The following is a 72,089-nucleotide window of genomic DNA, read 5'->3' on the forward strand; positions in this document are numbered from 1 at the left end:
AACTTCAGCACTGCAAGAAGTTATGTGTGTATTTTCAAGTTCGTCCCCTGCTGCCTGTATTTACCCAGGTCTTTTTCCTAAATATATAACTTATCCAATTCATTCTTATTCTGTTTCATGTCAATACGTTTAATAGGTTAATACTTTTCCCCTTTACTATGACCATTCAGTCACATGTACTGTATTTGATGTTATTATTAATCAAAAAATGACTAGACTAACCATCCCCACCTAACCTAATCAGAGGTTTAAGAATATACATTTTAGTCATTCACAACTGTATTCATTATTCAGTGATAAGTTCAAAACTAGAATAGCAACCCAATGTCGTACCGCTATTTGAGCAGAATCGTACGTCTGGCATCATGACAGGTAAGATGACCTGATTTAAGAATATACATTTTAATTATCCACAACTGTAATTATTATTCGGTGATAAGTGCAAAAGTATACCAGCAACCCAAATGTCGTACCACAATTTTTTGTAGAATCGTACATCTGGCAGCATAGCAGGTGAGCTGAACATAAGAATAAAGGTAACTGCAAAAGTCCTATTGGCCCATACGAGGCAGCTCCTATATATTTCCACCCAATCTCATTCATATTCATGTCCACCCTATGCTTAAGCAACCAAGGGAACCCACTTAAAGTATTAGTGTACAATAATAGTTTTAATAAATAGCTGTCATTCTAGTTTTATACACAACAGCAATTATGAAACCCTATAGCTAGATAATCTACTATAATCCACAAGTAGCCACCACACATCTGGCAGCACAGCGGATTAGTAGCTGTGTTCATAGGCTAGTCAACTATCCTCACATCCATCAAATAGCTATCCAAATGTCGCACCTCAATTCATCCATCTAGCAACTCAGCTGGATGCTAGCCACTATATTCATAAGCTAATCATTTCTACACCTCGAAAATAAAAAATCCTAGTTTTGCTACACAAATCAGCTAACTTGTTTCTAAACCAACAGTCGCAAATACATGCATACATACCTACACATACTCAACAACCCATACATTCATAGAGAATAGTCTAGTTTTGTTCCACCATTTCCCCCATTAATCAGATGTGATTTATGCCATACACAGAAAATACAGCAGTTACACGCCATATATGCCATTTATGCACAAAATATATTATTTACACTCAAAATATACCATCACACAAAAATATGTAATTTATAGACAAAAATATGACATTTACATACAAAAGATGCCAGTTTCACCCAAAATATGCCATTTACACAATATTGCATGTACACTCAGATTATAACATTTAAAGAAAGTATGATATTTGTACAAATATATCAAAATGCTTATGCATTTAGACAATCAAAAATGCACTTTCGCTAAAATTACACAATTCCACAAACATAATTTTCACAAAATACTCATACATTGTCTCATAAACCAAATACACTTACACCACTAAAGTCTATTTTTTCAGATTACAGAGCTTACACAAAATACACAATTTGCACACAAAAATACAGTTGCACCAGTTCCACGTCAACAAATTAAAAACACAACTTGCATAAATTCACTATTAGTACAAAAATTATTATAAAATATGTACAATTATTGCACAATTTGTGTAATTATTGTACATCTTTGCACAATTAATACAAGAAAACTTGCTATATAATTTCTCGACTTGCACAATGAAAATAAATACACAAAGTTATAAATAAACAATTCGTCCATATGCAATTACACAACATGCGCAATTAATAAACAACTTTCACAAATATTACACATCTTTCATAATTATTACACAACTTTCACAAATACATATCTAGCTCAAATACGTACAATACATAACTACCCCAAATATGAAAATACACAACTGGCATAAAACACGATTTACACAAATACAATTGCGACATTTACACAACTTGCTCAAAAATAAAATCAATACACAACTGAACAATACATAACTAGCACATATTCATTAAATACACAACTAGAAAATTTCCACAAATACATATACAATTAATACATACGACTTGCACAAAACAATACACAATTTATAGAAATATAATCAATACATAATTGCAATAATCATACGACTTATGCAAAATATATAATCTACACAATCAATACACAAGTATATTAATTGTGCAATATATGTACAAATACAAACACAACCAACTGGGTCAAACAATACACAATTTGCAAGATATTTTTCTAGGTATATTTAGGACATTAATTACAATATGCTGAGTTTAACCAACTCCCCAAAAATCTGAATTTCACATATTAAAAAGGTACATATGACTTCCGATGAGCGCTATTATTAACACATTCATTTTCCATTAATATTTCAACATTATCAGTGCTAAACTATTCATCTAACATATGTCCATTGTTTGTAATACTGTACATTCCTTGTTACATCCTCTCCAATCAGGCCACCCATATATAGTTATGCAAACCATCTAACAGACTTATTTATTCTAGCCTTAGTTATGTTAGGTTTGGTGAAGTCAGTATTTTATATGATAATTTTAAGAAAATTTGCTATATCTTATCAAAAATGCATGCTATCAAAACCTAAATTCATCAAAATCTATAAAAAAAATATACTTATACTTCACAAATTTACCTAAATTCAACCTAGTAAAAGCTAAATTAACAAAATATGAGCATCCCATATCCTCACATACAAGCCTATAACACCTCTGTCCATACATTACATGAGTTGGCCATATAGCTCGAACCCCAAATAGGAAAATTTACACTATTTCATGAACATGCTAGTTCATGACCCCTAAGATATTATATGTATATGTCCTTCCCTACACGACCTCATCTAACCTGACCTATCATATCCAAACCTGGATTTGGTTAAAGTTGGCGAAATTTATGCTATGCCACCTAAATATGACCTAATTTATGGCAATTTCCAACTAATATACCCAAATGTTGTATATCATAGCATCACAAAGCCCATTTTTACCTACATTTTCTCCTATTCCATCCTTCCGTACACAACCTCACCTAACCTATCCTAGCATATCCAAACCTGGATTTGGTTAAAGTCTGCGAAATTTAAGCTATTCCACATAAATTCGACCTAATTTAAGGCAATTCCCACCAAATATCCCCAAAAGTTGTGTATCACAGCACTGCCAAAGCCCATTTTTACCTACATTTTCTCCTATTCCATCCTACCCTACGCAACCTTACCTAACCTATCCTACCATATCCAAACCTAGATTTGGTTAAAGTCTGCGAAATTTAAGCTATCCCACCTAAATTCGATCTAATTTAAGGCAATTCCCACAAAATATCCCCAAATGTTGTGTATCACAGCACTGCCAAAGCCCATTTATACCTACATTTTCTCCTATTCCATCCTACCCTACGCAACCTTACCTAACCTATCCTACCATATCCGAACCTAGATTTGGTTAAAGTCTGCGAAATTTAAGCTATCCCACCTAAATTCGATCTAATTTAAGGCAATTCCCACCAAATATCCCCAAATGTTGTGTATCACAGCACTGCCAAAGCCCATTTTTACCTACATTTTCTCCTATTCCATCCTACCCTACGCAACCTTACCTAACCCATCCTACCATATCCAAACCTAGATTTGGGTAAAGTCGGTGAAATTTAAGTTATCCCATATAAATTTGTCTTAATTTAAGACAATTTCCACCAAATATACCCAAAAATGTTTTGGAACATAGCACGGCCAAAGCTCATTTTAGCTGAGTTTTCACCTATTCCAACATGCCCTAGAAAACCCAATCCAGCCTCTACTGGCATATCCAAAGTCGGATTTGATTATAGTTGGCAAAATTTATGCCTTTCCCACCTAAATTTTACCTAATTTATGCCAATTTCCACTGAATATACCCAAATGTTTTGTAGCTTAGCATAGCCAAAATTCATTTTAGCTGAGTTTTCAATTATTCCAACCTGCCCTAGACAACCCTACCCAGCCTCTCCTGGCATATCCAAAGTAGGATTTCATTATAGTTGGCAAAATTTATGCCTTTCCCACCTAAATTTCACCTAATTTATGCCAATTTCTTCCGAATATACCCAAATGTTTTGTATCTTAGCATGGTCAAAGTTCATTTCACCCAAGTTTTTCACCTATTCCATCTTACCTTACACAGCCTTACCTAACCTGACCTAGCATATCCCAAGCTAGATTTGATTAGAGTTCGTGAAATTTATGCTTACTCACCTAAATTCAACCTAATTTAAGACAATTTCTACCCAATATACCCAAAATGTTTTGTTACATAGCTCAGCCAAAGACCATTTTAGCCGAGTTTTCACATATTCCAACCTACCCTACATAGCCTTACCTATCCCTGACCTAGCAGATTTGATTAAAGTTGGGGAAATTTAAGCTATCGCCATCAAATTGGAGACAATTTCCACCAAATATGCCTAAATGTTGTGTATCATAGCACAGCCAAAACCTATTTTATCCACATTTTCACCCATTCCAACTAAACCTGGACCCAACCTCTGATGCGACATATACTCAGAGAAGTGATGTTTTTTGGATATGAACCTAAATGGCCGTGCCTAACCTGCAAGAGTCTTGGAGCTTTGTTGAATATTTTATCTATTTTTCTTCGAAAACTGAAGTTTGGGATATGAACCTATCCGCACTGTGCCTAACCTGCTAGGTTTTTGTTGAACATCGTAGCCATATTCATAGAAAAGTGATGTTTTGGATATGGACCTAACAGCCCCTCTCCTTTAAAACTTGGAACTGTGTTCAATATTGTAGATATAGTGTTGGGTATGTGTTTTGTTTTTACACATCAACCCAACTGTCCTGAACCTAACCTCCCTTCATCTAACTTCAAATTTATCGTAAATATGGAAGGAACGTGTTATTTTACGAGGAACTTTACCTCGAAATTATAGTATAAGGTTAAATTAGGGAATGTTGGGTTTATATGTGAAAATATATTCCTACCTTAAATATGTAGTATAATTTCGAGGTTAAGGGGGGTCTAAACCCTCTAGTTGTAGGTTAGGATAAGGAAAATTGGGTAAATGGTAATTAAATAGTTTTGGTGAGTTATATCCCTTTCTAACTTAGGTTAGGTTAAGGATGGTTAAGTTGAACTGATGTAGAGAAAATTCCCATTATTATCATATTTTCCATTAACCTCCCTCCCCCCAGTTAATAGAGGTTAGGTTGAGGATGGTTGAATTATGTGAAAAAAAATATGGTACGAGTATAATGCAATATTGAACCAAGATTCGTGTATCAGACGTTAGGTCCAGGGCGGTTGGGTTGATGCACAAATAACACGTGCCTTCCATATTTACGAAAAATTTGAAGTTAGATGAAGGGAGGTTAGGTCCAGGACAGTTGGGTTGATGTGTAAAAACAAAACACATACCCAACACTATATCTACAATATTGAACACAGTTCCAAGTTTTAAAGGAGAAGGGCTGTTAGGTCCATATCCAAAACATCACTTTTCTATGAATATGGTTACGATGTTCAACAAAAACCTAGCAGGTTAGGCACAGTGCGGATAGGTTCATATTCCAAACTTCAGTTTTCGAAGAAAAATAGATAAAATATTCAACAAAGCTCCAAGACTCTTGCAGGTTAGGCACGGCCATTTAGGTTCATATCCAAAAAAACATCACTTCTCTGAGTATATGTCGCATCAGAGGTTCGGTCCAGGTTCAGTTGGAATGGGTGAAAATGTGGATAAAATAGGTTTTGGCTGTGCTATGATACACAACATTTAGGCATATTTGGTGGAAATTGTCTCCAATTTGATGGCGATAGCTTAAATTTCCCCAACTTTAATCAAATCTGCTAGGTCAGGGATAGGTAAGGCTATGTAGGGTAGGTTGGAATAAGTGAAAACTCGGCTAAAATGGTCTTTGGCTGAGCTATGTAACTAAACATTTTGGGTATATTGGGTAGAAATTGTCTTAAATTAGGTTGAATTTAGGTGAGTAAGCATAAATTTCACGAACTCTAATCAAATCTAGCTTGGGATATGCTAGGTCAGGTTAGGTAAGGCTGTGTAAGGTAAGATGGAATAGGTGAAAAACTTGGGTGAAATGAACTTTGACCATGCTAAGATACAAAACATTTGGGTATATTCGGTGGAAATTGGCATAAATTAGGTGAAATTTAGGTGGGAAAGGCATAAATTTTGCCAACTATAATCAAATCCGACTTTGGATATGCCAGGAGAGGCTGGGTAGGGCTTTCTAGGGCAGGTTGGAATAGGTGAAAACTCAGCTAAAATGAGCTTTGGCCGTGCTATGTTCCAAAACATTTTTGGGTATATTTGGTGGAAATTGTCTTAAATTAGGACAAATTTATATGGGATAACTTAAATTTCGCCGACTTTACCCAAATCTAGGTTTGGATATGGTAGGATGGGTTAGGTAAGGTTGCGTAGGGTAGGATGGAATAGGAGAAAATGTTGGTAAAAATGGGCTTTGGCAGTGCTGTGATACACAACATTTGGGGATATTTGGTGGGAATTGCCTTAAATTAGATCGAATTTAGGTGGGATAGCTTAAATTTCGCAGACTTTAACCAAATCTAGGTTTGGATATGGTAGGATAGGTTAGGTAAGTTTGCGTAGGGTTGGATGGAATAGGTGAAAATGTAGGTAAAAATGGGCTTTGGCAGTGCTGTGATACACAACATTTGGGGATATTTGGTGGGAATTTCCTTAAATTAGGTCGAATTTATGTGGAATAGCTTAAATTTCGCAGACTTTAACAAAATCCAGGTTTGGATATGTTAGGATAGGTTAGGTGAGGTTGTGTAGGGTAGGATGGAATAGGAGAAAATGTAGGTAAAAATGGGCTTTGGCAGTGCTGTGATACACAACATTTGGGTATATTTGGTGGAAATTGCCATAAATTAGGTCATATTTAGGTGGCATAGCATAAATTTCGCCAACTTTAACCAAATCCAGGTTTGGATATGATAGGTCAGGTTAGATGAGGTCGTGTAGGGAAGGACATATACATATAATATCTTAGGGGTCATGAACTAGCATGTTCATGAAATAGTTTAAATTTTCCTATTTGGGGTTCGAGCTATATGGCCAACTCATGTAATGTATGGACAGAGGTGTTATAGGCATGTATGTGAGGATATGGGATGCTCATATTTTGTTAATTTAGCTTTTACTAGGTTGAATTTAGGTAAATTTGTGAAGTAAAAGTATATTTTTTTTATAGATTTTGATGAATTTAGGTTTTGATAGCATGCATTTTTGATAAGATATGGCAAATTTTCTTAAAATTATCATATAAAATACTGACTTCACCAAACCTAACATAACTAAGGCTAGAATAAATAAGTCTGTTAGATGGTTTGCATAAATATATATGGGTGGCCTGATTGGAGAGGATGTAACAAGGAATGTATTACAAACAATGGACATATGTTAGATGAATAGTTTAGCACTGATAATGTTGAAATATTAATGGAAAATGAATGTGTTAATAATAGCGCTCATCATAAGTCATATGTACCTTTTAAATATGTGAAATTCTGATTTTTGGGGAGTTGGTTAAACTCAGCATATTGTAATTAATGTCCTAAATATACCTAGAAAAATATCTTGCAAATTGTGTATTGTTTGACCCAGTTGGTTGTGTTTGTATTTGTACATATATTGCACAATTAATATACTTGTGTATTGATTGTGTAGATTATATATTTTGCATAAGTCGTATGATTATTGCAATTATGTATTGATTATATTTCTATAAATTGTGTATTGTTTTGTGCAAGTCGTATGTATTAATTGTATATGTATTTGTGGAAATTTTCTAGTTGTGTATTTAATGAATATGTGCTAGTTATGTATTGTTCAGTTGTGTATTGATTTTATTTTTGAGCAAGTTGTGTAAATGTCGCAATTGTATTTGTGTAAATCGTGTTTTATGCCAGTTGTGTATTTTCATATTTGGGGTAGTTATGTATTGTACGTATTTGAGCTAGATATGTATTTGTGAAAGTTGTGTAATAATTATGAAAGATGTGTAATATTTGTGAAAGTTGTTTATTAATTGCGCATGTTGTGTAATTGCATATGGACGAATTGTTTATTTATACTTTTGTGTATTTATTGTCATTGTGCAAGTCGAGAAATTATATAGCAAGTTTTCTTGTATTAATTGTGCAAAGATGTACAATAATTACACAAATTGTGCAATAATTGTACATGTTTTATAACAATTTTTGTACTAATAGTGCATTTATGCAAGTTGTGTTTTTAATTTGTTGACGTAGAACTGGTGCAACTGTATTTTTGTGTGCAAATTGTGTATTTTGTGTAAGCTCTGTAATCTGAAAAAATAGACTTTAGTGGTGTAAGTGTATTTGGTTTATGAGACAATGTATGAGTATTTTGTGAAAATTATGTTTGTGGAATTGTGTAATTTTAGCGAAAGCGCATTTTTGATTGTCTAAATGCATAAGCATTTTGATATATTTGTACAAATATCATACTTTCTGTAAATGTTATAATCTGAGTGTACATGCAATATTGTGTAAATGGCATATTTTGGGTGAAACTGGCGTCTTTTGTATGTAAATGTCATATTTTCGTCTATAAATGACATATTTTTGTGTGATGGTATATTTTGAGTGTAAATAATATATTTTGTGCATAAATGGCATATTTGGCGTGTAACTGCTGTATTTTCTGTGTATGGCATAAATCACATCTGATTAATGGGGGAAATGGTGGAACAAAACTAGACTATTCTCTATGAATGTATGGGTTGTGGAGTATGTGTAGGTATGTATGCATGTATTTGCGACTGTTGGTTTAGAAACAAGTTAGCTGATTTGTGTAGCAAAACTAGGATTTTTTATTTTCGAGGTGTAGAAATGACTAGCTTATGAATATAGTGGCTAGCATCCAGCTGAGTTGCTAGATGGATGAATTGAGGTGCGACATTTGGATAGCTATTTGATGGATGTGAGGATAGTTGATTAGCCTATGAACACAGCTACTAATCCGCTGTGCTGCCAGATGTGTGGTGGCTACTTGTGGATTATAGTAGAATATCTAGCTATAGGGTTTCATAATTGCTGTTGTGTATAAAACTAGAATGACAGCTATTTATTAAAACTATTATTGTACGCTAATACTTTAAGTGGGTTCCCTTGGTTGCTTTATGCATAGGGTGGACATGAATATGAATGAGATTGGGTGGAAATATATAGGAGCTGCCTCGTATGGGCCAATAGGACTTTTGCAGTTACCTTTATTCTTATGTTCAGCTCACCTGCTATGCTGCCAGATGTACGATTCTACAAAAAATTGCGGTACGACATTTGGGTTGCTGTTATACTTTTGCACTTATCACCGAATAATAATTGCAGTTGTGGATAATTAAAATGTATATTCTTAAACCAGGTCATCTTACCTGTCATGATGCCAGACGTACGATTCTGCTCAAATAGCGGTACGACATTGGGTTGCTATTCTAGTTTTGAACTTATCACTGAATATTGAATACAGTTGTGAATGACTAAAATGTATATTCTTAAACCTCTGATTAGGTTAGGTGGGGATGGTTAGTCTAGTCATTTTTTGATTAATAATAACACCAAATACAGTACATGTGACATACCCACCACAGCCACCGGGCTGTGGTGGGTATGTGGGCGTGCGGGCCGCTCCAAGCAACAGTCTGGTGGACCAAACTCTCACAAGTCGAGCCTGGCCTCGGGCCGGGCTTGGGGAGTAGAAGAACTCCCAGAACCCCATCAACCAGGTATCAACCAGGAAAAAGACCTGGGTAAATACAGGTAGCAGGGGACGAACTTGAAAATACACACATAACTTCTTGCAGTGCTGAAGTTATGTTCTTCCCTTACATACATGATCCCCTTTGATAAATGTAATGGGTGATGGTTTGAAGTAAATATGAAATTAAAAATAGACTAGGGATGATGGTATTTTACATTAGGTTTCAAGGTTACTGTTGTATCGCAAAACACACGACTCATAGACCGGCTTTTTAATCCCCTTGAACATGCCGTTGCAGGAACGCTGAGCGGCTAGCTGGTGACGTCATTGACCATTAGCAATGTCTGTGCAGGGTCACTGAGCTAACGAAATTTGGGGATGACTGGAGGCGGTCGTTTAATCCCCTTGAGCGAAAATGGCAGGGGCCAATGACCGGCTATGAATTTTTTTTCGAGAAAACCCAGGGGCCAGAAGCCGTCCCGGGAAAAAATCAAAACAGCCAGGCATAGGGGCCTTCCGTCCATGCAGAATTATGGATACCCCCCCTGCGCCTATGCCCGGGCATCCAAAAAATCAAAACGGCCGGGCATAGGGGCTGCGACTATGCTCGTCCCTCCAAAAAATCAAAACGGCCGGGCATAGGGGCCTTCCGTCCATGCAGAAATATGGATACCCCCCCTGCGCCTATGCCCGGTCTTCCAAAAAATCAAAACGGTCGGGCATAGGGGCTGCGACTATGCCCGTCCCTCCAAAAAATCAAAACGGCCGGGGATAGGGGCCTTCCGTCCATGCAGAAATATGGATACCACCCCTGCGACTATGCCCGGCCCCCCAAAAAATCAAAACGGCCAGGCGTAGGGGCTGCCCCTACGACCGGCCTCCCAAAAAATCAAAACGGCCGGTCGAAGGGGCCATTTCCACTACTCCCTACCTCACTACCACATATCCCACGACACTACTGCACAACCCAACACACAACCACACACACACCACACTACCACACATCCCACCACACTACCACACACCCCACCACTCTATCACACAACCCCACCACACTACCATACACCCCACCACACTACCACACGCCCCACCACACTACCACACACCCCACCACACTACCACATACCCCACCACACTACTACACAACCCCACCACACTACCATACACCCCACCACACTACCACACATCCCACCACACTACCACAATCCCACCACACTTCCACGCACTTCTCCACAGTACCACAATCCCCCCTCTACCACATAACCCACCACACTACCACACCCCCACAACAATACCACACTACCCCACAACACTACCACACCCAACCACACAACCACAGACTCCACCTCGCTTCCACTCACCCACAACACTACCACATTCCCCACCACACTACCACAACCCCCACCACACTATCCCACCACACTTCCACACACCACTACACAACCACACTTCCCACCACACTACCACACCCCCCACCACACTACCACATTCCCCACCACACTACCACACCCTCCACCACACTATCCCACCACACTTCCACACACCACTACACAACCACACTTCCCACCACACTACCACACCCCCCACCACACTACCACCCTCCCCATCACACTACCACCCACCCCACCACAATACCACAAACCCCACTTCACTACCACACACCCCACCACACTACCACATACCCCACCACACTACCGCACAACCCAACACACAACCACACACACACCACACTACCACACATCCCACCACACTACCACACACCCCACCACTCTACCACACAACCCCACCACACTACCATACACCCCACCACACTACCACACGCCCCACCACACTACCACACACCCCACCACACTACCACACACCCCACCACACTACTACACAACCCCACCACACTACCATACACCCCACCACACTACCACACATCCCACCACACTACCACAATCCCACCACACTTCCACGCACCCCTCCACAGTACCACAACCCCCCCTCTACCACATAATCCACCACACTACCACACCCCCACAACAATACCACACAACCCCACAACACTACCACACCCCACCACACAACCACAGACTCCACCTCGCTTCCACTCTCCCACAACACTACCACATTCCCCACCGCACTACCAAACCCCCCACCACACTATCCCACCACACTTCCACACACCACTACACAACCACACTTCCCACCACATTACCACACACCCCACCAAACTACCAAACAACCCACCACACACCCAACTACACTACCACACACCCCACCAAACTACCAAACAACCCACCACACACCCAACTACACTACCACACACCCCACCAAACAACCACACACCCCATCACACTGGCACACACCCCACCACACAATTACGTACCCCCACTACACTCCCACACACCCCACCACACTACCACACACCCCTCCACACTACCACACAACCCAACACACTACCACACAACCACGATACTACCACATACCAAACCGCTCTACCACACACCCCATCACACTAACACACATCTCACCACACTACCACACAACCCAACCACACTACCACACACCCAACTACACTACCACACAACCCAACACACTACAACACACACACCACACTACCAAACACCCCACCACACTACCACACACCCCACCACACTACCACACACCACTACACTACCCCATCACACTACCACACAACCCACCACACTACCACATCCCACCACACTACCACACAACCCCATGACACTACCACACCCCCCACCACACTACCACACAACCCACCACACTACCACACACCACCACACTACCCCATCACACTACCACACTACCCCACCACACTACCACACTACCCCACCACACTACCACACACCCCACAACACTACCACATCCAACCACACTACCACACAACCCCACCACACTACTACATATCCCACCACACACCCCAGCACACTACCACACAACTCCAGCACAACACTTCAAAACCGCAACACGCTACCACACACCCCACAACACTACCTCACACCCCACTACACTGCTACAACCCCACCACACTACTATACACCTCACCACACTGCCATACCCCCACCACGTTCCCACACAACCCCATCACACTACCACACACCCCACCACACTACCACACAACCCAACACACTAGTACACACCCCAAACCAATGCTACATAACCCAACCAGAATACTACACCCCCCCACCACACTACCACACACATTACCACACTACCACACACACCACAACACTACCACAGACACCACAACACTACCACACACACCACAACACTACCACATACCCCGCTAGCACAAACAGGTGAATACAAATAGGAGAGTACATACCCCAACCTCACTACCACACACCCCACCAAACTACCACACACCCCTCCACACTACCACACAACCCAACACACTACCACACAAACACGATACTACCACATACCAAACCGCACTACCACACACCCCATCACACTAACACACATCCCACCACACTACCACACAACCCAACCACACTACCACACACCCCACTACACTACCACACAACCCAACACACTACAACACACACACCACACTACCACAAACCACACCACACTACCACACACCCCACCACACTACCACACACCACCACACTACCCCATCACACTACCACACAACCCACCACACTACCACATCCCACCACACTAGCACACAAACCCACCACACAACTACATATCCCAGCACACTACCACACACCCCAGCACAATACCACACAACCCCACCACACTACCACACACCCCAGCACAATACTTCAAAACCCCAACACACTACCACAAACCCCGCAACACTACCACACACCCCACTACACTGCCACAACCCCACCACACTACCACACACCTCACCACATTGCCACACCCAAACCACACTAACACACATCCCACCACACTACAACACACCACCACACTAACCCATCACACTTCCACACTACCCCACCACACTACCACACTACCCCACCACACTACCACACATCCCACAACACTACCACATCCCACCACACTACCACACAACCCCACCACACTACTACATATCCCACCACACTACCACACACCCCAGCACACTACCACACAAACCCACCACACTACCACACACCCCAGCACAACACTTCAAAACCCCAACACGCTACCACACACCCCACAACACTACCTCACACCCAACTACACTGCTACAACCCCAACACAATACCACACACCTCACCACACTGCCATACCCCCACAACATTACCACACAACCCCATCACACTACCACACCCCCCACCATACTACCACACAACCCAACACACTAGTACACACCGCAATCCAATGCTACACAACCCCACCACAATACTACACCCCCCCCCACACTACCACACACATTACCAAACTACCACACACACCACAACACTACCACACACACCACAACACTACCACACACACCACAACACTACCACGTCCCCCGCTAGCACAAACAGGTGAGTACAAATAGGTGAGTACACACCCCAACCTCACTACCACACACCCCACCAAACTACCACACACCCCACCACACTACCACACACCCCACCACACTACCACACACCCCACCACGCTTTCACACAACCCCCACTACTCTACCACACACCCCACCACTCTAGCACACACCCCACCACACTACCACAAACACCCACCACACTCCCACACACCCCACCACACTACCACACAACCCCCACCACTCTACCACACACCCCACCATACTACTACACACCCCACCACTCTAGCACACACCCCACCACACTACCACACACACCCACCAAACTCCCACACACCCCACCACACTACCACACACCCCACCACACTACAACACAACCCAACACACTACCACACAACCACCATACTACCACATACCAAACCCCACTGCCACACACGCAACTACACTACCACACAACCCCTACCACACTACCACATACCCCACCACACTACCGCACAACCCAACACACAACCACACACACACACCACACTACCACACGCCCCACCACACACCCCACCACACTACTACGCAACCCCACCACACTACCATACACCCCACCACACTACCACACATCCCACCACACTACCACAATCCCACCACACTTCCACGCACTTCTCCACAGTACCACAACCCCCCTTCTATCACATAACCCACCACACTACCACACCCCCACAACAATACCACACTACCCCACAACACTACCACACCCAACCACACAACCACAGACTCCACCTCGCTTCCAATCACCCACAACACTACCACATTCCCCACCACACTACCACAACCCCCACCACACTATCCCACCACACTTCCACACACCACTACACAACCACACTTCCCACCACACTACCACACCCCCCACCACACTACCACATTCCCCACCACACTACCACACCCTCCACCACACTATCCCACCACACTTCCACACACCACTACACAACCACACTTCCCACCACACTACCACACCCCCCACCACACTACCACCCTCCCCATCACACTACCACCCACCCCACCACAATACCACAAACCCCACTTCACTACCACACACCCCACCACACTACCACATACCCCACCACACTACCGCACAACCCAACACACAACCACACACACACCACACTACCACACATCCCACCACACTACCACACACCCCACCACTCTACCACACAACCCCACCACACTACCATACACCCCACCACACTACCACACGCCCCACCACACTACCACACACCCCACCACACTACCACACACCCCACCACACTACTACACAACCCCACCACACTACCATACACCCCACCACACTACCACACATCCCACCACACTACCACAATCCCACCACACTTCCACGCACCCCTCCACAGTACCACAACCCCCCTCTACCACATAATCCACCACACTACCACACCCCCACAACAATACCACACAACCCCACAACACTACCACACCCCACCACACAACCACAGACTCCACCTCGCTTCCACTCTCCCACAACACTACCACATTCCCCACCGCACTACCAAACCCCCCACCACACTATCCTACCACACTTCCACACACCACTACACAACCACACTTCCCATCACACTTCCACACACCCCACTACACTACCACATTCCCGACCACACTACCACACTCCCCACCACACTATCCCACCACACTTCCACACACCACTACACAACCACACTTCCCACCACACTACCACACACCCCACCAAACTACCAAACAACCCACCACACACCCAACTACACTACCACACACCCCACCAAACTACCAAACAACCCACCACACACCCAACTACACTACCACACACCCCACCAAACAACCACACACCCCATCACACTGGTACACACCCCACCACACAATTACGTACCCCCACTACACTCCCACACACCCCACCACACTACCACACACCCCTCCACACTACCACACAACCCAACACACTACCACACAACCACGATACTACTACATACCAAACCGCTCTACCACACACCCCATCACACTAACACACATCTCACCACACTACCACACAACCCAACCACACTACCACACACCCAACTACACTACCACACAACCCAACACACTACAACACACACACCACACTACCAAACACCCCACCACACTACCACACACCCCACCACACTACCACACACCACCACACTACCCCATCACACTACCACACAACCCACCACACTACTACATCCCACCACACTACCACACAACCCCATGACACTACCACACCCCCCACCACACTACCACACAACCCACCACACTACCACACACCACCACACTACCCCATCACACTACCACACTACCCCACCACACTACCACACTACCCCACCACACTACCACACAACCCACAACACTACCACATCCCACCACACTACCACACAACCCCACCACACTACTACATATCCCACCACACACCCCAGCACACTACCACACAACCCCAGCACAACACTTCAAAACCGCAACACGCTACCACACACCCCACAACACTACCTCACACCCCACTACACTGCTACAACCCCACCACACTACTACACACCTCACCACACTGCCATACCCCCACCACGTTCCCACACAACCCCATCACACTACCACACACCCCACCACACTACCACACAACCCAACACACTAGTACACACCCCAAACCAATGCCACATAACCCAACCAGAATACTACACCCCCCCACCACACTACCACACACATTACCACACTACCACACACACCACAACACTACCACAGACACCACAACACTACCACACACACCACAACACTACCACATACCCCGCTAGCACAAACAGGTGAATACAAATAGGTGAGTACACACCCCAACCTCACTACCACACACCCCACCAAACTACCACACACCCCTCCACACTACCACACAACCCAACACACTACCACACAAACACGATACTACCACATACCAAACCGCACTACCACACATCCCATCACACTAACACACATCCCACCACACTACCACACAACCCAACCACACTACCACACACCCCACTACACTACCACACAACCCAACACACTACAACACACACACCACACTACCACAAACCACACCACACTACCACACACCCCACCACACTACCACACACCACCACACTACCCCATCACACTACCACACAACCCACCACACTACCACATCCCACCACACTAGCACACAAACCCACCACACAACTACATATCCCACCACACTACCACACACCCCAGCACAATACCACACAACCCCACCACACTACCACACACCCCAGCACAATACTTCAAAACCCCAACACACTACCACAAACCCCGCAACACTACCACACACCCCACTACACTGCCACAACCCCACCACACTACCACACACCTCACCACATTGCCACACCCAAACCACACTAACACACATCCCACCACACTACAACACACCACCACACTAACCCATCACACTTCCACACTACCCCACCACACTACCACACTACCCCACCACACTACCACACATCCCACAACACTACCACATCCCACCACACTACCACACAACCCCACCACACTACTACATATCCCACCACACTACCACACACCCCAGCACACTACCACACAAACCCACCACACTACCACACACCCCAGCACAACACTTCAAAACCCCAACACGCTACCACACACCCCACAACACTACCTCACACCCCACTACACTGCTACAACCCCAACACAATACCACACACCTCACCACACTGCCATACCCCCACAACATTACCACACAACCCCATCACACTACCACACCCCCCACCACACTACCACACAACCCAACACACTAGTACACACCGCAATCCAATGCTACACAACCCCACCACAATACTACACCCCCCACACTACCACACACATTACCAAACTACCACACACACCACAACACTACCACACACACCACAACACTACCACACACACCACAACACTACCACACACACCACAACACTACCACGTCCCCCGCTAGCACAAACAGGTGAGTACAAATAGGTGAGTACACACCCCAACCTCACTACCACACAACCCACCAAACTACCACACACCCCACCACACTACCACACACCCCACCACACTACCACACACCCCACCACGCTATCACACAACCCCTACCACTCTACCACACACCCCACCAAACTACTACACACCCCACCACTCTAGCACACACCCCACCACACTACCACAAACACCCACCACACTCCCACACACCCCACCACACTACCACACAACCCCCACCACTCTACCACACACCCCACCATACTACTACACACCCCACCACTCTAGCAGACACCCCACCACACTACCACACACACCCACCAAACTCCCATACACCCCACCACACTACCACACACCCCACCACACTACCACACACCACCACACTACCCCATCACACTACCACACAACCCACCACACTACCACATCCCACCACACTACCACACAACCCCATGACACTACCACACCCCCCACCACACTACCACACAACCCACCACACTACCACACACCACCACACTACCCCATCACACTACCACACTACCCCACCACACTACCACACTACCCCACCACACTACCACACAACCCACAACACTACCACATCCCACCACACTACCACACAACCCCACCACACTACTACATATCCCACCACACACCCCAGCACACTACCACACAACCCCAGCACAACACTTCAAAACCGCAACACGCTACCACACACCCCACAACACTACCTCACACCCCACTACACTGCTACAACCCCACCACACTACTACACACCTCACCACACTGCCATACCCCCACCACGTTCCCACACAACCCCATCACACTACCACACACCCCACCACACTACCACACAACCCAACACACTAGTACACACCCCAAACCAATGCCACATAACCCAACCAGAATACTACACCCCCCCACCACACTACCACACACATTACCACACTACCACACACACCACAACACTACCACAGACACCACAACACTACCACACACACCACAACACTACCACATACCCCGCTAGCACAAACAGGTGAATACAAATAGGTGAGTACACACCCCAACCTCACTACCACACACCCCACCAAACTACCACACACCCCTCCACACTACCACACAACCCAACACACTACCACACAAACACGATACTACCACATACCAAACCGCACTACCACACACCCCATCACACTAACACACATCCCACCACACTACCACACAACCCAACCACACTACCACACACCCCACTACACTACCACACAACCCAACACACTACAACACACACACCACACTACCACAAACCACACCACACTACCACACACCCCACCACACTACCACACACCACCACACTACCCCATCACACTACCACACAACCCACCACACTACCACATCCCACCACACTAGCACACAAACCCACCACACAACTACATATCCCAGCACACTACCACACACCCCAGCACAATACCACACAACCCCACCACACTACCACACACCCCAGCACAATACTTCAAAACCCCAACACACTACCACAAACCCCGCAACACTACCACACACCCCACTACACTGCCACAACCCCACCACACTACCACACACCTCACCACATTGCCACACCCAAACCACACTAACACACATCCCACCACACTACAACACACCACCACACTAACCCATCACACTTCCACACTACCCCACCACACTACCACACTACCCCACCACACTACCACACATCCCACAACACTACCACATCCCACCACACTACCACACAACCCCACCACACTACTACATATCCCACCACACTACCACACACCCCAGCACACTACCACACAAACCCACCACACTACCACACACCCCAGCACAACACTTCAAAACCCCAACACGCTACCACACACCCCACAACACTACCTCACACCCCACTACACTGCTACAACCCCAACACAATACCACACACCTCACCACACTGCCATACCCCCACAACATTACCACACAACCCCATCACACTACCACACCCCCCACCACACTACCACACAACCCAACACACTAGTACACACCGCAATCCAATGCTACACAACCCCACCACAATACTACACCCCCCCACACTACCACACACATTACCAAACTACCACACACACCACAACACTACCACACACACCACAACACTACCACACACACCACAACACTACCACGTCCCCCGCTAGCACAAACAGGTGAGTACAAATAGGTGAGTACACACCCCAACCTCACTACCACACACCCCACCAAACTACCACACACCCCACCACACTACCACACACCCCACCACACTACCACACACCCCACCACGCTATCACACAACCCCTACCACTCTACCACACACCCCACCAAACTACTACACACCCCACCACTCTAGCACACACCCCACCACACTACCACAAACACCCACCACACTCCCACACACCCCACCACACTACCACACAACCCCCACCACTCTACCACACACCCCACCATACTACTACACACCCCACCACTCTAGCAGACACCCCACCACACTACCACACACACCCACCAAACTCCCACACACCCCACCACACTACCACACACCCCACCACACTACCACACACCACCACACTACCCCATCACACTACCACACAACCCACCACACTACCACATCCCACCACACTACCACACAACCCCATGACACTACCACACCCCCCACCACACTACCACACAACCCACCACACTACCACACACCACCACACTACCCCATCACACTACCACACTACCCCACCACACTACCACACTACCCCACCACACTACCACACAACCCACAACACTACCACATCCCACCACACTACCACACAACCCCACCACACTACTACATATCCCACCACACACCCCAGCACACTACCACACAACCCCAGCACAACACTTCAAAACCGCAACACGCTACCACACACCCCACAACACTACCTCACACCCCACTACACTGCTACAACCCCACCACACTACTACACACCTCACCACACTGCCATACCCCCACCACGTTCCCACACAACCCCATCACACTACCACACACCCCACCACACTACCACACAACCCAACACACTAGTACACACCCCAAACCAATGCCACATAACCCAACCAGAATACTACACCCCCCCACCACACTACCACACACATTACCACACTACCACACACACCACAACACTACCACAGACACCACAACACTACCACACACACCACAACACTACCACATACCCCGCTAGCACAAACAGGTGAATACAAATAGGTGAGTACACACCCCAACCTCACTACCACACACCCCACCAAACTACCACACACCCCTCCACACTACCACACAACCCAACACACTACCACACAAACACGATACTACCACATACCAAACCGCACTACCACACACCCCATCACACTAACACACATCCCACCACACTACCACACAACCCAACCACACTACCACACACCCCACTACACTACCACACAACCCAACACACTACAACACACACACCACACTACCACAAACCACACCACACTACCACACACCCCACCACACTACCACACACCACCACACTACCCCATCACACTACCACACAACCCACCACACTACCACATCCCACCACACTAGCACACAAACCCACCACACAACTACATATCCCACCACACTACCACACACCCCAGCACAATACCACACAACCCCACCACACTACCACACACCCCAGCACAATACTTCAAAACCCCAACACACTACCACAAACCCCGCAACACTACCACACACCCCACTACACTGCCACAACCCCACCACACTACCACACACCTCACCACATTGCCACACCCAAACCACACTAACACACATCCCACCACACTACAACACACCACCACACTAACCCATCACACTTCCACACTACCCCACCACACTACCACACTACCCCACCACACTACCACACATCCCACAACACTACCACATCCCACCACACTACCACACAACCCCACCACACTACTACATATCCCACCACACTACCACACACCCCAGCACACTACCACACAAACCCACCACACTACCACACACCCCAGCACAACACTTCAAAACCCCAACACGCTACCACACACCCCACAACACTACCTCACACCCCACTACACTGCTACAACCCCAACACAATACCACACACCTCACCACACTGCCATACCCCCACAACATTACCACACAACCCCATCACACTACCACACCCCCCACCACACTACCACACAACCCAACACACTAGTACACACCGCAATCCAATGCTACACAACCCCACCACAATACTACACCCCCCCACACTACCACACACATTACCAAACTACCACACACACCACAACACTACCACACACACCACAACACTACCACACACACCACAACACTACCACGTCCCCTGCTAGCACAAACAGGTGAGTACAAATAGGTGAGTACACACCCCAACCTCACTACCACACACCCCACCAAACTACCACACACCCCACCACACTACCACACACCCCACCACACTACCACACGCCCCACCACGCTTTCACACAACCCCCACTACTCTACCACACACCCCACCACTCTAGCACACACCCCACCACACTACCACAAACACCCACCACACTCCCACACACCCCACCACAATACCACACAACCCCCACCACTCTACCACACAACCCACCGTACTACTACACACCCCACCACTCTAGCACACACCCCACCACACTACCACACACACCCACCAAACTCCCACACACCCCACCACACTACCACACACCCCACCACACTACAACACAACCCAACACACTACCACACAACCACCATACTACCACATACCAAACCCCACTGCCACACACGCAACTACACTACCACACAACCCCTACCACACTACCACATACCCCACCACACTACCGCACAACCCAACACACAACCACACACACACACCACACTACCACACGCCCCACCACACACCCCACCACACTACCACACACCCCACCACACTACCAAACAACCCACCACATTACCACACACCCCACCACACTACCACACACGCCACCACACTACCACACACCCCACCACACTACCACACACCACACCACGCTATCACACAACCCAACCACACTACCACACACCCCACCATACTACCACACACCCCACCACACTAGCACACACCCACCACACTACTACACAACCCCACCACACTACCATACACCACACCACACTACCACACATCCCACCACACTACCACAAACCCACCACACTTCCACGCACCCCTCCACAGTACCACCCCCCCACTACCACGTAACCCACCACACTAACACACCCCCACCACAATACCACACTACCCCACAACACTACCACACCCCACCACACAACCACACACTCCACCTCGCTACCACTCACCCACCACACTACCACATTCCCCACCACACTACCACACCCCCACCACACTATCCCACCACACTTCCACACACCACTACACAACCACACTTCCCACCACACTACCACACCCTCCACCACACTACCACCTTCCCCACCACACTACCACACCCTCCACCACACTATCCCACCACACCTCCACACACCACTACACAACCACACTTCCCACCACACTACCACACACCCCACCACACAACCACATTCTCGACCACACTACCACACTCCCCACCACACTATCCCACCACACTTCCACACACCACTACACAACCACACTTCCCACCACTCTACCACACACCCCACCACACTACCAAACAACCCACCACACACCCAACTACACTACCACACACCCCACCAAACAACCACACACCCCATCACACTGGCACACACCCCACCACACAATTACACACCCCCACCACACTCCCACACCACACCACACTACCACACACCCCTCCACACAACAACACAACCCAACACACTACCACACAACCACCATACTACCACATAGCAAACCCCACTGCCACACACGCAACTACACTACCACACAACCCCTACCACACTACCACATACCCCACCACACTACCGCACAACCCAACACACAACCACACACACACACCACACTACCACACGCCCCACCACACACCCCACCACACTACCACACACCCCACCACACTACCAAACAACCCACCACATTACCACACACCCCACCACACTACCACACACGCCACCACACTACCACACACCCCACCACACTACCACACACCACACCAAGCTATCACACAACCCAACCACACTACCACACACCCCACCATACTACCACACACCCCACCACACTAACACACACCCACCACACTACTACACAACCCCACCACACTACCATACACCACACCACACTACCACACATCCCACCACACTACCACAAACCCACCACACTTCCACGCACCCCTCCACAGTACCACCCCCCCCCCACTACCACATAACCCACCACACTACGACACCCCCCACCACAATACCACACTACCCCACAACACTACCACACCCCACCACACAACCACACACTCCACCTCGCTTCCACTCACCCACCACACTACCACATTCCCCACCACACTACCACACCCCCCACCACACTATCCCACCACACTTCCACACACCACTACACAACCACACTTCCCACCACTCTACCACTCCCCCCACCACACTACCACCTTCCCCACCACACTACCACACCCTCCACCACACTATCCCACCACACCTCCACACATCACTACACAACCACACTTCCCACCACACTACCACACACCCCACCACACTACCACATTCCCGACCACACCACCACACTCCCCACCACACTATCCCACCACACTTCCACTCACCACTACACAACTACACTTCCCACCTCTCTACCACACACCCCACCACACTACCAAACAACCCACCACACACCCATCTACACTACCACACACCCCACCAAACAACCACACACCCCATCACACTAGCACACACCCCACCACACAATTACACACCCCCACCACACTCCCACACCCCACCACACTACCACACACCCTTCCACACTACCACACACCCCTCCACACTACCACACAACCCAACACACTACCACACAACCTCGATACTACCACATACCAAACCGCACTCCCACACACCCCATCACACTAAGACACACCCCACCACACTACCACACAACCCAACACATTACCACACACCCCAAACCAATACTACATAACCTCACCACAACACTACACACCCCCACCACACTACCACACACATTACCACACTACCACACATGCCACAACACTACCACGTCCCCCGCTAGCACAAACAGGTGAGTACAAATAGGTAAGTACACACCCCAACCTCACTACCACACACCCCACCAAACTACCACACATCCCACCACACTACCACACACCCCACTACACACCCCACCACACTACCACACACTCCACCAAACTACCACACATCCCACCACACTACCACACACCCCACTACACACCCCACCACACTACCACACACCCCACCACACTACCACACAACCCCACCACACTACCACACAACCCCACCACATTACCATACACCCCACCACACTACCACACACCAACCGCACTACCACGCACCCCCACCACACTACTACTCACCCCACCACACTACCACACACCCCACACCAATACTACACAACCCCACCACACTAACTCACACTCCACCACACTACCACACACCCCCATCACACTACCACAAACCCCACCACACTACTACACACATCCCACAACACTAACGCACACCCCACAACACTATCACACACCCCACCCCGCTACAATACACTCCACCACACTACCGCACACACCCCACCACACTACCATGCACCCCACCACACTACCACACACACCACCACACTACCACACACACACACACACACAAACGTTCAGTCAGGGGAAAAAGTATTAACACCTGGGAACAGGGGATAGGACCTTACTATACCCCCCCCCTCTTATCCCCCCATCTGACCTGACCTGACCTTGTCGCCATCTCCACCCCCCCCCCCTCCCCCACCCCCAGTCCCCCGCATTCCCTTTTTTAGGGGGGTGGGGGTGGTAAAGAGGAAGGAGAGGCATAGGTGAAGGGAAGTATAGAAGTGGGAAATACAGTGAGAGGTATGAAAGCAGGCGAGCTGTCCGCCTTGCTGGCACGATGTGTGGGTGTTGGCAGCTAAGCTAATCTTGCTCCCTCCTGTCAGGGAGCTGTGAGTGTGTGAGAGGTTCTTCACATGTGTTTCACCATATATGGATGTCAATAGATGAATACTGTGTAGCATTCATATATACACACTCCGATGCTTCCACACATGTTGTTCTGTTTAAGACTCTTTATTTCAATATTATTATTTATCGAGTTGTTCATACTTACATATTATTATTTATCGAGTTGTTCATATATACACATATATGAACTGTTCATATATACATATATATATCTCATCTGGGGATTATATACTGTGGGGCTGGGTTTTCATCCAGAGAATCGAGGCTCTTGGGCCACCAGCTGTGGGAGCGGGGCGTCTCATCTTGGAGCAATCTTTCAAACATTGGGTCCTCTAACATTTCGATGGTGTTCCACACCCTGATGGCTTGGTGCTGCAGTCTGATGTTTAGTAGCTGTATGTTCAGGAGTTCGTGGAGCTCCTAGATTGTCTGATCATATGGTGGACGGTGTTTTGCTGCTCTCCTTAGCGCCTTATTTTGTACTGCTTGCAGTTTCTGCATGTTAGTTTTCTTTATGGTTTGCAGTGGTACTGGGGGATACTCTAGATGCGGCCGAACTAGAGCCTTATATAGGTGGATCTGAATGTTAGTACTGAGGCTTCGGAATCTTCTCAGTTTTCCTAATGCTGCTTTGGCTTTGTTTAGTCGGTCCCTTACATGAATTTGTATCCCTGTTCTATTTATCATATGTCCTAGTATTCTGCCTACCTCCGCATATTGGATCGGATGGTTGTCAAGGATGATGGGATCCGAGTTTCTTTTCGCAGTGTGTATTATCTGAAACTTTTGTTTGTTGGTGCTAATTTTCCATTGCTTCTCAAAGTTGTTTATGAGTTCAATTGCCGCCTTGGTCTTGTCGGCTAGTAGCGGCTTTGATGGGCCCGGTTGGCAAATTATTTGGGTGACATCGTCAGCGTATGTGATGTATTCTCCATGTTGGGGTTGGGGTAGGTCAGCTGTATATATGTTGAATAGAGTGGGGGAGAGGCAGCTTCCTTGTGGTACTCCACTTTTCAGTTCTATTACGTCACCCAAGTAGCTGCCGATATTAAGCCTAGCAGTTCTATTGTCTATAAAGCTGCAGAGAGTAGCAGTAAATCTCTCAGGAAACCCTAGTTCAGATATCTTATATTTTAGGCCTGTGTGCCATACTTTGTCGAAGGCTTTCGAGACGTCCCTAAGCACTATATTACACTGATCCTTGATTCATTTTTTCGACACTGCGTTGGCTATATGCTCGTAGATCAGGGCTATAGCTGTATGGGCCCTTCTGCGGTTTCTAAACCCATGCTGCCTGGTGTTATACTTCCCTTCCTTTTCCATGTACTTCACAAGTCTCTGATTGATAATTTTTTCGAATATTTTACCTGGTACTTCGAGGAGGGAAATTGGCCTGTAGTTTTCAGTTTAGTTTGGGGGTTTACCTGGCTTGGGGATTAATCTTATTGTGGCATTCTTGAAGTATGTAGGGAATAGTCCAGATGCAAGAGCTGCATTTAAGATACATTTATATTGATGGAGTGCAATCACTGGTTGGTTGGATAATACCATCTTATTTTTTTTGCTGTTGCCCGGCGCCTTGTTCTTGAAACTCATAATTGTTTTATGGACCTCTGCAATGGTTATGTGTTTCATAAGGTGGCAGTCATCGCGTATGTTGTTAAGGTCTATTGTTTGCGTCGGGAGTAGTGCTGCAGCTTTGTTATCGACTTGAGTTGTAATTTCCCTTTCAATAATTGGGCAAAAATTTTAATTTTCTTCGGGTTTATCCTGAATATTTTTTCCCAGAACTTCCTGAATTCCTGCTCTTGTTCTCTCTCCTCATAGAGTTTATTTCCTGAGGCGTCTATGATGTAGGGTGTTTCCTCAGAAGAGCTTCCCATCAGGGTCTTTGCTTTTTTCCAGAACTTTCCTGGTATTCTGTAGTCGACTTGGATTTTGCTTATTAGGTCATCCCATTGTTTGGTGTACTCTGTTTTGCATAGATCTTGCAACTCATCTTGAAGTTCCCTTTGTAGTCTTTTGCGCTCATCCGTCCACCCGTGTTGTGTTATGAGTTGTAGAAGATTGTTATATCTGGTTTGCAGTGTCCTGAGCGCCTCAGTGGCTGGGGTGTTTGGGAGCGTTATATGGTGAGCTACGGGAATGTGATCAATAATGCATTTTTCTATGGTGCTAATCCATGTATTTAACTCGGTGTTTATGCATGATGTTTCCTTTCCATTAAAATCTGTGACACTGATTTCCTGTGCACTGCTTTTGAACGCTTCCCAGTCAGTTTTAGTGTATTGAAGTCTTGGTGGTGAGGGTTTCTGAATGGGGTTAGTTGACAGCGTCATTATTATTGGTAGGTGGTCGCTTGTGCTCACAGGGCCCCTTTCTATGTGGGTGTTTAGGAAGTGGTGGTTGTTTGACAGTATTATGTCTGGTTTACCACTGTGGCCTTGTCTGACGTAAGTTGGGAAGTCTGGGCCCAGTTGGGTTAGATTTCCATACCTTGTCATATTGCGGATGGCTTCTCCTGCTTGGTTGTTCTTTCCATGTCCCAGTGTTCTGTGCTTGGCGTTCAGATCACCCAGAAAGTAGGCAGGTCTGTTCCTTCTGGTAAGTTTCATGATGTCGGCAAGGGGAAGGTAAGGACGTCTTGGTGGTTGGTAGCATGTTCCTATGAAGATTATACCTTTCGTAGTTTGGAGTTCAATTGCCAGAAAATTTTCCTGGAAGTTATCTATAATTTTGTTAGGAATATTTCTTTTTACTGCAATTGCCGCTCCATCGTTGGCCTGGTCAGCTCTGTTGACCTGGTCAATTTTGTAATTGAAGATCTTGATCTTCTCGCTGTTCTTTTTTCCATGGCTGTTAATGAGTCTATCAGGGTCTATTTCTCTGTACAAGTTGCTGAGTTCCAATGATCTGTGCGGAGTCCAGCATAGAACATTGTGTTGAATTATTGTTAATGACTGGATGGCTATGTTGAATCTGATGGGTTTCTTCCACCTTGTGGATTGTTTGGGATCGTTCCATAACCATTGCGCATTGCGTCAAAGTCCTCGCTGCTTATCTGTTGAATGGTTATGGGTTTTCGGTTTGAGTTAAAAGTATTTGACATTATCCGGTCATACACGTCATTCGTAGTGACACCTGGAATGTTGTGTTGGAATTTTATTTGATGAGTTTGTATTTGCTCTCTGAGGGTCTTGTGGGTAACCCGGTGGGTTGTTTTGCTTGAGAAGAAATTTATTGTGTTTGGGGTCACTACTGAGGCTTGGGTGACATTTTGTGTTGGTGTGCGGGAATCAGTGAGAACCGTTGCGAGTCCCTGGTCCTGTGGTACTTGTATGTTTTGTTGTTTATGTGTGGCCCCTCTCCGGAAGTCCTGAGTGGTAGTTGCTGGTGTTGAATCATCTTCCTCTGGCTTGTTGGTGGTTGCTGGGGTCGTGGGTGCTGGCACTTGTTGGGAGTTAGTCACAGTTGGGGTAGTGCTGGCTACATTGCTGTCCACCAGGGCTTTTATGATGTTAGTGAAGTTAGTGTCTGGGAATTCCATTAATGGGAGACTATTCATCTTGTACATTTCTTTAATTACAGATCTAAATGACCCTAGGTTTGCTCTGCTTTCTAAATGAGCAAAGAACATACTGCTCAGGATCTTTGTGGGTAGGTCCCCATTTACCTGTGAGGTCATGTTTGTTGGAGTGTATGGGGTAGTGTTTGCTGGATTATGTGATACCTTGTTAGACCAAGCATTGGTGGTAGTTATACCTGCATAAGTATTATTGGCCATTGCTGTCTTATTTGCTAAGGCATCGGCCTTTTTTTGTTTTAGGATGTCCTTCCTAATGGGACATATTGATGCCAGTGTGCAGTGGGGATGCCCACAGTTGAGACATTTGGGGTTCGATTTATTTATGCAGTCTCTGTATGTGTGTCCCTTCCCAGCACATTCTGAACATACTTGGCCTGTTTGTTTGCACTCTGCGGCTGTGTGATCGTATTTATAGCATGTCCAACATAGGGTAATGTTATAGTATTCCTCCTGCTCAAGGTTGTTGTTGTCCGTGCTAAGGTGATAGTAGTTGCAATGGATACCTTGGCTGAGGGCTTTCTGTGCCATGGAGATTTCTTCAAACTATATTTTCATCATGTTAGACACTCTCGGCATGAGGATTACCTCTTCTACCTTGGCCCAATCATTTCTATGTTCTATATCGTGTTTAATATTTTCTGGGGTGTCTTCAGTAATTCCTGCATCAAGTCTCTTCAAGATTATTGTCTTCCTGGCCTGCAGCTCAGGGGGAATAATAACCTGGAAATGTTTATCCTTCAACATACGTATGTTTTCTCCCTTGATGATTGTATCCACATCTACATCCTGGTAGCATAGTGCTATGAAAGAGGAGTGCTTGGGGGTATTAGTCTAGAAAATCTTACTTCGAGAGTTGATAACAGATTTGCTAGTTCCTTCTGTTTCTCATAGCATGTCCCCCCACCCCGCAGAGGGGCGGATTTTTACCCGGTGTCCTCTCATTGCAATTCCCTTCCTAAGAATAAGTTCTCCTAAGCCGAGGGCTATGCACTCCGTCCTTCCACTTGGTTGGTTGGGACTCGCAGAGGGTAGCCCCTAGTGACTTATCCTCCTGTATCCTATGTGTGGACAGAATGTCCCCTAAGACAGCCTAACCCTGCTACAAGGGTGAACAGATGCCCAGATCAAGTGGCCCCCCCAGATTTTACAGATAACCGCATGGGCCACTGGACCGTTCCACTTGACCTGTTGAAATGGCGAAATGAGAAGAGTAAGAGAAAGTGGGGAAAATAGGTCTTACAATTAGGAGTGTTCAGTTGCTCTGTACAAAGCTGGCATCTTCATATGTTGGCGGCTATGTCACCCTCCTGTCAGGGAGGGGGAAGGGGAGACCGTTGGGTCAGTACTGACCGCAAGGGTCAGGGGTCAGAAGGGTCAGGTTACGGACCCACCACTCTCCTTGCTTATTGCTGCCTTTAGGTTCTTGCTAGGGAATCTTCCATTGAGTTCCAAGTACTCTGTGTAGGTAATGCTGTGTTGTTACCAGCAATGCACCAAACACTACTGCTTGGTAGGCTTCCCCTAAGAGAACAGTAGGCAACCCTCCTCCAAGCCACAAGTGCCTAGGCCAGGCGATCTCCCAGGGTATTAGTTCACTCAATGGTTTCTTTAATGCTAGTGACTTATGCAGTAGTGTATTGACACTCAGCAGCACAATAGTATTGTGATAATACCGCCCTGGCGATCACAGCACAGGGTTGGGGACGAGGGACTTATTCCCTAGAAGGGAGAGGAGACGCGCACATCCTCTCAGCCCAAGGCCCGCATTCCCAATACACACACTCTTCCCCTCTCCACTCTCTCCCTCTCCCACTCTCTCTCTCTCTCCCACACACACACCTCCCCCCCCCCCTCTTTCCCTCACCCCGTCTCTCCCTCACCCTGTCTCTCCCTCACCACGTCTTTCCCTCACCCGCTCTCTCCCTCTCCATCTCTCTCCCTCTCCTTTCTCTCCCTCTCTCCTCTCTCTCTCCCTCCCTCTTCTGTCTCCATCTCCTCCCCCCCCCTCCCCCTTCTACTTTCTTCTCACTTCAGTGGAAGGTCGGATCGCCCACACCCACCCATTTATCTCTCCCTTTATCACTCCTTTTCTCTCTCTATCTTTTTCTCTCTCTCTTTCTCTCTCTCTCTCTCTCTCTCTCTCTCTCTCTCTCTCTCTCTCTCTCTCTCTCTCTCTCTCTCTCTCTCTCTCTCCCTCCCTCCCCCATCCCGCTCTGCCCTCCTGACAAATCCTCCCAGGCACAACTATGGAAACAGGGGCAAGCATGACGGCCAGAGGTACCAGGGGAACAGGGAAGAGTCAAGGTGACCAAATGAAGGAAATATTCACCCAGTTTATGGAGGACATCAAGAGTGAGATGTAAGAAATGATGCATTTCTTGCTAAATGATGATACCTACATTCGCAGCCAACTAGACTATTGTTGCCAAGCATATGCGTCGGCTGCGCCTACTAACCTACAGAGCCTCGAGCTCATACAAAACAATGCCATGTGACTTATATGTGGCGCAATGCGTTCAACTCCAATCCTCGGACTTTACAGGGAAATGGGCCTCACAAGCTTAGCCACCAGACGAGACATAATGTGTGCCAACATATCTGTCACTCTGTACCACTGCTCACCAGACACACCCATACAGATAAAAAATTAACCCAACAGTTAACCCACATAACCCCCGCTCCGCAACCATTCACTCGCAAACTTTCCTCACATGGGCTACAAATAACATCAATATAGACCTCTCCCTACTCCAAAACTGTGAAACCCAACTTCCTGTCCCCCCCCATTCCACCTTGGCTTTATACAACCCCTAATACAGCAATAAAACTCGAAGACAACATTCCAAAATCAGCACCAAACTCAGCCATAGGCTCAGTCTTTGTCTCAACAATGAAAAATTGCTACCCAAATTCCACAGAGATTTATACAGATGGCTCTCGCATCTTCATGAACAACGTACACTCAGTTAGTTGCGCTGTATGGATACCAGAATACCAACTCAAGCAGGGATAGCAGTTACCAAACCAACTATCTATTTTCACAGCGGAATTATATGCCTTGTATCAAGCCCTCCAAATCATCACAACATTACCAGTTGGGATATATACAATCTGTAGTGTCTCCAAGAGCGCGATTCAGGCAATTACGTACTCTTCGAAAACATACAAGGAGATTGTCTACCCATGCCTTCAACTTCATCACAAACATCAATTGAACGGTTATGACACCTCTATCCAATGGGTCCCAGCACATTGTGGTATTCTCCATAATGAACTTGTAGACCAACTAGCCAAAGTAATGCACAACACGCCTCACATTACCCGTCATCCAATTCCCCATGTAGCACATAAAGGAGCCTTCAAAGATACCATCTCCCAGGATTTTGCAACAAACTGGAAAACGTTATGCTCACCTTTGCACTACGGGTCCATTAAAAAGAAATGAGAAACTTGGAAACATGTCCGATATAAAAGCAGAGAAATTGATATAACGATGACTAGACTAAGGCTGGGACATACCAAACTAGCAGCACACAGCTATAAGTACAGAACAGACATCAATGAACTCTGTACTCACTGTCAGATGCCTGAAAAAGTCGAACACTATCTCCTACACTGCTTCTGACATCATAGTGCCAGAGTAAATTTCAAACAAGTCTTTATCGCACTTAAAATACCCTTTACCATCGAACATATATTAGGAGGTGGTGACCACTCGTTACAAGAAAAATACCAAATAGTTAAAGCACTGGCTAAATATCTGCAGTCGACCAACAAATTGGGTCACATCCGACCCGCGCCACATTTATACCTGGCGCCACCAACAGCTAAACACAGAAAACAACTGCCTCGTCGCAACACCAAGGATCAGCAGACACCATAAACACAACATACCGCCCTACGGTGCGGCAAGTCTCCCTACAACACACACCTCTGTTTTAATCTCCGTTCCTCTATCTACAGCACACCGCAACAAGCACCTTGGTAGCTCCAATCATACTCAACATAAACGCGTCCACCAACATCAGTACTGGTGCAGTCATCGGGAGGACAAACCCTTCATGCATACTGCACCTACTATCAACAAGAAGAAGAAGAAGAAATGATGCAGGAAATGAAGAACGAAATAAGCAAACTGAAAAGAGAGCTGACAGCAGCAAAAAAGGAGATTAGAGCTCTCAAAGAGAATGGTATCGAGGCTGAGACTCAGAAAATCATCCAGGGAGAAGGTGGTAATAGTTTTTTGGATGAGAATGCCACAATAAAAACAACATTTGCAGAAATACTAAAAAAAATAACTCTGAAGTAATGACTGCAGTGATGGAGGTGGCCATGAAAGCAGCCACCTCACAGGAGGCGGTACGCTCCACTAGCCAACTGCTGGAAAGGAACAGATCAGTGGTTGCTGTGGGTATTAAAGAGCAGGAATGCTCTAATAGGAAAGAGTAAATTGACAAGGACAAAGCAGCAGTGAATGAATTACTAAAGTCACTAGACATGGAAGGGGCTGAGCATAGCACTGAGAAGGTTTTCAGGCTAGGTTGGTACAACAAAGACCGAGACCGAGTGATAAAGATAGTGTTTGCAAACGAGAGCACAAAGGAGAAGATTCTATGAAGGAAAAGCTCCTTGAAAAACGTGGGAAAATTCAAAAATGTATTCCTCCAGAGAGACATGACAAGGGAGGAGAGAGCCGTGGCGGCAGAAGCAAGGAAGAGGCGCAGGGCGAGAGGGAAAACCAGGAAGTCACAGCTCCCAACACAACACCCCCAGGTGCGGGGGGGGGGGGGGGCAACCCACAACCAGCTACCCAGTAACACCAGAAGAGAGGACAACCCCGCCACCCTCCTCTGCATAGAAAACCCTCCTACCCCAAACCCTCCCTGCCCCCACTCAAATGTTCAGCCAAATCTCCCTCCCCCCACACCCAATCCCCACTCTTCTACCCCTCCCCTCCTCCCGCTGAGTCCTCCCTCCCCCCTTTCCTTCCTGTCCTCTCCCCCCTTTCACCCCATACCCTCCCTGTCCCTCCCCCTTCACTGGATCTCCCGCCCCTCATCCCAGTATCCTCTGAGACCCTGTTATCCATCTCACAGGTCCTCACACCCATGGAATAGCTTCCCCCACCAGCAGAACACTCACCACGGAGGCAATTTGAGAAAGGAACAGAAGAAAGTGAGCCTCAAAGCAATGTACACTAACATAGATGGAATTACAAATAAAGCAAATGAGCTTGGAGAATGGGTACTAGAGGAAAACCCAGACATAATAGCCCTCACAGAAACAAAGCTAACGAAAACAATAACAAACGCAGTGTTCCCACAGGACTATTATGTTATGAAAGAAGAGAGGGAAGGAAGAGGTGAGGGTGGTGTAGCTCTGCTGGTAAGAAAAGGCTGAAATTTTGAGGAGATGGTTATTCAAGGCTGTGAAGGTTTCAGTGACTACATAGCAGGTACCATAACAAATGGAGGGATAAAAATTATAGTCGTAGTCATATATAATCCACCACCAAATGACAGAAGACCTAGACAGGAATATGATAAAAACAACATGGCCACCATTAACATAATAGAAAGAGCAGCTTCTGTTGCTAGCAGGAATGGATCTGGACTACTAATTATGGGACACTTCAACCTTGGGAAGATAGATTGGGAGAACAGAGACCCGCATGGAGGACCAGAAACTTGGAGAGCTAAGCTGCTGGACATGGCAACAAGAAGCTTTCTAAGCCAGCACATCAAAGAACCAACAAGAATGAGAGGAGAAGATGAACCAGCAATGCTTGATTTTATATTTACCCTAAATGAGTGGGATATAAGGGAAGTTAAGATGGAAGCGCCCTTGGGAATGAGTGACCACAGTGTATTGAACTTTGTGTACCTGGTAGAGCTAGGAATTATCTCCTCCCAAAAAAGAACTAGGAATAAAAAAGCTGGCATACCGAAAAGGGAATTATGAACAGATGAGAAGTTTCCTAAGTGAAATACCTTGGGACACAGACCTCAGAGATAAGTCTGTACAAGGTATGATGGACTATGTTACCCAAAAGTGTCAGGAGGCAGTAAACAGGTTCATTCCGACCCAAAGGGAAAAATCCGAGAAGCAACAGAAGAATCCATGGTATAATAGGGCATGTATGGAAGCGAAGAAACTGAACAAAAGGGCGTGGAGGAACTTCCGGAATAACAAAACACCAGAAAGCAGAGAGAGATACCAGAGAACCAGGAATGAGTACGTCAGGGTGAGAAGAGAAGCAGAGAAAAGTTTTGAAAATGATATAGCAAACAAAGCCAAGATCGAACCAAAGCTACTCCACAGTCACATCAGAAGGAAAACAACAGTGAAAGAACAGGTATTGAAACTTAGAACAGGCGAGGACAGGTATACAGAGAATGACAGAGAGGTGTGTGAAGAACTCAACAAGAGGTTCCAGGAGGTTTTCACAATAGAACAACGTGAGGTCACTGTGCTAGGAGAAAGGGAGGTAAACCAGGCGGCCTTGGAAGAGTTCGAAATTACGAGAGAGGAGGTCAAGAGACACCACCAGGCTGTTGCTTGGAGCGGCCCGCAGGCCCACATACCCACCACAGCCCGGTTGGTCCGGCACTCCTTGGAGGAATAAATCTAGTTTCCTCTTGAAAATGTCCACGGTTGTTCCGGCAATATTTCTTATGCTTGCTGGGAGGATGTTGAACAACCGCGGACCTCTGATGTTTATACAGTGTTCTCTGATTGTGCCTATGGCACCTCTGCTCTTCATTGGTTCTATTCTACATTTTCTTCCATGTCGTTCACTCCAGTACGTTGTTATTTTACTGTGTAGATTTGGTACTTGGCCCTCCAGTATCTTCCAGGTGTATATTATTTGATATCTCTCTCGTCTTCTTTCTAGTGAGTACATTTGGAGGGCTTTGAGACGATCCCAATAATTTAGGTGCTTTATTGCGTCTATGCGTGCCGTATATGTTCTCTGTATTCCCTCTATTTCAGCACCCCTCCACAGTACCACACATCCCCCACACCCCATCAAACTACCACACACCCCACAACACTAACACACACCTCACCACACTACAACACACCCCACTACACTACCACACACCCCACCACACTACCACACACCCCACCTCGCTACCACGCCACCCATTACACTACCACACACGCACAACACTACCACACACCCCACCACACTACCACACACCCCACCACACAACCACACCGCCACCACACTACCACATTACCCCACCACAGTACCATATCCCACCACACTACCACAAACCTCACCACACTACCACACACCCCACCTTGCTATGAAAAACCCACCACACTACCAAACACCCCACCACACTACCACACACCAAACCACGCTACCACACACCCCACCACACTACCACACACCCCACCTAGCAATCACACAACCCCACCACACAACCACACACCCCTCCACACTACCACACACCCCACCATACTACCACACACCCCACCACACTAGCACACACCCCACTACACTACCATACACCCCACCATACTACCACACACCCCACCACACTAGCACACACCCCACCGCACTACCACACTCCCCACCACACTACTATACACACCCTATCACACTAGCACACACCCCACCACACCACTACGCACGGCACCACACTACAACACCCCCCAAACTACAACACACCCCGCCACACTACCGTACACCCCACAACACTACCACACACACACTACCACACACCCCACCAAACTACCACACACCCCACCACACTACCACTCACTCCACCTCGCTACCACACACCCACTACACAACCACACACGCACCACACTACCACACACCCCACCACACTACCACACACCCCACCACACTACCAAACACCCCACCACACTACGTTACCCCCCAACACACTACCGCACCACACTACCACACCCCAGCACACACCCACACACCTCACAACACTACCACACACCCCACCACACTACCACACACCCCACCACACTACCACACACCCCACCTGGCAATCACACAATCCCACCACACTACCACACACCCCACCACACTAGCACACACCCCACAACACTACCATACACCCCACAACACTACCATACACCCCACCATACAACCACACACCCCACCACACTATCACACACCCCACAACACTACCACCCACCCCACCACAATACCACAAACCCCACTTCACTACCACACATAGTGTGGTACGAGAAGTGATTATGAGAAGTAGAAGTGTATACCACACGTAGTGTGGCATGAGAAGGTTTCCAGGCTTGGAAAGTACAACAGGGACAGAGACCAAATGATAAAGGTGGTATTCATGAGCGAAATCGCGAAAGAGGAACTGTTAGAAAGGAAGTGCTGTCTAGCAAATGTAGAGAAGTTCAAAAGAGTATTCCTGCAGAGGGATATGACAAGGGAAGAGAGAAAGCAAGCAGGAGACGCAAGGAAGGAGCGCAGGGAGAGAGAAAGGAATCAGGGAGCCACAACCCCGATCCCTGCAATCTCAGAGGGGAATGGGTAACCCTCCTCAAACTGTGCACTAGCCACAGGGAGTGCGACACCACCCCCACATTCTACCCAACAGACAACCTACCTGCCCCAACCCCTGGCAGCCCCCCCACTAAGTAACCACCTAAGGCATCCTCCCCCCCACCCACCCTTCTCCTCCCACTCATCCACCTCCACCCACTCCCCCCTCCCCCCAGGACCTTCCTTCTACCCCATCCCCCAAGCCTTCCCTTCTCCCACATGCCCTCCCGTCACTCCCACCCACAAGCCCTCCGTTCACCCCCGCCCCCCTAAGCCCCCCACTCTCCCCCACCCCACCCCTAAGCCTTCCCCTCTCTACCACACCCCAAAACCCTCCCCTCTTCCTCACCCACCTCAGCCTTCCCTTTCCCCCCATGCCCCCCAAGCCCTCCCCCCTTTACTGCACCCCCAAACCCCCCCCTTCTCCCCATCCCCCCAAACCTCCTCCTCTCACCCTCTCAACCCTCCCCCTTTCACCCCCTCCAACCCTCCCCCTCTCAACCACCCCCCCAACCCTCCCCCTCTCACCCATTCCCCCTACTCTCCCCCTCCCCACCCCCCAACTCCCCAAGCCCTTCCTTTTCCACCAGTCTCCCCGTACCAGATCCTCCCAGCTCCCGCTCACCCCAGACCCCACAGGTCCCCCCCAGAGGAGAAGCAGAAGAGAATCAGTTTCAGGGCAATGTACTCGAACATAGATGGGATCACAAGCAAGGCAAGTGAACTAAGGGAAAGAGCACAAGAAGTGAACCCAGATGTAATCGGACTCACTGAAACAAAACTCTCTGGAATCATAACGAATGCCGTGTTTCCCCAGGAGTACACAGTAACAAGGAAAGAGAGGGAAGGTAAGGGAGGAGGAGGAGTGGCCCTACTCATGAGAAAGGAATGGAATTTTAAGGAGATGGATATCCCGGGCTGTGAGGGTTTCAGAGACTACATAGCAGGCACCATGACAATGGGAGGACCAAGGATAGTAGTAGCAGTAATATATAACCTTCCACCAAATGACAGAAGACCCAGTCAAGAGTACGAAAACAACAACATGGCAGTTAACACTACAATTGAGAGGGGCAGTCTCTGCTGCCTGTAGAAATAGATCCCACCTGCTCATCATGGAGGACTTCAATCACGGAAGGATTGATTGGGAGAACAAGGAACCGCATGGAGGCGAGGATACGTGGAGAGCCAAACTACTGGAGGTGGTGACTTGGAACTTCTTAACCCAGCATGTCAGAGAACCCACAAGGATGAGAGGAAATGACGAACCAGCGAGACTCGACCTGGTCTTCACCCTGAACGACTCTGACATAAGAGAAATCGGTTTTGAGGCCCCAGTAGGAATGAGCGACCACAGTGTATTATTGTTTGAGTACCTGATTGAAGAAGGGTTATTGAACTCGAGGAGGGATATCGAAACCAAAAGGTTAGCATACCGAAAGGGAAAATATGAGGAGATGAGAAAATTCCTAACAGATATAGCATGGGAAATAGAGCTCAGGGAAAAGATGGCCCAAGATATGATGGACTACATCACGCAAAAATGCAAGGATGCAGCAAACAAGTTTGTCCCAGCCCAAAAGGAAAACAGTGAAATGAAGGTGAGAAACCCATGGTTTAATCAGAGATGTAGGCTAGCTAAGCAGCAAAGTAAAAGGGCATGGAGAAACTATAGGAATAACAGGACACTGGAGAGCAGAAAAAGATACCAGAATGCCAGGAATGAATATGTCAGGATGAGAAGAGAGGCAGAAAGACAATACGAAAATGACATCGCAAACAAGGCAAAGACTCAACCTAAATTGTTGCATAGCCACATCAGGAGAAAAACAACAGTAAAGGAACAGGTTATGAAATTCAGGATAGGGGCAGAAGGATTCACTACAATCGACAAGGAAGTGTGTGAGAAACTGAATAAGAAGTTCCAAGAGGTCTTCACCTTAGAGTAAGGAGAAATCCCAGAGATAAGAGAGGAAATAGCTAACCAGGAACCACTGGAAGAGTTTGAGATTACCACCTGGGAAGTAAGGAAGTGTTTACTAGAGTTGGATGTGACAAAGGCTATAGGCCCAGATGGAATCTCCCCTTGGATACTAAAGGAAGGAGCAGAAGAACTGTGCCTCCCACTCTCCATAGTGTATAACAAATCACTGGCAACAGGGGAACTGCCAGAAATTTGGAAAGCAGCTAACATAGTCCCGATATTCAAGAAAGGGGATAGACAGGAGGCACTGAATTACAGGCCAGTGTCCCTAACCTGCATACCATGCAAGCTGATGGAGAAGATTGTGCGAAGAAAGCTAGTGGAGCACCTGGAGCGAAAGAACTTTGTAACACAGCACCAACATGGATTCAGGGATGGCAGGTCCTGCCTCACAGCGTTACTTGAATTCTACGACCAGGCAACAAAAATAAGGCAAAAAAGAGAAGGATGGGCAGACTGCATATTTTGGGATTGTCAGAAAGCCTTTGATACAGTGCCACACAGGAGGCTAGTGAAAAAGCTGGAGATGCAGGCTGGAGTGAAAGGTAAGGTACTCCATTGGATACAGGAGTACCTAAGCAACAGGAGACAACGAGTCAGTGTGAGGGGTGAGGTCTCAGATTGGCGAGACGTTACGAGTGGAGTCCCGCAGGGGTCAGTCCTTGGACCTATACTGTTTCTAATATATGTAAATGATCTCCCAGAGGGTATAGAATCGTTTCTCTCAATGTTTGCCGATGATGCAAAAATTATGAAGAGGATTGAAACTGAGGACGATAGTAGGAGGCTACAAGATGACCTAGACAGACTGAGTGAATGGGCACACAAATGACTGTTGAAGTTCAACCCGAGTAAATCCAAAGTAATGAAACTAGGCAGTGGAAATAGGAGGCCAGACAATGGATACAGAATAGGAGATGAAGTACTTAATGAAACAGACAGAGAGAAAGATTTAGGAGTTGATATCACACCAAACCTGTCTCCTGAAGCCCACATAAAAAGAATAACGTCTGCGGCATATGCGAGGCTGGCTAACATCAGAACAGCGTTCAGGAACCTGTGTAAGGAATCATTCAGAATCTTGTACACCACATATGTAAGACCAATCCTGGAGTATGCGGCCCCAGCATGGAGCCCGTACCTTGTCAAGCACAAGACGAAGCTGGAAAAAGTCCAAAGGTATGCCACTAGACTGGTCCCTGAACTAAGAGGCATGAGTTACGAGGAAAGGCTGCGGGAAATGCACATTACGACACTGGAAGACAGAAGAGTAAGGGGAGACATGATCACAACCTACAAAATCCTCAGAGGAATCGACCGGGTAAACAAGGATGAACTATTCAACACTGGTGGGACGCGAACAAGGGGACACAGGTGGAAACTGAGTACCCACATGAGCCACAGAGACGTTAAAAGGAACTTTTTCAGTGTCAGAGTAGTTAACGGATGGAATGCATTAGGCAGTGATGTGGTGGAGGCTGACTCCATACACAGTTTTAAATGTAGATATGATAGAGCCCAGTAGGCTCAGGAATCTGTACACCAGTTGATTGACAGTTGAGAGGCGGGACCAAAGAGCCAAAGCTCAACCCCCGCAAGCACAAATAGGTTAGTACAAATAGGTGAGAACACACCCCACCACACTACCACCCACCCTACCACACTACCACACACCACAACACACAACCACACACCCTACAACACTACCACACACCCCGCCACACTACCACACACCCCACAGCGCTACCACACACCTCACTACACTACCACACACCCCACAACACTACCATCGCACTACCAAACACCACCCCAGCACAATACTAAACAACCCTTCCACATTACCACACACACCACAACATTACCACGCACCCCACTACACTACCAAACACCCCACCACACTACCACACAATCCAACACACTACCACCCACCAACAACACTACCACATGCCAAACCACACTACCATACACCCCACCACATTACCACACATCCCACCACACTACCACACAACTCCACCGCACTACCACACACTCCACCACACTACCACACAACCCAACACACTACCACACACCCACCACACTACTACGCACCCCACCACACTACCACACACCCCACCACACTACCACCTGCCCTACCACACTAGCACACACCCCACTACACTAGCACACAACCCCACCACACTACCACACACCCCGCCACACTACCACACACCCCACAGCGCTACCACACACCCCACTACACTACCACACACATTACCACACACCCCACCACACTACCATCACACTACCAAACACCTCCCCAGCACAATACTAAACAACCCTTCCACATTACCACACACACCACAATATTACCACACACACCACAACATTACCACACACCCCACTACACTACCACACACCCCACCGCACTACCACACACCCCATTACACTACCACACCACATCAATAGAACAGGGAGATGTTGCGGCGCTAGAAGAGGTGGCAGCAAACCAGGTGACCTTGGATAGGTTCGAAATTACACGAGATGAGGTCAAGAAGCACCTATTGGAGCTGGATGTGAGAAAAGCTGTTGGGCCGGATGTAATCTCGCCATGGGTATTGAAAGAGTGTGCAGGAGCACTTTGCCTACCACTCTCCATAGTGTATAGTAGGTCACTGGAAACGGTGGACCTACCAGAAATATGGAAGACTGCTAATGTAGTACCAATATACAAAAAGGGTGACAGACAAGAGGCACTGAACTACAGGCCAGTGTCCTTAACTTGTATACCATGCAAGGTGATGGATAAGATTGTGAGAAAAAACCTAGTAACACATCTGGAGAGAAGAGACATCGTGACAACCCATCAACATGGGTTCAGGGAGGGTAAATCTTGCCTTACAGGATTGATAGAAATCTACGATCAGGTGACAAAGATTAAACAAGAAAGAGAAGGGTGGGCGGACTGCATATTTTTGGACTGTCGGAAAGCCTTTGACACAGTACCTCATAAAAGGTTGATGCATAAGCTAGAGAAACAGGCAGGAGTAACTGGTAGGGCACTCCAGTGGATAAGGGAGTACCTAAACAATAGGAAGCAGAGAGTTACAGTGAGGGGTGAGACCTCAGACTGGCGTGAAGTCACCAGTGGAGTCCCACAGGGCTCTGTACTTGGACCTATCCTGTTTCTGATATACGTAAATGATCTCCCAGAGGGTATAGACTCATTCCTCTCAATGTTTGCTGACGACGCCAAAATTATGAGAAGGATTAAGACAGAGGAGGACAGCTTGAGGCTTCAAGAAGACCTGGACAAGCTGCAGGAATGGTCGAACAAATGGCTGTTAGAGTTTAATCCAGTCAAATGTAATGTAATGAAGATAGGGGTAGGAAGCAGGAGACCAGATACAAGGTATCACTTGGGAGAAGAAATACTTCAAGAGTCCGAGAGAGAGAAAGACCTGGGGGTTGATATCACGCCAGACCTGTCCCCTGATGCTCATATCAAGAGGATAACAGCAGCAGCATATGCCAGGTTGGCTAACATAAGAACGGCCTTTAGAAACTTGTGTAAGTAATCTTTCAGAACATTATATACCACATATGTCAGACCAATCCTGGAGTATGCGGCACCAGCATGGAGTCCATATCTAGTCAAGCATAAGACTAAACTGGAAAAGGTTCAAAGGTTTGCTACCAGACTAGTACCCGAGCTGAGAGGTATGAGCTACGAGAAGAGACTACGGGAAATAAACCTCACTTCGCTGGAAAACAGAAGAGTTAGGGGGGACATGATCAACACATTCAAGATTCTGAAGGGAATTGATAGGGTAGATAAAGACAGGCTATTTAACACAAGGGGCACACGCACAAGGGGACACAGGTGGAAACTGAGTGCCCAAATGAGCCACAGAGATATTAGAAAGATCTTTTTTAGTGTCAAGGTGGTTGACAAATGGAATGCATTGGGAAGCGACGTGGTGGAGGCTGACTCCATACACATCTTCAAGTGTAGATATGATAGAGCCCAATAGGCTCAGGAATCTGTACACCTGTTGATTGACGGTTGAGAGGGGGACCAAAGAGCCAGAGCTCAACCCCGGCAAACACAACTAGGTGAGTACAAGTAGGTGAGTAAACACCCCACCACACACCCCACCACACTACTACTAAACTAAACTGGAAAAGGTTCAAAGGTTTGCCACCAGACTAGTACCCGAGCTGAGAGGTATGAGCTACGAGGAGAGACTACGGGAATTAAACCTCACTTCGCTGGAAGACAGAAGAGTTAGGGGGGACATGATCACCACATTCAAGATTCTGAAGGGGATTGATAGGGTAGATAAAGACAGTCTATTTAACACAAGGGGAACACGCACAAGGGGACACAGGTGGAAACTGAGTGCCCAAATGAGCCACAGAGATATTAGAAAGAACTTTTTTAGTGTCAGAGTGGTTGACAAATGGAATGCATTAGGGGGTGATGTGGTGGAGGCTCACTCCATACACAGTTTCAAGTGTAGATATGACAGAGCCCGATAGGCTCAGGAATCTGTACACCTGTTGATTGACGGTTGAGAGGCGGGACCAAAGAGCCAGAGCTCAACCCCCGCAAACACAACTAGGTGAGTACACACCTCACCACACTACCACACACCCCATAACACACAACACCACACTACCACACATCCCCCACACTACCACACACCCCACCATACACCTACGACATTACCACACACCGCACCACACTACCACACACCCCACCATACACCCCACGACACTACCACACACCGCACCACACTACCACACATCCCCCACACTACCACACAACCCACCACACTATCATACAATCCACCACACACCCCACAACACTACCACACACCCCAGAACACTACCACTCACCCCACCACACTACCACACACCCCACAACACTACCACACACCCCAGAACACTACCACTCACCCCACCACACTACCACACACCCCACAACACTACCACACACCCCTCCACAGTACCACACATCCCCCACACCCCACCATACACCCCACGACACTACCCACACACCGCCCCACACTACCACGCACCCCACCATACACCCCACGAGTAGTAGGGATGATAACCCACAGACGAATTTTTGTTTTCGGGGAAATTCGTGTCTGGGAGTCAGGGTTTTCAGGTAAATTTAGAAATTCGTGTTTGGGAGTCAGGGTTGTCAGGTAAATTTAGAAATTCGTGTTTGTGAGTCAGGGTTTTTCAGGTAAATTTGGGCGGTCACAGATTTGGAAGTAAGGAATTCTTATGAGAAAAATAATTTCCGAGATTTTAGAAGTTTGTTAAAAGTTCTTATGATGAAAATAAGTAGGAAAATCTTAAAGAAAATTTTTAGAAAATATCGTGTTTGTGTCACAGCATTTCCAGGTAAAATCTACGGACATATTTTGCCTGTTTTCAACATCAGAAATTCGTGTTTGTGGCACAGGGTTTTCAGGTAGATTTTAAAATATCGTGTTTGTGTCTTCAGGTGTTCCAGGTGAGTTTGGCCAGTCACAGATTTTGAGTTAATGAATTCTTATGATAGGGTAGTAGGAAAATAATTTCTGAGATTTTAAAAGTTTGTTAACCGTTCTTATGGGGGGAAATTCAATTTTTTTCAGAGTTCAGTTGTAAGAAAATATTTCAGAGTTTCAAATATTCATAGTAGTTTATTTATATGTTTATGACTGAATTTTTCGAAGACCATTTTCAGCGAATACTGTCTTAGACAATTTGTTAAGGAAAACAGGCATCTTAGTCATTACTTTAAGTTTTATAACAATTTACGGCTGTTTCACCTGTAAAGACCAAAATTCTTCAGAGTCTAGTTGTTGACCTAAATTATTTAGAGTCCACTTTATGAGCAAATTTTGTCAGAGTCCATTTTCAGATCAATTTTCATTAGAGTCAAGTTTTATACCAAAAATTCATCAGAGTTCACTTTGCGCCTAAATATTCAGAGTCCAGTTTATGCCTGAAATAATCAGAGCCAAGTTTTACCCGGAAAATTAACATTAACAACAGAAATTCGTCAGAGTCTAGTTTATACCCCAAAAAATTCAGAGTCCAATTATCAACAGAAATTCATCAGAGTCCAATTAACGACAGAAATTCGTCAGTCCTGTAATCCTTGAAAATTTGACAGAGTCCACTTTTTGAGCAAAATTCAACAGAGTCCAGTTTTTACCCAAAAATGAGCAGAGTCCAATTAACGACAGAAATATGACAGAGTCCATTTTCTACCCAATTTTCATCAGAGTCCAGTTTATACCGAAAATTCGTGAGAGTCCACTTTGTGCCAAAATATTCAGAGTCCAGTTCATGATCGAAATTAATCAGAGTCCAATTGAAGACCCAAATTTGAGAGAAACCACATTTTCGCAACTAGCAGTCCAATCCCCCTGAAATTTTAAACAGTCATATTTCTGTCGTAGTAAATAAGATCAAGTCAGTTACTGAGCTCCAGCTCTCGTCCCCCACCCTACTTCCCCCTCAAGTCTTTGTTAATATCCTATCAATTCCCCTGAAATTTTTACCCTCTGTATTTCAGACATAATAAATATGATGTAAACAATTATAAAACTCTAACTCTTGTCCTCTGTCCAAGTTCACTTCTGTAAATTCATTACTATCAGTCCAAATCGCCCTGAGATTTAAACACCCAACTACATTATCAGACATAGTAAATAAAAGCCAGTTCAGTTACCGAGTTTCAACTCTTGTTCCCCGCTTATCTCATTTTGTACACGTTCTTTATTTTCCAACTAAATCACCTGAGATTTAAGATCACCTTACTTCTAACGTAGTAAAATTAATCAGGACATTAGCCAAGCTCCATTTCCTCTGTCTTAGATCATCGAACATAAATATATCCGATCAAGTCCCTCTCCAGCCTAACTCTTTATCAGAGTAATCACCTTATTCTTTCCCTCCCTTACCTTCTCATCCCCAACGTATCCAAACCTTCAATAATCATACTGCATTTGCATATTTTCTCTATATTCAGCTGTGTTCTTTACATTTTTTCCATGTTTTCTGTGTTCACTACATGTTCTACAAATGTTCACAGCATGCTCAGTTCAATTTTTTTCACCTGTTTTTCTCAATTTTTCTGTTTTCTACCATTTTCCCCGTATGTTCATAACAGTCCCTTACATGTTCTCTGTATACATTTTATACTCAGTATTCATGTTCTCAAAGTTCTCTATGTTCTTCACAAGTTCATTCTTTGTATTCCCTATGTTCCTTAACATGTTTTCATGTTCTCTGTAAGTTCATATTCCCAGCATGTTCACTGTATTCATCAACTTTTCTTACATGTGTTCTTTGCCATGTTCCATGTGTTCATTCCCTTACATCTTATTTAACGTTCCTTAACTAAAAATCTTTCGCCAATCAACTAAAACATAGTCACTTTCGTCATTTCTCAACTAATCTTATTATCCAATCAACTAAAAATAGTCAGAGTTAGCCTCGTTCAACAAAGTTCTTAACTAAAATAACCTTCCACTTTGCTAAAAAAAATAGTGAAGGAAACTTCTTTCAACGCTTTCGTAACTAAAATTATATGTCGTCAAGTAAGAAAAAATAGCCAGAGATATCTATCATTGCTGTTCTTAACTGACATTTATACTTTGTGGAGCACAAAATAGTCACTGTCATCATATTTTTCATGTCTTTCCTCAGCTAAAATAGTCAAATGTAACTTTTTTCAGCACTTTCGTAAAAAATTATATGTCGTTAAGTAAGAAAAATAGTCAAAGGTGCTCTTCGAGACAACAAAGACACTCTCAGTGTCACCAAAGTTACTCTTCGAGAAATCAAAGACACTCTTCAATACATCAAGGACTTACTCAACGACACCAAAGTTGCACTCAAAGACATCCTTTGAGACATCAAAGACATCTTTTAAGACTTCAAAGACACCTCTCGAGGCATCAAAGACACTCTCAAACACACCAAAGGCACTCTTCGGGATATCAAAGTTATTCTTCGAAACATCAAAGTTGCTCTGTAAGATATCTTCGTTCATCAAACTTATTCTCAGAGATATCTAAAGTTATTCTCAGATCAATCAAAAGTTATTCTCTAAAACAACAAAAGTTAATCTCGGTTATCAAAGTTGATCTGCAAGATATCTTCAAGACATCAAAGTTACTCTTCATTACATCAAAGACGCATTCAAAATACTACTCAGGGTCTCAGAAGTCATTCTCAAAGTCATCAAAGTTGTTCTGTAAGATATCTTCGAGACATCAAAGTTACTCTTCAATACATCAAAGACGCATTCAAAATACTACTCATGTTCTTAGAAGTCATTCTCAAAGTCATCAACGATTTTCTCAGTCACCAAAGGTATTCCAAGAGACGTTAAAATTAATCTCAGTCATCAAACTTGTTCTCAAAGTCATCAAAGATAATCTTAGAGTCATCAATGGTATTCTCAGAGTCACCTTCGTTCGTCAGAGAAACTTTCCAAAACATATTTGTTCATCAAACTTGTTCTCAGAGTCATCAAAGTTATTCCAAGAGACATCAAAAGTTAATCTAAGACATCATCTTTCATCAAAGTTATTTTTAGAGACCTCTAAAGTTATTATGTAAGACATAAAAGTTATTCTCAGAGTCATCAAAGTTGTTCTCTATGATATCAATGTTGTTCTCAAAGACATCAAAGATGTTCTCTAAATCATAAAAGTTAATCTCTAAGTCACCTTCGTTCATTAGAGAAACTCTCCAATCCATCTTCGTTGATCAAAGTTATTCTCAGAGTCATCAAAGTTATCTCTAATTCACCTTCGTTCTCCAATAAGTTGTTCTCTAAGACACCTTCGTTCATCAAAGAAACTCTCCTTCTTCCATCATGTTATTCTTTAAGACATCTTCAGTCATAAAATTTCTCTCCAAAATGTAACTAGTTCAGCTTTTCATACCAAACCTGCACTTCTGTTAAAATATATTTTCTTAGTCACTTTACCCTAAAACTGTTCTCTGAACTACACTGTTCAAACCTACGTAACCTATTCTCTCCACCCAATGTTACATAGTTAACGTAACGTTCCTAAACCTAACTTTACCTATCCTAACTTAACTTACCTTACCTTACCTATCTTACCTAACTTAACCTGCATAACCTAACCTGCTTACCCTAACTTACCTTACCTTACCTATCTTACTTAACGTACCTAACTTAACCTAACTTAACCTGCTTAACCTAACTTACATAACTTAACCTAACCTATCCTGCTTAACCTAGCTTACCTTATCTTACCTATCTTACCTAACTTACCTAACTTAACCTAACTTATCCTGCTTAACCTAACTTACCTACCTTACCTAACATAACCTAACCTAACTTACCTACCCTACCTAACTTAATCTGCTTAACCTAACTTACCTTACCTTACCTAACTTAACCTGCTTAACCTAACTTACATAACTTAACCTAACCTAACCTGCTTAACCTAACTTACCTTACCTTACCTATCTTACCTAACTTACCTAACTTAACCTAACTTATCCTACTTAACCTACCTTACCTAGCTTAACCTGCTTAACCTAACTTACGTAACTTATCTTACCTATCCTAACCTAACCTAACTTGCTTTACCTAACTTAATCTTACATTCCCAAACTGATGTATCCTAACTTATCTAGTCCAACCAGACATTATCTAACTTACATAATTATTCCTGCTTGCCTTTTGTGTTTCGTCAATCATTGTCTCATATTCATTTACTCATTTCAAGGGTTAATTCCTCAAATGGACATTTTTGTATTTCAAGTGTTATTTGTTTAAGATTGGGTGTTTAACCATTTCAAGGATTTTTGTTATATATGGGAATTTACTCGTTTCAAGGGCTAATTTCTGAAATGGTCATTTTTGCAGATCAAGGGCTATTTGTTAAAGTTCATCAAGTTGCTCATAAGTTGTATTTATTATGTTTGTTATCATTTATTCTTATTCCCCAACCCCTTAACCTAACCTCTTGTAATCTTAGTGTATTTAGTAGGTTCTATCATATGTTCTTATTCCCCAACCCTTTAACCTAACCTTTCAGATGTAGTTTATTGTGTTTTTGACGTATTTGTTGAATATATTATCCTTTTCATAACCTTTCAGATGTAGTTTTGTTTCTCCTTTGTATATTTTTACCCAAACCCACCATCCCACTGAACCTTCTTTCCTTCTTTTACTTTGTTTCTCCTACTCCTTCTAACCCCCCCCCCCCCTTTTCTATCTCTCTCCCTTATTCTCTCTCTTCCTCCCCCTCTCTGTCACTCATTTGCTCTCTTGTTTCTCAAATTCAAGTCTTAATGCTCCCATTCTCTCACCCTCACTCTCATTCACTTAGTTTTTCTTTTTCTCAAATTCAAGTCTTAGTGCTCCCATGCTCTTACTCCCCCTCTCTCTTACTCTTTTCTCCTCTTTTCATGCTCTCACTCACTTGCTCTCTTGTTTTTCTCAATTTCAAGTCTTAGTAGATCTGATTCTTTACTATTGTAATTTTATTATTACTAAGATAAAGAATGAACTTATATGTGAAAACAAAGTAAAAGAAGGAAAGAAGGTTAAGTGGGATGGTGGGTTTGGATAAAAATATACAAAGGAGAAACAAAACTACATCTGAAAGGTTATGAAAAGGATAATATATTCAACAAATACGTCAAAATCACAATAAACTACATCTGAAAGGTTAGGTTAAAGGGTTGGGGAATTAGAACATATGATAGAACCTACTAAATACACTAAGATTACAAGAGGTTAGGTTAAGGGGTTGGGGAATTAGAATAAATGATAACAAACATAATAAATACAACTTATGAGCAACTTGATGAACTTTAACAAATAGCCCTTGATCTGCAAAAATGACTATTTGAGAAATTAGCCCTTGAAACGAGTAAATTCCCATATATAACAAAAATCCTTGAAATGGTTAAACACCCAATCTTAAACAAATAACACTTGAAATGCAAAAATGTCCATTTGAGAAATTAACCCTTGAAATGAGTAAATGAATATGAGACAATGATTGACGAAACACAAAAGGCAAGCAGGAATAATTATGTAAGTTAGATAATGTCTGGTTGGACTAGATAAGTTAGGATACATCAGTTTGGGAATGTAAGATTAAGTTAGGTAAAGCAAGTTAGGTTAGGTTAGGATAGGTAAGATAGGTTACGTAAGTTAGGTTAAGCATGTTAAGCTAGGTAAGGTAGGTTAAGCAGGATAAGTTAGGTTAAGTTAGGTAAGATAGGTAAGGTAAGGTAAGTTAGGTTAAGCAGGTTAGGTTAGGTTAAGTTATGTAAGTTAGGTTAAGCAGGTTAAGTTAGGTAAGGTAAGGTAAGTTAGGTTAAGCAGATTAAGTTAGGTAGGGTAGGTAAGTTAGGTTAGGTTAAGTTAGGTAAGTTAGGTTAAGCAGGATAAGTTAGGTTAAGTTAGGTAAGTTAGGTAAGATAGGTAAGATATGGTAAGCTAGGTTAAGCAGGATAGGTTAGGTTAAGTTATGTAAGTTAGGTTAAGCAGGTTAAATTAGGTAATGTAGGTAAGTTAGGTTAAGCAGGATAAGTTAGGTTAAGTTAGGTAAGTTAAGTAAGATAGGTAAGGTAAGGTAAGTTAGGTTAAGCAGGTTAGGTTATGCAGGTTACGTTAGGTAAGATAGGTAAGGTAAGGTAAGTTAAGTTAGGATAGGTAAAGTTAGGTTATGCAGGTTAAGTTAGGTAAGATAGGTAAAGGTAAGGTAAGTTAAATTAGGATAGGTAAAGTTAGGTTAACCAGGTTAAGTTAGGTAATGTAGGTAAGTTAGGTTAAGCAGGATAAGTTAGGTTAAGTTAGGTAAGTTAGGTAAGATAGGTAAGGTAAGGTAAGTTAAATTAGGATAGGTTAAGTTAGGTAATGTAGGTAAGTTAGGTTAAGCAGGATAAGTTAGGTTAGGTTAGGTAAGATAGGCAAGGTAAGGTAAGTTAAGTTAGGATAGGTAAAGTTAGGTTAAGCAGGTTAAGTTAGGTAATGTAGGTAAGTTAGGTTAAGCAGGATAAGTTAGGTTAGGTTAGGTAAGTTAGGTAAGATAGGTAAGATAAGGTAAGTTATGTTAGGATAGGTAAAGTTAGGTTTAGGAACGTTACGTTAACTAAGTAACATTGGGTGGAGAGGATAGGTTACGTAGGTTTGAACAGTGTAGTTCATAGAACAGTTTTAGGGTAAAGTGACTAAGAAAATATATTTTAACAGAAGTGCAGGTTTGGTATGAAAATCTGAACTAGTTACATTTTGGAGAGAAATTTTATGACTGAAGATGTCTTAAAGAATAACATGATGGAAGAAGGAGAGTTTCTTTGATGAACGAAGGTGTCTTAGAGAACAACTTTTTGGAGAACGACGGTGAATTAGAGATAACTTTGATGACTCTGAGAATAACTTTGATCAACGAAGATGGATTGGAAAGTTTCTCTAATGAACGAAGGTGACTTAGAGATTAACTTTTATGATTTAGAGAACATCTTTGATGTCTTAGAGAACAACATTGATGTCTTAGAGAACAACTTTGATGACTCTGAGAATAACTTTTATGTCTTACATAATAACTTTAGAAGTCTCTAAAAATAACTTTGATGAAAGATGATGTCTTAGATTAACTTTTGATGTCTCTTGGAATAACTTTGATGACTTTGAGAATAAGTTTGATGAACAAAGATGTTTTGGAAAGTTTCTCTGACGAACGAAGGTGACTCTGAGAATACCTTTGATGACTCTAAGATTATCTTTGATGACTTTGAGAACAAGTTTGATTACTGAGATTAATTTTAACGTCTCTTGGAATACCTTTGGTGACTGTCAAAATCGTTGATGACTTTGAGAATGACTTCTGAGAACCTGAGTAGTATTTTGAATGCGTCTTTGATGTAATGAAGAGTAACTTTGATGTCTTGAAGATATCTTGCGGATCAGCTTTGCTGACCGAGATTAACTTTTGTTGTTTTAGAGAATAACTTTTGATTGCTCTGAGAATAACTTTAGATATCTCTGAGAATAAGTTTGATGAACGAAGATATCTTACCGATCAACTTTGATGTTTCGAAGAATGACTTTGATATCCCGAAGAGTGCCTTTGGTGTGTTTGAGAGTGTCTTTGATCCCTCGAGAGGTGTCTTTGAAGTCTTAAAGGATATCTTTGATGTCTCAAAGGATGTCTTTGAGTGCAACTTTGGTGTCTTTGAGTAAGTCCTTGATGTATTGCAGAGTGTCTTTGATTTGTCGAAGAGTAACTTTGGTGACACTGAGAGTGTCTTTGTTGTCTCGAAGAGCACCTTTGATTATTTTTCTTACTTAACGACATATAATTTTTTACGAAAGTGCTGAAAAAAGTTACATATGACTATTTTAGCTGAGGAAAGACATGAAAAATATGATGACAGTGATTATTTAGTGCTCCACAAAGTATAAATGTCAGTTAAGAACAGCGATGATAGATATCTTTGGCTATTTTTTCTTACTTGACGACATATAATTTTAGTTACGAAAGCGTTGAAAGAAAATTCCTTGACTATTTTTTTAGCGAAGTGAAAGGTTATTTTAGTTAAGAACTGTGTTGAACGAGGCTATTCTGACTGTTTTTAGTTGATTGGATAATAAGTTTAGTTGAGAAATGACGAAAGTGACTATGTTTTAGTTGATTGGCGAAAGATTTTTAGTTAAGGAACGTTAAATAACATGTAAGGGAATGAACACATGGAACATATGGGGAACATGGCAAAGAACACATGTAAGAAAAGTTGATGAATACAGTGAACATGCTGGGAATATGAACTTACAGAGAACATGAAAACATGATAAGGAACATATGGAATACAAAGAATGAACAATGAACTTGTGAAGAACATAGAGAACTTTGAGAACATGAATACTGAGTATAAAAGTTATACAGAGAACATGTAAGGGACTGTTATGAACATACGGGGAAAATGGTAGAAAACAGAAAAATTTAGAAAAACAGGTGAAAAAATTTGAACTGAGCATGCTGTGAACATTTGTAGAACATGGAGTGAACACAGAAAACATGGAAAAAATGTGAAGAACACTGCTGAATATAGAGAAAATATGCAAATACAGTATGATTATTGAAGGTTTGGATACGATGGGGATGAGAAGGTAAGGGAGGGAAAGGGTAAGGTGATTACTCTGATAAAGAGTTAGGCTGGAGAGGGACTTGATCGGATATATTTATGTTCGATGATCTAAGACCGAGGAAATGGAGTTTGGCTAATGTCCTGATTAATTTTACTAGGTTAGAAATAAGGTGATCTTAAATCTCGGGTGATTTAGCTGGAAAATAAAGAACTTGTACAAAATGAGATAAGCGGGGAACAAGAGTTTAAACTCGGTAACTGAACTGGCTTTTATTTACTATGTCTGAAAATGTATTTGGGTGTTTAAATCCCAGGGGGATTTGGATTGATAGTAATGAATTTACAGGAGTGAACTTGGACAGAGGACAAGAGCTAGAGTTTTATAATTGTTTACATCATATTTACTATGTCTGAAATACAGAGGGTAAAAATTTCAGGGAAATTGATGGGTTATTTACAAATATACGAGAGAAAACTGAGGTGGGGACGAGAGCTGGAGCTCGATAACTGTTTTGATCCTATTTATGGTGTCTGAAATACAGAGGGTAAAAATTTCAGGGGAATTGATAGGATATTAACAAAGACTTCAGGGGGAAGTAGGGTGGGGGACGAGAGCTGGAGCTCAGTAAATGACTTGATCTTATTTACTACAACAGAAATATGACTGTTTAAAATTTCATGGGAATTGGACTGCTAGTAGCGAAAATGTGGTCTCTCTCAAATTTGGGTCTTCAATTGGACTCTGATTAATTTCGATCATGAACTGGACTCTGAAAATTTTGGCACAAAGTGGACTCTGGTGAATTTTCGGTATAAACTGGACTCTGATGAAAATTGGGTAGAAAATGGACTCTGTCAAATTTCTGTCATTAATTGGACTCTGCTCATTTTTGGGTAAAAACTGGACTCTGTTGAATTTTGCTCAAAAAGTGGACTCTGATGAATTTTGCTCAAAAAGTGGACATTGTTCATTTTCGGGTAAAAACTGGACTCGGATGAATTTTGCTAGTAAACTGGACTCTGGTGAATTTCTGTTGATAATTGGACTCTGATTATTTTTGGGTATAAACTAGACTCTGACGAATTTCTGTTGTTAGTTGGACTCTGTTAATTTTCTGGGTAAAACTTGACTCTGATTATTTCAGGCATAAACTGGACTCTGAATATTTGGGCGCAAAGTAAACTCTGATGAATTTTCGGTATAAAACTTGACTCTAATGAAAATTGATCTGAAAATGGACTCTGACGAAATTTGCTCACAAAGTGGACTCTAAATAATTTAGGTCAACAACTAGACTCTGAAGAATTTTGGTCTTTACAGGTGAAACAGCCGTAAATTGTTATAAAACTTAAAGTAATGACTAAGATGCCTGTTTTCCTTAACAAATTGTCTAAGACAGTATTCGCTGAAAATGGTCTTCGAAAAATTCGGTCATAAACATATAAATAAACTTCTATGATTATTTGAAACTCTGAAATATTTTCTTAAAACTGAACTCTGAAAAAATTTGAATTTCCCCCCATAAGAACGGTTAACAAACTTTTAAAATCTCAGAGATTATTTTCCTCATAATAATTCATTAACCCAAAATCTGTGACTGGCCAAATTCACCTGGAACACCTGAAGACACAAACACGATATTTCAAAATCTACCTGAAAACCCTGTGCCACAATCACGAATTTCCGATGTTGAAAACAGGCAAAATATGTCCGTAGATTTTACCTTAAAATGCTGTGACACAAACACTATATTTTCTAGAAATTTTCTTTAAGATTTTCCTACTTATTTTCATCATAAGAACTTTTAACAAACTTCTAAAATCTCGGAAATTATTTTTCTCATAAGAATTCCTTACTTCCAAATCTGTGACCACCAAATTTACCTGAAAAACCCTGACTCCCAAACACGAATTTCGAAATTTACCTGAAAACCCTGACTCCCAGACACGAATTTCCCCGAAAACAAAAATTCGTCTGTGGCTTGTTATCCCTACTACTCCCACGACACTACCACACACCGCACCACACTACCACACACCCCACCATACACCCCACGACACTACCACACACCGCACCACACTACCACACATCCCCAACACTACCACACAACCCACCACACTATCATACAATCCACCACACACCCCACAACACTACCACACACCCCAGAACACTACAACTCACCCCACCACACTACCACACACCCCACCACACTACCACACACCCCTCCACAGTACCACACATCCCCCACACTACCACACACCCCACCACACTACCACACACCCCACAACACTACCACACACCCCCATCACACAACCACCAACCCCACAACACACCCCACCTCGCTACCACACACCCACTACACTACCACACACGCACCACACTACCACACACCCCACCACACTACCACACATCCCACTACACTACTACACCCCCCCCCACCACACTACCACACTTCCCCACAACAGTACCACACCCCACCACACAACCACACACCCCACCTCGCTATCAAAAAGCCACCACACTACCAAACACCCCACCACACTACCACACACCCCACCTGGCAATCACACAACCCCACTACACTACCACACATCCCTCTACACTACCACACACCCCACCACACTACCACACACCCCACTACCTGGTTGATACCTGGTTGATGGGGTTCTGGGAGTTCTTCTACTTCCCAAGCCCGGCCTGAGGCCAGGCTTGACTTGTGAGAGTTTGGTCCACCAGGCTGTTGCTTGGAGCGGCCCGCTGGCCCACATGCCCACCACAGCTCGGTTGGTCCGGCACTCCTTGGAGGAATAAATCTAGTTTCCTCTTGAGGATGTCCACGGTTGTTCCGGCATTATCATACACTACACTACCATACACCCCACCACACTACCATACACCCCACCACACTACCACACACCACACCTGGCAATCACACAACCCCACCACACTACCACACACCCCTCTACACTACCACACACCCCACCACACTACCACACACCCCACCACACTACCACACACCCCACCACACTACCACACAAACCCACCACACTACCACACACCCCACCACACTAACACACACCTCAGTACACTACCATACACCCCACCATACTACCACACACCCCACCACACTAGTACACACCCCACCGTACTACCACACCCCCTACCACACTACCACACACCCCACTTCACTACCACACACCCCACCACACTACCACACAACCCACCACACTACCACACAACCCACCACACTACCACATACCCCACCACACACCCCACCTGGCAATCACACAACCACCCCACACTACCACACACCCCTCCACACTACCACACACCCCACAACACTACCACACACCCCACCACACTTCCACACACCCCACCACACTACCACACAACCCACCACACTACCACACAACCCACCACACTACCACATACCCCACCACACACCCCACCTGGCAATCACACAACCCCCCCACACTACCACACACCCCTCCACACTACCACACACCCCACAACACTACCACACACCCCACCACACTTCCACACACCTACCACACTACCACACAACCCCACCACACTACCATACACCCCACCACACTGTCACACACCCCACAACACTACCACACACCCAACCACACTACACTACCACACACCCCCACCACACTCCCACATACCCCATCACACTACCACGCACCCCACCACACTACCACACAACCCAACACACTACCGCCACACCTACCACACTACCACCTACCCCACCACACTACCACACACCCCACCACACTACCACACACTCCACCACACTACCATACTCCCCACCACAATACAACACAACACCACCACACTACCACACTCCCCACCTCACTACTACACCCCCCCCCCACAACACTACCACACACCCCACCACACTACCAAACACCATACTACACCCCCGCCACACTACCACACACCGCACCACACTACCACACATCCCCCACACTACCACACATCCCATCACAAAACCATATAATACACCACATTACCACACACCCCACCACACTACCACACACCCCACCAAACTACCACACACCCCACCACACTTCCACACATCCACCACACTACCCCACACCCTTCCACAGTACCACACATCCCCCACACTACCACACACCCCACCAATCTACCACACACTTCTCTCGGGTCAAGGGAGGTGGTCACGTTGCGCCGCGCTCGTCAATAAGGCTTTATATCTCGAGACATCAGAGGGATACACGGGAAATTCGGTGTTCAGTGATAATACAAAGTGCAACACACTAATTTGAATCTAGAAAACTTATGGATAGTGTCCGATAGTGCATATTAGTCAAGATCAGGGGAACAACATCTGTGCCAGGACAAGCACGTAGGTTACTGCATGGTCAGAGTGTACACAACTAGATGTGATAGTGAGGATCATAACAAATAGTGAATAGGATAGTGAAGAAGTGATTCCGAATGTGTGGCATTGAACTATATCGGTGCAAAGAGGAATAAGGAGCAGAATACTGGTGATATATAGCGACAAGTTGGAGGGACCTAAGTCTGGCAGAGGCGTGAATGGAGACAGCAGGCCTACACACCACTGTCAACAGTACTTCTAACACCTGTTTGTGCTGCGGGATGTTTTGAATTGGCGGTAAGGTAAGGCCTCTCACAAAGTCAGTCAGTCAATCGGTGTACAGTGTTATTGCCTTTTAATAGTTAGTCTTGGATATAAGTTAACAAACTGAAACGAATATGAAGGGAAATGTGCGGCTCATGTGGGAACTAGTTTCCTGGCACCCAAGTGTGAAAAACGCTCCGCTCTAAACCGAGACAACTCCCCCCCCCCCTTCTCTCACCCCCACCCCCTCCTACCAGTGCAACAACAGTACACACACTGCCTATGGTCCACATATAACAGTCCCACTCTAATCCATATATAACAGTCCCACTCTAATATATATATATATATATATATATATATATATATATATATATATATATATATATATATATATATATATATATAAATGTCGTACCTAGTAGCCAGAACGCACTTCTCAGCCTACTATGCAAGGCCCGATTTGCCTAATAAGCCAAGTTTTCCTGAATTAATATATTTTCTCTAATTTTTTTCTTATGAAATGATAGAGCTACAGTTTTCATTATGTATGAGGTCAATTTTTTTTAATGGAGTTAAAATTAACGTAGATATATGACCGAACCTAACCAACCCTACCTGACCTAACCTAACCTATCTTTATAGGTTAGGTTTGGTTAGGTAGCAGAAAAAGTTAGGTTAGGTTAGGTTAGGTAGGTTAGGTAGTCGGAAAAAACATTAATTCATGAAAACTTGGCTTATTATGCAAATCGGGCCTTGCATAGAAGGCTGAGAAGTGCGTTCTGGCTACTAGGTACGACATATATATATATATATATATATATATATATATATATATATATATATATATATATATATATATATATATATATATATATAAATTTATATATATATATATATATATATATATATATATATATATATATATATATATATATATATATATATATATATATATATATATATATATATACATACATATATATATATATATATATAAATATATATATATATATATACATATATATATATACATATATATATATATATATATATATATATATATATATATACATATATATATATAAACATATATATATATATATATATATTGTGACGGTAACGCGTTGGTGTTCGGCTGTTCAAAGCTAGGGGTATGGCCTCGTCACATAGTATTAAAAAAAAAATAGAAAATCTGGAACTTCGTCTGTGGTAAGGTAAGGAGAAGACACACAAAACACAAGTAAACTTTAACAATGAAATTTTAATTACGTTAAATAAACGAAACATGAATAAAATGGACAAACAATTTCGTATAAGAAAATCAATCAATCAAAATATTAAGAATAATTAAATGAGACAATGAAAAGTTACGTTAAGACAAAATAACAAGAAGTGCAATATACAAGTATATGAAAGGTGCTGGAATATTGGCTTTAAGCTATCACCTCTCTCAGTATACGTACGCTAAAGCTTACGTCTAGCAGGGAGAAGTGTTAACTGTGAAAGCACGGAATATTCTGAGGACTGAGGCCGTGGCGGCCCCAGACATCAAGCAGTATGGGGGGGCGAGTGCAGTTGCAGCCAGACCGGCGACCAATCAGCGGGGAGCCGGCAGTAAGACAGGTAGTTTGGCGGTTTGAGTCTGAGCAGGTGTCCCTGGCTGCATACGTTTTGCTCTCTGGCAAACCTTGCTGGTGTTGTTGTCGTTGTTGGACATTTCTTCCATAGTAGTTTTATATAGTTGTAACGACGTAATTGTGGAGGGAAGAGCAGGCTCAATCTCTTGAAGGAGATTATTGTCACAACTCTCCCCCGAAGCCTGCGGTTCTGGAAGTACGTCGTTATGTGGTGGAGTAATGGATGGAGTCGCTTCTACTTCATAAACTCTGGAGAGGGCATCGGCTATGGTGTTGTCAGAACCCTTGATATAGCGGATCTCCAGGTTGAAATCTTGTAAATACAGAGCCCATCGTAGAAGACGCTGGTTGGTGAATTGGGCTTGATGTAGGAAGCAGAGAGGGTTGTGGTCTGAGAAGATGGTGGTAGACCTGGCGCCTTGTAGGTACGGAGCGAAGTGTTGGAGGTTCAGGACGATGGATAGTAGCTCCTTTTCAATAGTGCTGTAGTTCCTCTGGTGTGGTTTCAGTTTGTAGCTGTAGTAGCTGACAGGTAGAACCTCCTCGCCTCGTTGTTGCATCAGGACACCACCAACGCCGGTACCACTGGCGTCGACATGCAGGACGAAAGGCTTGGTGATATCTGGAGAGGCGAGAATAGGGTTAGAACAGAGGAGGAATTTGAGTTGTTCGAAAGCAACGGTTTGCTGCAGGGTCCAATTATACCGTTGCTTGGGACTGGTTAATAGAATTAGAGGTGTGGCGACTGTACTGAAATTCCTCACAAACCTACAGTAGTAGGAGGCAAGACCAAGGAAGCGCAGGAGCTGCTTCCTGGTGGTAGGCTGTGGATACTGTTGGATGGCTTGAGTGTGTGAGTCTAACGGAGCTATGCTGCCACTCCCAATAACATGACCCAGATAACGCACTTTACCTTTCGCGAAAGTGGACTTGCCCAGGTTGATGGTGAGGCCGGCTGTCAGGAGCTTGGAGAACAGACGTCGCAGCTGGAGCAGATGTTCACTCCAGGTGTTGGAGGCTACGACGATATCGTCCAGGTAGGCGTATGTGTTATCCAAGCCCTGGATGACACGGTTGACAGCTCTCTGAAAGGTGGCCGGGGCATTACATAGTCCGAAAGGAAGGCGTTCATATCTGAAAAGTCCAAAAGGAGTGATGAAGGCAGATATCTCTTTAGCGCGCTCCGTTAGACACACTTGATAGTACCCCTTAAGCAAGTCCACTTGGGACAAGTACTGGGCACTACCAATGGCATCAAGGATGTCATCTATCCTTGGCAAGGGGTAAGCATCCTTGACAGTTACATTGTTCAGTTTACGATAGTCGGTACATAACCGCACCTTACCTTGGGGTTTGGGCACCAAGATACAAGGTGAGGCCCAGGGGGACTCACAAGGTGTAGCCAGTCCATGATCCAAGAGGTACTGCACCTCAGCACGCATGACTTCCTTCTTGCTCGGGCTGATTCGGTAGAAGGGTTGACGAATCGGCCGGGTGTCGGGGAGCAGTTGGATGTCGTGCTGGGTAACATTACACTCTTGGGGGTCATCTCGGAACAACTCTTGATGTTCTCTGAAGATCTTGACGAGAGGTGCATTATGATTATCCTGAAAGTATTTGGGAAGATCATTAAGGATTTCGGAATTAGAAAGCGCTGACTCCTTGTCAGTGCTTTCGGGAGGAGAAGCTGGGAAGGTCTCACTGTGGATGTAGGGTTCTGTGAAGGTGGAATAGTTAATTAGGACAGTGGGAGGAGTACCATTATATTGCTTCAGGAGGTTGACGTGGCACAGCTGGGTCTTCCGCCGCCTATCTGGAGTCTCTATTACGTAGTTGTTATTATTCCTGCACTCTTTGACGCGGTAGGGTCCTGAAAACCTGTTTTGTAAAGGTGAACCTGGGATAGGGAAGTAGGCAAGGACGAAGTCTCCCGGCTTGAATTTTCTTACTTTGCTGGTCTGGTCGTAATGAGTCTTCATTCTCTCCTGGGCTTTCAATAGATTATCATGGGCAAAACGGTGGACTCTCTCTAGAATGTGTTGAAGGTTTTGAAGAAACTGGGGCACATTCTGATGCTCACTGAAGGTGGCATCTCTGAGAGAGTCTTTGAAAGCCTTAAGGGGAGTACGGCACTTACGGCCGTAGAGCATCTCATAAGGAGATACTCCTAGGGACTCATTGGGGAGACTTCTGTAAATACACATTATAAGGTCAATCTGCTTATCCCAATCCTTAGAGGTTTCACTACAAAACTTTTTCAGGAGTGCTTTGATTGTCTGATGACTACGTTCAAGAGAACCCTGTGAAGCAGGATGATAGGGGCTGGACAATACCTGTTTGATGTTGAACTCCTCCAGTGTCCTTTTGAAGAGATCACTGGTGAAGTTGGTACCACAGTCGCTCTGAATCTCCCTGGGAAATCCGTATTGAGTGAAGATCTTCAATAGATGTTTTATAACCGTAGCAGCCATGATGTTCTTCACTGGAACTGCTATGGGAAATCTGGTGGTAGGACACAGGATGGTTAGGATGTAGGCGTTACCTGAACTGGTCCGAGGTAAAGGACCGACACAGTCTATTATGAGTCTGTGGAAAGGTTCCGCAGGCACCTGTATGGGAATCAGTGGCGCTCTGGGAATGGAGATGTTCGGTTTGCCTGCCATCTGACATGTATGACACTGTTTTACGTACTGTTTGACGTTATTTACCATACCTGGCCAGTAGTAGTCTTGACGAATTCCATGGTAAGTCTTGTTGAAGCCGTAGTGGGAGAGCGCTCCTTGGGCCAGGTGTAGAATAGTGGGCCGCAGGCTGGTGGGAATCACAAGTTGTTCGATGTTGGCCCAATCGTCCTCCTCCTTCAGTTTACTGGGTCTATATCTGCGGTAGAGCAAGTCGTTCTCTAGGAAGAACCCAGGAATACTGTCGGGTTGAGTCTCAGCCTGGAAAAACAATGGTGTTAAAGTAAGATCTTCCCTCTGCAACTTACGGAACTCCAACTTGGTCAGATGCGGGGGTAGTTTCTGAGGGTCTTGAGGGACAGCGGTAGCAGTAGAGTCAGCTGGCTGTGGACGTGCGGCTTGTGCACGGGTGGTCACGAGAACCGGAGGAGGAACTTCATCACTCTCTTGAACCTCTGCTGGAACATACTCTAGAATAGGGTTACTTGGCACAGAGTTACACACCTGGGGTTTGTCCATGACGATCAGGTTGGTCGGTTGCAGGTCTTCTGCCAAGTCGTTGCCTAGGAGAAGTTGCACTCCAGGCATGGGAAAAGGCTTTTCCCTGACGGCGACTTGGACTTCCCCGTTCACGTAGGGACAATCCAGGTGGACTCTGGCGAGAGGGTATGGAGTGGTAGCAGTGAGGTCAGTGATGAAGACAGTTTCTCCGGTGTAGACGATGTTGGGCACAGCCGACTTCAAGATGATCGATTGAAGAGCCGCTGTGTCCCTCAAGATCTTCAATTTGAAACGTCCCTCCGGATTTGAACCGTTGGCAGAAACAGTTCCAGTATACAGGTGGTTACTGAAAAGAGAAAGATCATTAACATTAACACCAACATTCATCACAGGCTTACCGGACTTAGGAGGAGTTGGTTTGGGTTTCTGTTGGTCAGTGGTTCCCTTGTATTGAGACTTACCACACTTGTCTATGGTATGTCCATAGAGTCTACAATACTTGCAGTACAGTTGTGAACCAGCTTGATCGGGGCTCACTTTCTCGTAACTGTACCACGACTTCTTACTGGAGGATGGTTCGGGTGTCAGCCGGTGGATGAGGCTGTAAGTGTCAGCCGACTTAGCACACTTCAGGTAGTCGGTTTCTTCTTTATCTGCTAAGTAGAGGCGGACAGGAGGCGGCACACGTCTCAAGAATTCTTCAACAAGCATCAGGTTGACGAGTTCTGTAAAAGTAAAGACATGTGCTGCTTCCAGCCATTTCATGAAATACCTCCGTTTCGTGTTAGCAAACTCGAGGAAGGTAGTGGTACTTGCCTTCAGGTGGTCACGGAATTTCCTTCTATAACTTTCAGTAGAGAGGAGGTAGGCGTCCAACACTGCTTGTTTCAGAGTCGGGTAGTCATTCTCAGATGCCAGAGTACTGAGTGTGACTGCAGCTCTACCTGTAAGATGGACTCTGAGAAGTGTGGCCCATTGGTCGACAGGCCAACTGAGTTGATTAGCAAGGGTTTCAAAGGTGGTAAAGAACACATCAACTTCTGCTTCTACAAAGGATGGCATTAACTTACTTGCATGTGATATATTAAAACTGACGGGAAGATTGGCAGTAGCTTGTTGGCGTTGAGTGAAGTGTGAAGTTTCCAAGGCGATTTCTCGTTGACGACACTCTAGAGCCAGAGTCGCTTGTTGCTTGTCATGTTCGCGTTGCATCTCCAACTCGCGTTGTTTGGTTTCAAGCTGTACGCGTTCCCGCTCCTGGAGTGTTTCAAGCTGTACTCGTTCACGTTCACGGAGTAATGCGACCTCACGTTCGTTGAGGGCGAGTCCACGTTCGTGTTCTTCTCTCCTCAAGGCAGCTTCGCGTTCTTGTTCTTCTCTCTTCAAAGTAGTTTCACGTTCTCTGAGGGTGATTTCTCGTTCTTGTTCTTCTCTCCTCAAAGTAGTTTCACGTTCTCTGAGGGCGATTTCTTCCCTTCTTAAGGCAGCCTCACGTTCGTGTTCTTCCCTTCGTATGGCAGCTGCTCGTTCCTGTTGTTCGAGGGCTTCCCTTTGCTGCTCACGTTCAATCTTGGCCAGCTCTAGTTTGAGTTTCAGCGTTGCCAAATCAGTTTTATCTGCAATATAGTAAGTTTCATGAGTTTCAGAGTCTATCTTACCTTGCTCTAAATAGTAATCCAGCAACAGGTTGTGTAGGTCATTTTTGTTGGCTTGGTAGGGAACTTCTAGTTGATACTCATGTGCAAGAGTTTGTAATTCAGTCTTCTTGGCACGACTTAAAGTCCCTATTTCACCTGCTGGATTTGCACGGAAAGCTTGGAGACGAAACATGGTGAAATTAGCAAATAAAGGTACACGAATATTCAATAGTGAATGTCAGAAACAGGACAATGTGGCAACTGGTACCTATCCTGTGAGATCTTTAACAATTAAAGTTAAGTAAAAGATGTTAAATGATTAAATTAAATCAAGGGCGCAGGAAATCTTGTACCCGGTACTCATGTAAGAGGATAAGGGCAAGAAAATCCTACTAACAAATGAAACAGAGTTTCGAAAACAAATGAAACAGTTAATTGCCTCAAAAGTAAAATTGGTAGTCCAAGGATGTAGGCATACCTTGCCAAGTCTCTATAGGACATAAAGCAAGTTTTTCCTACTGAATTTAATATGATACTTACAGAATTAACGAACTTTTGTGCTCTGAAAAAGTAAGCTAATTCCCTACCGTTGTATGTATCATCATCTCTGACTGACGTGTAAGGGTGCGAGGTGTCAACTGGTGACGAGAACTGCTGCTGAGGTCACAATTCAGCAACTAAAGTTCGAGCTAGAGGAACTATGGCCCTCTTTGTCCTCCTACAGTCAGATTGCAGAAGATTGGGTACTCTTGACCCGGGGCAGACCACAGTACCAGGGTACCAATATGATGATCTGTCAAAAATGAGAAATATCCAAGGGACAAAGATGGTAAACACGAGTAATAACACGGAGGGAGAGATGACCAATTAAGAGTATGACTGAGGCCTACAGTCACCACGTAATCCAAAGTTGTCTCACCTTCACTATATGTTACTCTCGTAATGCACAATACACCGCACCTTAGAAAAAATGAAATTGAATATGAAAAATAGTAAAGCTACGTTAACAAAGTTAAATACGCTTACCATAAATTACCACTTGGCACCAGTACCTGAGTGAAGCTCCTAGGACAGGCCCCCATATAATATGTGACGGTAACGCGTTGGTGTTCGGCTGTTCAAAGCTAGGGGTATGGCCTCATCACATAGTATTAAAAAAAAATAGAATATCTGGAACTTCGTCTGTGGTAAGGTAAGGAGAAGACACACAAAACACAAGTAAACTTTAACAATGAAATTTTAATTACGTTAAATAAACAAAACATGAATAAAATGGACAAACAATTTCGTATAAGAAAATCAATCAATCAAAATAATAAGAATAATTAAATGACACAATGAAAAGTTACGTTAAGACAAAATAACAAGAAGTGCAATATACAAGTATATGAAAGGTGCTGGAATATTGGCTTTAAGCTATCACCTCTCTCAGTATACGTACGCTAAAGCTTACGTCTAGCAGGGAGAAGTGTTAACTGTGAAAGCACGGAATATTCTGAGGACTGAGGCCGTGGCGGCCCCAGACATCAAGTAGTATGGGGGGGCGAGTGCAGTTGCAGCCAGACCGGCGACCAATCAGCGGGGAGCCGGCAGTAAGACAGGTAGTTTGGCGGTTTGAGTCTGAGCAGGTGTCCCTGGCTGCATACGTTTTGCTCCCTGGCAAACCTTGCTGGTGTTGTTGTCGTTGTTGGACATTTCTTCCATAGTAGTTTTATATAGTTGTAACGACGTAATTGTGGAGGGAAGAGCAGGCTCAATCTCTTGAAGGAGATTATTGTCACAATATATATATATATATATATATATATATATATATATACATATATATATATATATATATATATATATATATATATATATATATATATATGTCGTACCTAGTAGCCAGAACGCACTTCTCAGCCTACTATGCAAGGCCAAATTTGCCTACTAAGCCAAGTTTTCCTGAATTAAAATATTTTCTCTAATTTTTTTCTTATGAAATGATAAAGCTACCCGTTTCATTATGTATAAGGTCAATTTTTTTTAATTGGAGTTAAAATTAACGTACATATATGATCGAACCTAACCAACCCTACATAACCTAACCTAACCTATCTTTATAGGTTAGGTTAGGTTAGGTAGCCGGAAAAGTTAGGTTAGGTAGTCGAAAAACTATTAATTCATGAAAACTTGTCTTATTAGGCAAATCGGGCCTTGCATAGTAGGCTGAGAAGTGCGTTCAGGCTACTAGGTACGACATATGTCATATATATATATATGTATGTATATATATATATATATATATATATATATATATATATATATATATATATATATATATATATATATATATATATATATGTCGTACCTAGTAGCCAGAACGCACTTCTCAGCCTACAATGCAAGGCCCGATTTGCCTAATAAGCCAAGTTTTCCTGAATTAATATATTTTCTCTAATTTTTTTCTTATGAAATGATAAAGCTACCCATTTCTTTATGTATGAGGTCAATGTTTTTTTATTGGAGTTAAAATTAACGTAGATATATGACTGAACCTAACCTAACCTAACCTATCTTTATAGGTTAGGTTAAGTTAGGTAGCCGAAAAAGCTAGGGTAGGTTAGGTTAGGTAGTCGAAAAACAATTAATTCATGAACATTTGGCTTATTAGGCAAATCGGGCCTTGCATAGTAGGCTGAGAAGTGCGTTCTGGCTACTAGGTACGACATGTATATAAATATATATATATATATATATATATATATATATATATGTCGTACCTAGTAGCCAGAACTCACTTCTCAGCCTACTATTCAAGGCCCGATTTGCCTAATAAGCAAAGTTTTCCTGAATGAATATATTTACTATAATTTTTTTCTTATGAAATGATAAAGCAACCCTTTTCTCTATGTATGAGGTCAATTTTTTTTTATTGGAGTTAAAATTAACGTAGATATATGACCGAACCTAACCAACCCTACCTAACCTAACCTAACCTATATTTATAGGTAAGGTTAGGTTAGGTAGCCAAAAAAAGCTAGGTTAGGTTAGGTTAGGTAGGTTAGGTAGACGAAAAAACATTAATTCATGAAAACTTGGCTTATTAGGCAAATCGGGCCTTGAATAGTAGGCTGAGAAGTGAGTTCTGGCTACTAGGTACGACATATATATATATATATATATATATATATATATATATATATATATATATATATATATATATATATATATATGTCGTACCTAGTAGCCAGAACTCACTTCTAAGCCTACTATGCAAGGCCCGATTTGCCTAATAAGCCAAGTTTCCTGAATTAATATTTGTTCTCTAATTTTTTTCTTATGAAATGATAAAGCTACCCATTTCAATATGTATGAGGTCAATTTTTTTTTATTTAAGTTAAAATTAACGTAGATATATGACCGAACCTAATCATACCTACCTAACCTAACCTAACCTATCTTTATAGGTTAGGTTAGGTTAGGTAGCCGAAAAAGTTAGGTTAGGTTAGGTTAGGTAGGTTAGGTAGTCGAAAAACAATTAGTTCATGAAAACTTGGCTTATTAGGCAAATCGGGCGTTGCATAGTAGGCTGAGAAGGGCGTTCTGGCTACTAGGTACGACATATGTATATATATATATATATGTCGTACCTAGTAGCCAGAACTCACTTCTCAGCCTATTTTTCAAGGCCCGATTTGCCTAATAAGCCAAGTTTTCATGAATTAATTGTTTTTCGACTACCTAACCTACCTAACCTAACCTAACCTAACTTTTTCGGCTACCTAACCTAACCTAACCTATAAAGATAGCTTAGGTTAGGTTAGGTAGGGTTGGTTAGGTTCGGTCATATATCTACGTTAATTTTAACTCCAATAAAAAAAAATTGTCCTCATACATAATGAAATCGATAGCTTTATCTTTTCATAAGAAAAAAAATAGAGAAAATATATTAATTCAGGAAAACTTGGCTTATTTGGCAAATCGGGCCTTGCATAGTAGGCTGAGAAGTGAGTTCTGGCTACTAGGTACGACATATATATATATATATATATATATATATATATATATATATATATATATATATATATATATATATATATATATATATATATATATATATATATACATATGTCGTACCTAGTAGCCAGAACGCACTTCTCAGCCTACTATGCAAGGCCCGATTTGCCTAATAAGCCAAGTTTTCATGAATTAATTGTTTTTCGACTACCTAACCTACCTACCCTAACCTAACCTAACTTTTTCGGCCACCTAACCTAACCTAACCTATAAAGATAGGTTAGGTTAGGTTAGGTAGGGTTGGTTAGGTTCGGTCATATATCTACGTTAATTTTAACTCCAATAAAAAAAATTGACCTCATACATAATGAAATGGGTAGCTTTATCATTTCATAAGATAAAAATTAGAGAAAATATTTTAATTCAGGGAAACTTGGCTTATTTGTGACTTTAGTTCACAAACACACAACTGAATAGAACTTAGGCATCTCCGATTTTATATCTACATTTGAGTGAGGTGGAAGGGGTGATGTGGCATTAACACAAGACAGAACAAGATGTGGTATTAATAGGGTATTAATTTCATCAACACAAGACAGAACAAGAGTATTAATAGGGTATTAATTTCATCAACACAAGACAGAACACGAAACAATGGATATTGAATAGAAGTGTTTGTAGAAAGCCTATTGGTCCATATTTCTTGATGCTTCTATATTGGAGCGGAGTCTTGAGGTGGGTAGAATATAGTTGTGCAATAATTGGCTGTTGATTGCTGGTGTTGACTTCTTGATGTGTAGTGCCTCTCAAACGTCAAGCCGCCTGCTATCGCTGTATCTATCGATGATTTCTGTGTTGTTTACTAGGATTTCTCTGGCGATGGTTTGGTTGTGGGAAGAGATTATATGTTCCTTAATGGAGCCCTGTTGCTTATGCATCGTTAAACGCCTAGAAAGAGATGTTGTTGTCTTGCCTATATACTGGGTTTTTTGGAGCTTACAGTCCCCAAGAGGGCATTTGAAGGCATAGACGACGTTAGTCTCTTTTAAAGCGTTCTGTTTTGAGTCTGGAGAGTTTCTCATGAGTAGGCTGGCCGTTTTTCTGGTTTTATAGTAAATCGTCAGTTGTATCCTCTGATTTTTGTCTGTAGGGATAACGTTTCTATTAACAATATCTTTCAGGACCCTTTCCTCCGTTTTATGAGCTGTGGAAAAGAAGTTCCTGTAAAATAGTCTAATAGGGGGTATAGGTGTTGTGTTAGTTGTCTCTTCAGAGGTTGCATGGCTTTTCACTTTCCTTCTTATGATGTCTTCGACGAAACCATTGGAGAAGCCGTTATTGACTAGGACCTGCCTTACCCTACAGAGTTCTTCGTCGACTTGCTTCCATTCTGAGCTGTGGCTGAGAGCACGGTCGACATATGCGTTAACAACACTCCTCTTGTACCTGTCTGGGCAGTCGCTGTTGGCATTTAGGCACATTCCTATGTTTGTTTCCTTAGTGTAGACTGCAGTGTGGAAACCTCCGCCCTTTTCCATGACTGTTAAATCTAGAAAGGGCAGCTTCCCATCCTTTTCCATCTCGTAAGTGAAACGCAGCACGGAACTCTGCTCAAATGCCTCCTTCAGCTCCTGCAGATGTCTGACATCAGGTACCTGTGTAAAAATGTCGTCAACATACCTGCAGTATATGGCCGGTTTCAAGTTCATGTCGACTAAGACTTTTTGCTCGATGGTACCCATGTAGAAGTTTGCAAACAGGACACCTAGGGGAGAACCCATGGCGACCCCATCAACTTGCTTATACATGTGCCCATCCGGGCTCAAGAAGGGTGCCTCTTTAGTACAAGCTTGGAGTAGTTTCCTCAGAATATTTTCTGGTATGTCAAGAGGAGTACAGGCTGGATCACGATACACTCTGTCGGCTATCATTCCGATTGTCTCGTCCACAGGTACGTTGGTAAACAGCGATTCTACGTCCAACGAGGCTCTTATCCCTGTGGCCCGTGTGCCCCGCAGTAAGTCAACAAATTCCTTTGGAGACTTCAGGCTGAAGGCGCAAGGAACATAAGGAGTCAGCAGGCCGTTGAGTCGCTTCGCCAGTCTGTACGTGGGTGTGGGTATCTGGCTAATGATTGGCCGAAGTGGGTTTCCAGGCTTGTGCGTCTTGACATTTCCATACGCATATCCAGGTTTATATTCCCCAATGATCTTTAGCAGGTGGAGTCCGGATTTCTTGGCGTTCACAGTTTCGATCAGTTTGTTGACCTTTGCTTTTAATTCGGCTGTAGTGTCCTTCGTTACCCATTGGAACTT

Source organism: Procambarus clarkii, chromosome 61 (assembly GCF_040958095.1).
Source record: "Procambarus clarkii isolate CNS0578487 chromosome 61, FALCON_Pclarkii_2.0, whole genome shotgun sequence".
Classification (NCBI taxonomy): domain Eukaryota; kingdom Metazoa; phylum Arthropoda; class Malacostraca; order Decapoda; family Cambaridae; genus Procambarus; species Procambarus clarkii.